Below are 62,624 nucleotides of genomic sequence, written 5' to 3'. Positions count from 1 at the left end.
GCATCAAACTGATTAAATCCAGAAACATTTCTGCTCCTGAAGCTGCAGCTCTGAAAACGCTCTTTTATTATTTTCTGTCATTTGTTTTCTGTTTCGGTGCTGGAGGACAATTTTAATGCGTCTCTCTGCATTTTCTAAATCCACATATTTCCTCCCTGAACTCAGCCGTCATCACTGCGCTGTGTTGTTCCAGGTGCTGTGGGTGTTGGTGTGAACTATCCAGCTCCTGTTTGTGCTGTGACAGGATCGACCGTCACCCTCCTCTGCACCTTCACACCTCTGAAGTTTTTCATTCAGAATGGAAGAGAAGTTTCTACAGAGATCATCAGAGTCGTCTGGTGCCAGAACGATGAATTTTGTGAGTTCCCTGCCCCGTCTGTGTTTGACAGCAGTTCACAAAACAACAACCCTCGTTACAAATACCTGGGAGACAAGAAGGGAAACTGCACTTTACAGATCACAGATGTACAGAAGGAAGACGAGGCGACTTTTCGCTTCAGAATGGAGGCTAATGACAGCAGAGTACATTTTACTGGACAACCAGGAGTGAGAGTCACAGTCTCTGGTAAGAGCATCACATATATTAATAATTATTTATATTTTGTTCAGCCTTTATGTAGCACTGAGCCAGAAACAGCCTGTTCCCCTTTAGTTACAAACAGCTAAAAGCTGCTCAGTGCAAACCACCACCGGATCCATCAGCTGTGAACCAGGGTTTGTCATTGTTCTAACTCCCCCTGGTGCGTGTTGGTGTTGTGTTGATGTAGGACGCCACAGTGTCCCAGTGAAGCGCGTGTCACGGCGTGATAGGCACCGCTAACTGTGGTGTAACAGTGATCCAAAGTGTTCCCCTCTCTGGTTGGACACCCCTCACCTCGTGACGCGCGTCAGGCTGTGCCGCAACTGCGAAGCAGCGGCCGAAGACCGTGACACACGGCTTTGAATTATCGCGCATTTGGACTCATCAAGAAGGAGTTGATCATCACTTCCTGTGTCCCCAAGATAGATGTGTTCAGGGCGGGACTCTAATCAAGCATCGAGCGTGTCCACTGAGGTTATAACAGCTTCCTGTGTCATGGCGAATCATCGATATTCAGGCCACACACAACAAAAACTGCTCAGCAAAAATTAGAAGTCGATCGGGTTTTTTCTGTTAGGAATTTGTTAAAGTACAGAGACTGTAAAGAGCAATAAATAGGACAAAACTGCACTGAATGGAAATGGCTGACTTCCTGTTTGATTTAGGGTATCGCTCCAAGACACTTTTTTATAAATCTGGACATGATGATCTGCCACAAAAATTTAATATATTTTGGGAGTAGCATGTAGCTGCAGTACCGGAGGCTGCAGTTTCAGGACCACAATCCATGGACCGGAACAGCACATCTAGGACCCTTGTTTACTTTGATACTGCCAGTTAGCTGGCTGGCTATGTTACTCTTGACAGCCCCTCGAAGCTGATTACTCTTCCCCTAACCATCACCGAGTGTCTGCCTAAACTTAAGTTATTGATTATTTGCATGTGGGCCGGTTAACCCTACAGCTGCTAGCACACAGGGTTAACCTCCTCTGTGTTGCTGTGCATTACCACCACCACTCCACTAGATGGCGTTGTCACAGAAGAACTGCGGTCCCAGGATTGGGGGGGCCTGAAACTGCAGCCTCCGGTGCTGCAGCTACATAATATTGCATTTTGGAGACATACGGTCCGGGGACTGTTCTTCAGGGGGCGCTAGCGAGCCCATTTGTGACACTCGTGCGCGAAAACATATGTAAATGTAAAAGCTCTGTATTTGTATAGCCTAGCGGCAAGTCAGGGTAAATTTTTGCGAGTTTTCATAAATTCACTTTATTTGCAGAAAGAAAGAAAAAGAATTCCTTCAGTTTCAACAGGGTCCTCTCATGTTTCATGCTCTTAATACTCATATACTGATACTAACAATAATAAAAAGTATCCACGGGGACCAAAAGTATTCGTTTCAGCACCACAAAAACTCAGTGAGTGACTTTAAATGGTGATTTCAAGCTCTGCCAAGTCTTAAACATCACTTTGATCAAAACGAAAAGAACTTTTATAATGAAAATGTATTTTAAACTCATTCAGATGTTCAGATGCAGATAAAGAGTTCCAGAGGAGAAAGTCAGCTGAGAAGTGGTGAAAACATCACTCTGTACTGCACTGCACTCTGTACCTTCCACCAACTGGAGGTCACCTGGTTCAGAGATGGCCACGCCCTCTCAGAGTCTGGCCCCGCCCTCCACATCATCCCTCTGACTGCAAGGGATTCTGGGACGTACACCTGTGGTTTGAAGGCCAGCGTCAGCAGCCTCTCCCTGCCGTACAGCCTGCAGGTGAAGGAAGAAGGTTTGTTTGCTCAGTTTTCTCTGGTTAAATGTAAATGTACTGTTTACAGAACACATCTATGATTAACTAAGAGACTACATACAGCACCTTTACACCTTGTGCTTCACTTTGCACTCAGATTATGACCTTTTTCTCGTTTATAAAGAGTCCATGTTATTGTATTTTACATTAATGTTTTCTGTTCGTTAGTTTTCTTTTTCAGTTCTGGAGGTCAAGTTCACTGCAGTCACTCTGCAATTTCTAAATCCACATATTTCCTCCCTGAACTCAGCCGCCATCACTGCGCTGTGTTGTTCCAGGTGCTGTGGGTGTTGGTGTGAACTATCCAGCTCCTGTTTGTGCTGTGACAGGATCGACTGTCACCCTCCCCTGCACCTTCACACCTCTGAAGTTTTTCATTCAGAATGGAAGAGAAGTTTTAATCGAGATCATCAGAGTCGTCTGGTGCCAGAACGATGATTATTGTCAGTTCCCTGCCCCGTCTGTGTTTGACAGCAGTTCACAAAACAACAACCCTCATTACAAATACCTGGGAGACAAGAAGGGAAACTGCACTTTACAGATCACAGATGTGCAGAAGGAAGACGAGGGAAGTCTTCGCTTCAGAATGGAGGCTGACTACACCAGAGCACATTTTACTGGACCTCCAGGAGTGAGAGTCACAGTCTCTGGTAAGAGCATCACATGATAATGTTGTAGAAAACAACTGCAATAATATTACACATCCAGCACAATGTAGACACTACCACTGAACGCCCACACACAGAAAAATTACAAGTTCAAACATAGAGCATTAGAGTGAATACACGGTCAACCTACCAGGAGGTTTTGGTAATTTTGCCTATATTTATGAATTTAATTGTTATCAGAGCTCCAAATTAATAGTTCTGTTTATTTTATGAGACTAAATAAGGTGTCATTTTTTGTGCTCTGAGGTGATTTTTTATTTTAGTTATATTCTATTAATAATTATTAAATAATAATAACTAATTCCCAACAGCTGTAATGAGCAGGTGTTGAGCTCTGCTGTTACCTTCCTCAACCAGGGAGAGAAACAAAAAACCACCTGCACCTCAGGGGGAGCGACAGTTTCGTTCTCATGAAACATGCAAAGTGCCTTTTGTTTAGAATCAGAGCAGAAATACAAGATCGCTGACGGACACTGGATTTAGAGAGAGAGATTATTAATTAAATAATCTATTGTGCTTCAAACTATCAATGTGACTGGCAAAGTATCTCCTTCAGTGTCAGAGACTCAGTGACCGAAGACACAAGGCTGCAAACAGATGAAAGAGTCTGTGGTCGCCGCTCAACAGCTGAGGCAGAGCCACTTCCTCTTAAGAGCAAAACTGAACAGTATGTGACTGCATGTGACAAACTGAGAGACGTATCCAAAGAAGGTGTAAATCCAGGACAACTGGACTTGGTTGAAGATGCTAGAAGACGTTTCGTCCCTTCTCCGCTATTTGACCTCAGTGGGGTCGTTTGCCAGGATCGTCGATACCGCTGGCTCGTTAGCGCTCCTAGCTGTGGTAACGACAGTCGTCATGGTCGTTAGAGCCACCTGAGGCCGAGACTGAACGACCATCGTTGGTATCTTCATCTGAGACCAAGAGGAAATGCTGTTCAGTTCAGAGACACGTAGTCTCATCATCCCTGAATGTGACAAATAATTATCTTGACATGACCTATCACACAGACACACAAAGTTAAATGCTTTTAAAACGTTCATGATTATATAGACGTTGGATTTTAATTAATTCATAAAAAACTGAGAAATAGTGAGTGTGTGTTTAAGAGAGAAAGATCTGTTCAGTTCATGTGCAGCGGCAGATGCTGCATGTTGACGTGTGGTCTGAACACATGTACGTGCCACACTGTACACGTCTTTACGCCGGCTTCCTGTCTGTCACAAATTGATTTTAAAACACTGCTGTTGTAGAGCCCAGTGGAATCAGTTTTACTTTTCTCCAGAATCCTAAATTCCTGGTTTTCTTTTTAAATTTTCAGTGTGTAATATTTCTGAAGATATATATAAGATCCATAACTCTGTTTTCAGTGGTGTATAGAGACCTGACATAATGAACCGTTACGTTTTTACTACCTTACAATGAGACATTTTTATCTACAGACACCGCAGCTCCTCTTACAGGGACGTCACCATGTTGCATCGTCATGTTTCTACAGTAGCTGAAAACGGACAAACTGCTCTACAGAACTTGTTTCATCGCTACGTTGTTCTTCTTGTAGAATTCAGGCAGCGCAGACACTCATCACTACACTGAATATAAATGTTAGAAGAAGTAGTAATAATATACTGCAGGGGTTGACAAATAAGTTTCGCTTCAATGCATTTTTTTCAACCATTAGATGGTGAAAGAGAATATAGAGAGTCCGCTCTCAGAGCTACAGAAAGGTGCAAAGAAGGGGCAACAATACCTGAAGCTGTGGAGACTGCTAAACCAAGACGTACCGCTCTGGCTACCCGCCTAAAGAGATACAAGAAGAGAAGCCAGGAGAATAAACCGGATGTTCTCCACCGAACCATCCAAAGTGTACTCTCAGTAGCAGGGTACTAACACAAGATCAGATCCACCCAGGGCTGAGACTGAACAGTCAGTGAGAAAGAGGCATCCCACAACACCAATGCTCAGTGGATCTAAGAACAGATCACAGCAATCTCCCAGAACAAGATCCAGTAACTGTTACAACAGCACACTTCCAAGAAAGAGTGGCAGGTATGTTGAGCTGGACAGCACCAGGCTCTGACATGATCCACACCTACTGGCTGAAGAAACTAACTGCACTCCATGAACGCCCGACATCTCAAATGAACCAACTGCTGATGGATGGGACCCACCCAGAATGGTTAACCCAAGGACGGACAGGACCCAGAAGGGAACAATCCCATCCAACTACAGGCCAATAACCTGCCTCTGCACAACATGGAAGCTCCTGTCAGGCATCATGGCGGGTAAGATGAGTAGGCACATGGCTCAATACATGGACTGGGCCCAGAAGGGAATGGGTAGTAATACCAGGGGAGCCAAGCACCAGCTACTGGTTGATAGAGCAGTCACTCGAGACTGCAAGACCAGGCAGACCAATCTATTTATTTATATCTTTTGCTGCTATCAAAGCACCAGAATCTGGCAGCAGGCCAGATATTATTGTTGGCGAGCAGTTTTGGCGAGGGTCCATAATCAAAGACAGAATTAATGTAGCGCCTTTCTAGTCTTTTCGACCACTCAAAGCGCTTTTACACTACATCTGCATTCACCAGTCACACACATTCATACACTGAGCCTAAGTGCTCAAACAGAAACTAACATTCACACACATTCATACACTGGCGGAACAGCCGCCAGGGGCAATTCAGGGTTCAGTATCTTGCCCAAGGACACTTTGACACGCAGCCAAGGGGAGCCGGGGTTGAACCACCGACCTTCTGATTGACAAACCGCTCTACCTCCTGATCCACATCCGCCCCTGTGTGCCTAATGTGTTTCTCTTGTCAGTGTTTGTATAAACTTTATCTAATGTGTGGTTTATAATGGACTGTGGTGCAGAAACAGTGACAGTGTTTCACACTCTTGGCTCACATTTTCCATGTTATCTGTCAGTGGCCAAGTCACAATAACATCTGGTTTTACTGAAGACAGCATTCACACCGCAATTTCTTCAGGAATTGCTTTTCTAGTTTTCATTATTGATTCATTCACAGATTATTTTCTCAATTAATTGTTTTGTCAACAAAATGTCAGAAAACAGAGTCCAAACTGACGTCTAATCATCTTTTGTTTCATCCGACCAACAAACAAAATCCAAAATGTTTAGTTTACTGTCAGAGAAGACAACAAAACACAGCAAATCTGCACATTCAGAGCCTCGATCAATCCAATGTTTGACATAAGTGCTTGATAAGCAACAGATTATAATAAATCCTTTATCAAAGTGTTCCATTAGAATTCTCTGTTGATCAACTAATCATTTCAGCTCTACAAAACCTAACTGAAGACATCAGTGAGTGACTTTAAATGTTGACTTTGAGCTCGAACATGACTTAAACATCACTTTGCTAAAAACGAACTGAAAAGGAATTTTATAATAAATGTATTTTAAACTCATTCAGATGTTCAGATGCAGATAAACAGTTCCGGAGGAGACGGAGAGCTGAGAAGAGGTGAAACCGTCACTCTGTACTGCACTGCACTCTGTACCTTCCACCAACTGGAGGTCACCTGGTTCAGAGATGGCCACGCCCTCTCAGAGTCTGGCCCCGCCCTCCAGCTCGGTCCCCTGACCACAGAGGATTCTGGGAAGTACACCTGTGGTTTAAAGACTATCAGCAGCCTCTCCCTGCCGTACAGCCTGAAGGTGGAGGAAGAAGGTTTGTTTGCTCAGTTTTCTCTGTGGTAGATACTTATTTATACTCAGAGGACTCTCCTGAATAATGTAACCATCGTACAGGTTTATGTTACAGTTTGAGTTATTTAAATCTAGTTTGAGACATCAGGTCAGTTCTGTTTCATGTAGGCTTCGCCCTCTAAGGTTATCGCTTTTGGGTTTACACCCAGTTGTCTACACCCACCCACAGCGTGGGCCTCTCCTAGGTCCGCACTTTGTATATACATCAGTACAGGTGTGCGGCGTCCGTGACACGGGCTTCGTCCTGCCGGGGGACCTCCATCCCCCATGCTGGGTGCGCCTTGGACCGTAGCAAGCCGGCCAAGCGCTCACCCCTGGTTCACGCTGCTCGTTCTGAGACCTTCTCTCCCCCGAAGAGAAGCAGCGGCGGGCGGATCATTTTGCCGGTGAGGACGAGGTGGCGTGGCGGTCCACCCATTCTCTTGATGAAGCCCTTCACCTGTCGCTATCAGATGAGAAGGAATCTGCCAGTGGCTCCCCGCTTCACCCATTCCGACCTCCGGTGACGCCGGTCTGGCCGGCCTCAACGTTGCTATGTTGCCGCGGTGAGGCAAGCGATCGTTAAGCGACAAGGATGCTACCATCAGGCTAACGTTGAGCTCAGGTAGCTAATGGTAAGCTAACTTGTAGCTGACATGGGGTCTGTCCCTGAATCAGCTGACCAGGGAGACCCCATGTGTCCATGTTGCACCACATTAGCTGCAGCTAATGACATCTAGCAGGCGGTTTCATTGCTGCTGGCCAACCCTCGTCGGTCAGAGCGGACCATTGGTAAGCTATGGGTCGAAAAAAATCTGTGTGTGAAATCTTGTTGCTCCTTTTGTGGAAGTTGTTGAACAAATGCTGTCGGTGCCTGTCTCGGTCGAACCAGCCACACCAAGCACACATTTCCCACACTGTGAGCCAGCTGCCATTAGACAAGTGGCTAATTGCAGCTTGAAACTCAAAGCAACAAGCAGTTCACTTTCGGTTCATGATCAGAGGTCCCTTCACACACCCCTCCCCCTAGAAACTGTGTATGAGCCCACGACAGCGGATATTCGCTTCGTGTGGACAGAACACATACACACCCAGTACAGATATTTTTCTGACGAAGAAATCTGGCATCCGGCAGTGCCCAACTGCGAGCTCGTGCATAATCACGGCATCATTGGCACGGTCCTTCTGTTCGTCCAGCGTTTCTCCCTTGGTTCACAGAAGGCAGGCTGTGTCATATGAGCCGTAGAAGCGGTCTTTACGCTTCATGCGGACAGGACAGCACTACACACAACCCTGCGTGTAGTTTTATCCTATCAACGATCCACACATTACACACGTCCCCCACCCTGTCTCTACGAAGTCAATGGCTGCTGTCACACTGCGTGGACCAGCTCCAGCTGGCCCTGTGGCCTTCACGATGTGGCCTGATGGAGCGAGTACTAGCTACACAGGGAGGCGCCCTGTGGCCTACACAGGGAGGCGCTCCCTCCTGCATGGCGGCGTGTGTTGCCACAGATGACCCTCCCTTCCCCCGCCAGGTGCTAAGCTCTCCTGTTCGGTGGAACACGGAGGTTGCTCCCCCCCCACAGCCGGCATCCTCGCCCTTTTGAGGCGGCCCCCCGAACCGTGACGGCAGCAAGGGAAGCAGAGTGGCAGAGTGGAAGGTTCTCCTTCAAGGGTGTCCAGTACAACCGCCTGACGTTCCGTTAGGTACTTTCTCCAAGTGTTTCGAGGCGGCTCTGGAGCCACTGCGGCGGTTGGGCATCTGGATCCTGTTTTATCCGGACAATATGCTGCTATGAGGCAGTGGTGAAAACGGCCGAGCTTGTTTCACGGTGAACTGAAAGAAGAGCCTCTCCACATAAACGTGCGGTCTCTCCCAGGGTGCTTTGTTCCTCCAGCTGCTCGTGGACAGGGGTCTGGCGTTCAGCACGGTTAAAACCCACTCTGCCGCCATCTCGTCCTGTCACGAGGGTTTTGGTGACAGGACAGTGTTCGCTCACCCCCTGGTTTCCTGAAAGGGGTGTGGAGGCACAAGCCGGTGACACGGCCTGTTGTCTTACACACGCAAACCCAAGCCCCTTTTGAGCCTTTAGAGACAGCGGACCTGAAGTTTCTTTAGGCCAAGATCGCCTTACTTGTGGCTCTGACATCGGCCAAGAGGGTCAGTGATCTGGCTGCCCTCTCTATGGCTCCGTCATGTCTCAGGATTCAGGATGACTGCAGCTCGGCTGTCCTGTGCCCCAATCCTGCATTCATGCCATAGAGCTTCACCAGCTCCTTTCAGTCCCGGTTGATTACCCTCTCGCGGTCTTCTTTCCTCCCCACCATGGGTCTGAGGATTACTCTACGTCCCACCTCCTCTGCCCAGTGCGTGCACTGTCCTGTTACTTGGCGCACGGCCGCCTGGCGCCATTCACAGCGCCTGTTTATGCACTACAGGGAGTAGTCCAAGGGACTTTCCCTGTCTCACTGGCTGTGCGAGGCTATTTCACAGGCCTATATTTCAGCCGGTGAGTCCCCTCCGGACGGCATCAGGGCTCACTCCACGAGAAGGATCTCATCCTCTTTGGCGTTGCACGGTGGGATGACGGTGGACGACATCTGCACAGTGGCTCCCTGGTTGTCCCCATGGTCTGTCGTCCGTTTCTATCTGTGGGATGTCTGTTTCTCGCTGACTCACTCAGTACTGAGTGTTTTGGCTGAGTGATTTTCCCTTGTGAGTGTGCAATGCGCCCTATCCCACGGGACGGTGGGGGGGGGAGCGGCCACCGCTTGCACTGGCCCTGCTCTGTGCGCAGCTGATGCGGTCGCTGTCGTGACCCTGTCTACTTCTGTACAGCTGCTGGGCCACCCATCCAGTTCTCCAACTCTTACACATGGGTCAGTCCCCTGCCTCCCAGGTCACGCCATCGGTGCTTATGCGCACGCCGACACCAGCAGGTGGCTCATTTACAGTACCTAACTACCGTTTTGTCTACAGGTCTAAAAACTATAATACCCATAATAAATAATAGAGAAGCAGGCAGTCAGACTTTGTTTTAATGTCTAAGGTCTAACAGCGTCCTGTCCGTCCAATCTGATTCACAGGATCAGTTGACCCTCTGCTGATTGCTCGTCTGGTTCTCTTCACTCTGCACTCTGTGCTCATCGTCATAGCGGCATCCATCATCATCAAAAGGTAACGTTCACCTACAAGAACCAAGTCCACGTCAGTCTGGTTTCTGCTGCTGCCTGTATTCAGCACTCAGTACAACATTTCTAGATGGGATAAATTTGTTTTTCATAATTTTTGGTTTCATGATGCTGCCAAAGTCTTGCATTCATTCGAAGGAATAACATCAGTTCTGTTTATAGATAAAGACCTAATTTCATTAAAACCAATCAAATCTTGCATAAAGCAGAAACAACAGCGTTGTATCATAGGCAGAGGAGACAGAAATCTTTAAATTTCAGATTTTAGTCAGTGACTTTATTTTTTACATCTTTACAGGAAGCGTTTGCAGCAAAGCAGCTGCAGCAGAGAGCTGAAAGACGTGACGGTGTAGGTGAGTTATAAAAACAGCTGATGAACTGCTGATTGGTGACTTACATGAACATCTGCGTCCACAAGACACAGCAGGAGTTACAAGTACTGGTTTAGTCAAGACCACCCAGACCGAGACCAAGTCAAGACCAAGACCAGAGTTTATGGAGACCGAGACAAGACCAAGACTTTTAGGGGCTGAGAAAATCCAGAGCCCTCAATGTCCGAGACCGAGAGAAGACAGAGTACAAATGCGGTCGAGTCCGAGACAAGACCAAGACCATCAATATGTGGTCTTAAGACTGGTCTCAAGACCAACACCGTCCTTGAGTACTACAACACTAGTTACAAGCCATGCACTCTGACGTGACGAAAACACATTTAAAAAGCTGCAAGAATATGAAAATATAACAATCTAAGCATGAATCCTGCTACAGAAATAAAGTATATTGTATTATTTAAAGAGGTGGTATTATGTTTTTAGGCCTTCTTCCTCTCCTTTATTGAATTATAAACCTTTTTTGTGCATGTAACTGGTTTGCAAAGTGAAAAAGCCCAAAGTCCAGCCCAAAGGAAGTTCCCATCTCCCACAGAAAACTCTGCTCTGAACTGAAAACATCTCGTTTTTAGTCCGGCTTATACATCCCTTTCTTGTGATGTCACAATGAAAATCCATGTCATGATGCTCGCCGAGCGACTACTCCGACACGCCCTCAGAAACACCGGTGGAAAAACTGAGCTGCAGCACACAGCTCTCCTCTCCCTTCCAAACACTAGCTACCCTCCAGGCAGTCAGTGGACATAAAGTTGTTCCTGTGATGTAGAGACAGAGCTCAGTTAAAACTTTATGGATACAGATTAATAACTCACCGCTCTGAAACTCTCGCTCCAGTACGGCTGAACCCGAGCTGTTTACCGGCTGAACCCGAGCTGTTTACCGGCTGAACCCGAGCTGTTTACCGGCTTCTCGCCGACCAGCCCTTCTCTGCTTCTGATTGGCTAGTAGTCCTTAACTAGGAACTGAGCATGTGCAACTCCCAACAAAGATCATTTAGAGACAAGACGTATCACTCCATAGCTAAAACATAAAAGCATAGCTAGAAATCCCCTGAGCCAGTTAGCTCAGAGTGTGAGCCCTTTCATCTTTCCTGTGGCGACCCCTTCGGGACAAACTCTGAATCACAGCTCCACTCCTGCTGAGCCTCCTGATGGTGCTTTCAGACTAAAAGTGAAGCGAGCGTTCGGGACGGTGAGTATATTATACAAAGTCCATGCAAAGACGCGTAGAGCTGCGATTTCCTGTCGGGCGGAGCGAAGCGACGGGGGCGGGGCAGGCGACATAAAGGCAACACGAAGGAATTTGCCCGAGTAGAATATTTTCAACTCAAGCGAAGAAGTCGCATGACGCTGAGTCGCGATAGCCTATCAGTGTTGAGATTGTCCGAACGTCACCGACGGCTTCAGAGCGTTTGGACAGGACCAGGCAGAGCGGGGGATTGAAAATCTGCAGGCCAGCTGAGAGCTGCCAAACTTGGGGGACAGGAGCAGGGAGCAGCGCTGCAACCATTGGACAAATAAACAACTGTAGGATTCTGCTCTGACAACTACACTGTTTACCCGCAGGAGGAGATCGGAGTTAACTGCTTTTATTAAATCAGCTTTTTACTTTAGTTTTTGGGATTTCAACGTTGATTTATCTTCACTGGAGCTTCTCAGCAGCTTCTGTGCACATCCGGCTCCAGTGTTGTTGTTAGCGTCGTTAGCTAGTCAGACTACGACTTCATATTTATATAAAAAACCGGACAAAACAGGACATTACTTAGAAAGTGAGGAGGTTGAACTACCTGGTGAGTTCAGAAAACATGTGACTGTAACTTTGTCCCAGCTGTTGTTGTACTTTACTGTGAACAGGTTAGCATAGCATAGCCCTGATCCAACCGAACTCCATTCAGAAAACAAACATTTTAGAAGCTGCTGTCCTGCTGACAGACCTGACAAAGCATGAATTCATATGTTTAACAAATAGTTATTTCAGCATCAGTTTGATCCGTTTATTGCAACTTAATCACAGCAACATGTTTACTTTGGGTTCATACAGCTGGAGTAATTGCGAGTTGTGTTTATTCACCTTCTCGCGTTGTGTGAGAACATTTGCAGCGAATGTACTCACGCGACAAAAGCGTTGCAAGGAGAAAATTCACAGTTGGTCTGAAAGCGGCATAAGAGTGACATCTCATCTGGACTGTTTGAACTCTGCTTTCTGTTCCAGCCTCCAGACTCTGATGAGCAGCTGTGACGTCCAGACGGCCGAGGCCAGACTGTCTGACATCCTCACATCATCATGTCGGTCCCTGTTTTACAGCAGGAATCTTTCTGTAGATTTACAAGACGTCAAAATGGTGTCAGAATATATGTTTACCTTTGTAATATTGACCATCTTAGAGAGGTGTTCTGTAGTTTTCAGCGGCCCCTAGCTGTGTGGTTTTTAGATTGCAACCAGGGATGTGCTTGTATGTATTTTCTCAGCCTGCTCGTTATATGACTGCATTTAGCCGACGTCACACATCAACGTTAGCTCCCTGCGGCTTTTCAATAACTGTAAGGTATCTTTAGCTCAGCTATGTGAGCGCAGCTAAATGTATTGGATGAGAACAAAAATATTACAAATTATTTTGTTGCCACACTTTACAACTGATTGTTATGTGGCTCACGTTAGTTACAGAAGGTGGAGAAGCTGTGGACCTGCTGATAATTATTTATCTACTATTGTGTACTTGCCTTCTCTGGCATTACAACGTCCACTAGGACATGTCAGGATTAATGTGTGTATGAAATTGTTACGCCTCTACGTGGAGTTTTCAAGGTGAGGGTTTGCTCGGGGCCAGATGTCTGATACTGCTCTGAGCCAGCTGATGTTTGTGCTTCTCTGTTGTTTCTCCTTTAATAAATACCAGAAGACAACCGTTTGTTTTAATCCAGTTATTTCTTCAATTCTGCACCAGGAAATATACGATTTCCTTGACAAACGTTCTCAGAATCAGATCATTTCTCCATCACGTCTTCAGGCTAAATCAACACTTTGACATATTACCGGTACACAGGAGCTGCTTGTTTTTTGGTTTTAGCGGACTGTTGCTGTGTGTTCGGTACAGAATCAGAAGGTAAGAGGCTCGGGAGCGGAGTGGATCGTTTTTATGTGAGATTACAACTCCTTCAAACTCAGGCAATAAAAAAAGTGATTAATTTCATAAAATACATATACGTACGTAAAACTTTGAATAACAGCCCGCGCTTTTATTTGCTAAAATCCCTGAATTGTGACCCGGCCTGTATTTGGGACAGGCCTTTAATTCCTTTCCGCACAAAACTGAAATAGGCTGCTGTGAAACAGTTTATTTATTTCAAACAGAATATAACTTGTATAAAAATTATCCAATAATATCTATCTAAGAAGATCTAGAGACGGCAGCAACGTAACGAAAACAACACGGCGCAGGATGAGAGAAGTTAGCAGACAGAGAGCGACCCTTACAGACTAAAGCAAGATAAATAATCAAGAAACGGACACATTGGGGCTTAACGAGCGCTTCAAAGACCAGGCTTTTAATGGAGACCTGCGTTTATTTTTAAAAATGTTCCCACACCAGGGGTCTCATTTATAAAACTGTGCCTACAATCCAACGCCCACAGCTGCCTGTAAACGCTCAGTGAAGCTCATTAATATTAATCTGTCCTGACTGCAGGAAGAAAAGGAGGCAAATTCTGACAAAATTAAATTTAACTCAGTGACTCTGACGTTCCTTTTGGTGAAGCTGAAGCTGTTTGGTGGGTAAATGCACTTTCACGCAACGCTTGTGCCCCGGAGGAAAGGGGGCCCTGGAGCTCCGCCCCTTTATAACAGATCTGCATGAAGGGGCCTTCCCTCTGAGCAGTGACGTCGCTGGCTGGAGGGGGCCACACAGACGGGACGACCCAGGTACTGATCTGGATCCCCCCGTTTGAAAACAAACGCATTCCACTTGTGTTTGAACATTTATTTATTTACACAGTCGGCTCGCTGAACGAGGCTGCTGACGTGTTGGAAATGACATAAAATAGCGTATGAAATTAATTGTCCTTTTGTACTTTATATATAGCTTTGGCAATATTGTTGCTATACATTCATGCCAATAAAGCTGATTTGAATTTTAGTGTTTTATTTCCATAACATGTTTTTACAGGCAGCGCGTCACATCCACATGCTGGCGCTCAGCGTTTGGCTCCATAAGGCGACCAACATGTGAGAACAGTATATGAAACTCTCGTATTTGGTCGACTAACTCACTGGAAACGGCATCAGTTTAAATGTAATTTGTCTCCTGTTCACCTTATTTGTGAGAATAAATAAAGTATTAATTAATCTGATTCCTGATTAAACATATTTGAGGCTCTTGTGCAGAAACAGAATCTCTGTTTGTGTTTATGATCCTGAATCTGGATCTTTTTGCTGCAAATGATCTTAAATTGTTTGTTTCTTTGGCCACTTCAGGGAAAATCAGTCAAACGGCTGTTTGTTTATTCAGAAAGGCTTTAAGCCTGGAATACTCAGAGGGAATATCTGGATTTATTTCACACAGCAGTCGGCCTCTTCATTTCAAACAGGTTCATCCTTCTGCCGCGTGAGGCGCCGTTTCTCTTTTCTCCTCTTTCTGCTCGTACGCATGGGTCACAGTTTACTGACAGGACGAGCATTAGATCACAACCTTTACTTGAGAAGTTTTAATATGTTTTAAGGTTTTTGTATGTTTTAGGAAACACTTTCTATATTGGGCTTTAATATTAAGGTTTAAGACACACTCTGTATGATGGTTTTTGTCTTTCTCTCTCTAAGATCTTTTCTCCTTGTGAACTTCTTATAATAAGCTCACATTCCTGAGTGTCTTTTGAAGTAGATAAGAGTCCCGGTGCAGGAGGGTGCAGTAGGTAGTGTCAGCACGAGCGTAGGCTGTTTCGGTCTCGGCATGAGTGTAAGAAAGTGTCAGCGAAAGAGCAAACATTGCAGAGTTTGAGCCAGTTGCAGCTGGAAAGTCCTGGAAACTGCACTGTGGGTAACCTCCTAATTGTATAAAGTGTACGGGGGCCCCACCCAGACAGCCACCCCTAAGGGAGCGGCCATATTGAATGAAGTGTATACCATGCAGAAGTCCCGCCTACAACAGGGGACTATAAAATACGATGTTTGAGAGCCAGAAAGTTTTTTTGGACTCTGCCTATTTTTACAAAGACGTTTAATAAATGGTGGAGACAAGTTTTGGGTTTTCAACTGGCCTAGCCCTGAACTTTATCTTCATCACCTTCTTTGGCAGTTTCGCTTCATTAAAGCCCCCCCCAGTGTATTTTGACATTTCTATGATATTCCATATTTTTCAGAGTCATTTCCTCACAGTGTTGATTACCCATATAGTTCGCCAAATATTTTTTGACAAATAGCTTTTGTGCTCAAAGTTGCTTAGTTGTTAAAACGGGGTTTTAACGTATGACTATAGTAATTCCATAAGCCACACGTCATTCTCCAAGCTTGCCTCGTTAAAAAACTGCCACGCCCTCACACCTCTTTAAGTCCGAACATCAAACCGATAAACATCGTTGCGAGCTAGCTAACCAATTTATCATGTAATTTACTTAGAACTTACAGCAGGTATGTCTCTGTGTCTGATGGTCGGTTTGTCTTTCTAGTTTAGTGAGCTAAGTTAACTAAGGTGTAGTTAGCCAGGTGTAGTTAGCTAGCATAGTTATTGCAGAAAGTTGGCTAACAGAGGGTCTTCATTTATTTTTTCTCCTCTTGGTTTAGTGTGCTGTTCATTTTTATTATGGCATCTGTGCGTTCGGTGTTGGAGGACACATGACAGAAAACGCGTCGCACTTTCACCTCCCACTGTCTTATACACAGTCTGCAACATGCGTTCTACTGCCGTTTTACCAATGCATCGGCGGTGTAGTTTTTTACATTTGACTAATATTTATCAAAACTTTAATATATTTCGTTGTACTTTTCTTCAAAGTACTGTTTCTAACAATAACTAAGTTTCTAACATTGTATGTAACAGTTTCTAACATTATGTCGTGGTATCTTGGTGAGGTCTCAACATGAAAAAAGGTTAAGGGATAATCTTTGTTTATGTTATATGTTTCTTAAAATAAGGGGAAAAAAGAATATCGGCTATCGGATTTTAAAATGGTACCGGACTTAAAAATCCCGTCTCGGTCGGGCTCTCCTCTTCAGACATCACAGAGACTGCATCCATGTTTTATACAGTCTCAGGTTTGACACCACAGATACGGTTTCTAACCAGCACCACAAGAAAAGTTTAGACATTTTGTAACAGAGAAAATAAAGGGGAAGTGAGTAAGTGACCACGTATACATTTATATCAGCCTCTGAGTTTCACAGTCAGTCGGTGTCTTTGTCAGCTCTGCTGCAGTTTGATCATTTGAACAAGAAGAAAGTTTAATCAGCTCATTAAAAACCTAAAGATGGCAGTTTGGGACAAAAAGGTTCCCTGGGGCTTCCTGTTAATGCTGACTGGTAAGACATGGACTTTATGTTACATTAATGTTTTGTCAAACGCTACACGTCTTTACTGATATTTTTCACATCAAACGGATCAAATCCAGAAACAAGATCATGCAGCTCTGAAACTGTTCTTCTGTTTTCTGTTTCAGTGCTGGACGACTTTTAACCGTCTCTCTCTGCATCTTCTAACTCAGCCGCCATCACTGCGCTGTTTTGTTTCAGGTGCTGTGGGTCGGAGTGTGAACTATCCAGCTCCTGTTAGTGCGGTCATGTCACAGCTAAAAGGATCTACTGCCTGTTCCAGTCTCACCCAGTCAAATATCTAAACACAGACTGGATGCTTCTGCTGGTACAAGAACCAGTATTATTACCAACAAAACTACTACGGCTAATAAAATAAAGCATATGTGGTTAAAGTGCCGTCAAATCAAAATGCTGACGATCATTTTCATTATTGCCGGTTATTTTCTCCATGACTTGTTTTGTCCACAAAATGTCAGAAAATAGTGAAAAACTCTTCACCAGAGTTCAAACTGACGTCTAATCATCTTTTGTTTCGTACGACCGACAAACAAAAACCAACGTTATCCAGTTTCCTGTTGTGGAAGACCACAAAAAGCAGCACATTCAGAGTCTGAGAAGAGGAGACAGAAAGCTGAGAAGAGGTGAAACCGTCACTCTGTACTGCACTGCACTCTGTACCTTCCACCAACTGGAGGTCACCTGGTACAGAGATGGCCACGCCCTCTCAGAGTCTGGCCCCGCCCTCCAGCTTGGTCCCCTAACCACAGAGGATTCTGGGAACTACACCTGTGGTTTGAAGACCAGCAGCAGCAGCCTCTCCCTGCCGTACAGCCTGCAGGTGAAGGAAGAAGGTTTGTTTGCTCAGTTTTTATCTGGTGAAATGAAATTAATTATTTACAGTTACTGAACACAGAAATTCAGGACTCTCCTGGATCACACAGCTTCGTGTTCTGACCACCAGTCTGAATGATTTACATTTAGTTTGGCGGACAGGTCTAAATGCTACAATACCCATCAGCCTCAGCTGCTGTTGCTAAAGAGAGGCAGACAGTCAGAGCTGTAGTGAATTCAGTGAATGCCAAATGCTTCGTAGTTGAACTAAACGCATCACCACGTTTACTGAACTCGTCATTTAAGATGCAGATTGTGTTTTCAGTTTTCTCAACCCCCCACCACAAGCACAGGTAGCAGAATGAGGTGCTCACTGTCCTCATCTACTCCACTTCCTAACTTTGCTGTACGTTATACATCGGCCTCGTGAGTGTAGGTATCTGCATATCGGATCATCTCAATTAGTCCATCCATCACTACAAATAACCACACGTGCGTTCGATTGCCGTGTTTCTGGACTTTGTGTGTGAAGCAAATAATTGAGCTTTATCAAGTCCAGTGTTGAGAACAGCAAAGGTCCAGCAGCGTGGCACCGATACGACGATGAAACGCGCTGAGCACCAAAGCACACAGCAGGAAACAGGACGGCGGTCCGTTATTTATTCAGCAAAGCAAGAAATCCCAACATTAAAGCTCAGGTTACAACAACACAGTTATAAACCGCTCTCTGCCCAGACAACAAGCCTCTTACTTGATCATCGCTCTTGTCAGTCCGTTTGTGTAATCCAGCAGAGTCTCAGGCTCAGATCCTGATGGGCACGGCGCCGTCGCCGGGTTCAACAGCACAGCTGATCCTCGGAGCAGCTGAGGAAACAGCCAGATGTTAAAATGACAAACGTCAGAGCAGAATTATCGTCGTTGATTAAGGTTAAATCTGATCACAAAAGTAAACGTGTGTGTTGTTGGTTTGTGAGTCTGATCTGGACCTAAGAGGCTCCACTCTGGAACACCAGCCAGAGGGTTTCTGTAGTTCAATAAGTTCAGCGCAAAAAGAATAAAGTTTGTTATTAATATTATTTAAGACAGAGAAGTTCAGAGAGTGAGCCCCAGGGTCTTTCCTGTGGCGCCCCCCTCAGGACAAACTCTGAATCACAGCTCCACTCCTGCTGAGCCTCCTCAGAGTGACCTCAGTGAGGCTGTGACTCTGCAGCAGGACTTCATGGTAACTCAGGCTGACCTGAGAGCTTTCTACAGTCTGACCGCTGCTCATCATCAGCCGCTCGTCTTCCTCTCTTCATCTCATCTGAACTGTTTGAACTCTGCTTTCTGTTCCAGCCTCCAGACTCTGTGGAGCAGCTGTGACGTCCAGACGGCCGAGGCCAGACTGTCTGACACCCTCACACCATCATGTCTTTTTAAATGTTCAGTGTATTTATGTGAATGCAGCTGGTGTCTGAATATTATGTTCCACTGTTTAATTTCCACTATGTAATATTTACTATCTTAATGTTTTAATCTACAGGATAAATTCTAAGCCACTTTTGTTTAAACCACCCTATTGGCTACTCTTCCCATGTATGATCTGAGAAACACTATTTATAATGTTTTAATGTGTTTTAAGGTTTATTATGCTTTAAGAACTTTATATATGGGTTTTTAATATGTTTTGCGGTTTAAGCCACTCTCTCTGTATGATTATGTTTTTCATTCTCTCTCTACCTTGACAGTGATTTTTTTCTCCTTGTCGGCCTCTTATAATAAAGTTAAAAGGTAAAGATGCGTTATTGTCAAATTAAGGCTGGACAATAAAACAACAATAAATATCACAAGATTTGTTTTTCAATAACAATATCACAAATGTTAAATATTCAATTAATAAAAAAATTTATTCACTTGAATCATGAACAAATTAGGACTTTTTTTTTAAAGATTTTTATTTTGTTGAGGAAAAAGGATTGAAAAAAAAAGCTTCTACTTTTTTTATTCATGCATATATGTTAACAAAAGATTCTATCATAATCGTTTTCAATGTTCTGCCTCAGATTTGTGAAGTGATCCGCTGTTCGGCGTCAAGTCTTTAAACCACAATTAACCATTCTCCATCACTCAGGAGCAGAAATCAGCCTTTAAACTTGAAAGAATTAAAGATTTGATGCTTGTGTGATAATTATCAATATCGAAAGATATTAAACTTTTTATTGTGATAACGTTTTTGGCTATATCGTCCAGCCCTATGTCAAACACACTCTGTTGCTGCTGTAACTGTTACGGATCTATCAGCGATAGACGTACCTGCATTTCAGCCCAAATTACTCTCAACAAACAGGTCAGAGTACAGATGCTGGTCGTATAATTAGAATATCACCAAAAAGTTGATTTATTTGAGTAATTGCATTCAAAAAGTGAAACTTGTAGTGTAATGTATACATTCATTCTACACAGACTGATATATTTCAGTGTTCATTCCTTTTAATTTTGATGATTATAACTGACAACTAATGAAAACCCCAAAATCAGTATCTCAGAAAATTTGAATATTGTGAAAAGGAACCTGGTGCCACACTGTAATCAGCTAATTAACTCAAAACACCTGCAAAGGCCTTTAAATGGTCTCTCAGTCTAGTTCTGTAGGCTACACAATCATGGGGAAGACTGCTGACTTGACAGCTGTCCAAAAGACGACCATTGACAGCTTGCACAAGGAGGGCAAGACACAAAAGGTCATTGCTAAAGAGGCTGGCTGTTCACAGAGCTCTGTGTCCAAGCACATTAATAGAGAGGCGAAGGGAAGGAAAAGATGTGGTAGAAAAAAGTGTACAAGCAATACGGATAACCTGGAGAGGATTGTGAAACAAAAGCCATTCAAAAATGTGGGGGGGATTCACAAAGAGTGGACTGCAGCTGGAGTCAGTGCTTCAAGAACCACCACGCACAGACGTATGCAAGACATGGGTTTCAGCTGTCGCATTACACAAGACACAGCGTCAGAAGCGTCTCGCCTGGGCTAAAGACAAAAAGGACTGGACTGCTGCTGAGTGGTCCAAAGTTATGTTCTCTGATGAAAGTAAATTTTGCATTTCCTTTGGAAATCAAGGTCCCAGAGTCTGGAGGAAGAGAGGAGAGGCACAGAATCCACGTTGCTTGAAGTCCAGTGTAAAGTTTCCACAGTCAGTGATGGTTTGGGTGCCATGTCATCTGCTGGTGTTGGTCCACTGTGTTTTCTGAGGTCCAAGGTCAACGCAGCCGTCTACCAGGAAGTTTTAGAGCACTTCATGCTTCCTGCTGCTGACCAACTTTATGGAGATGCAGATTTCATTTTCCAACAGGACTTGGCACCTGCACACAGTGCCAAAGCTACCAGTACCTGGTTTAAGGACCATGGTATCCCTGTTCTTAATTGGCCAGCAAACTGGCCTGACCTTAACCCTATAGAAAATCTATGGGGTATTGTGAAGAGGAAGATGCAATACGCCAGACCCAACAATGCAGAAGAGCTGAAGGTCACTATCAGAGCAACCTGGACTCTCATAACACCTGAGCAGTGCCACAGACTGATGGACTCCACGCCACGCCGCATTGCTGCAGTAATTCAGGCAAATTTCTGGAAAATAGCAGGCGGATTGAACAGTTGATTTATTCTTTCATTTGAAAAGGAGCTGACAGACACTTTGGATTCCCCGCTGCCTTGCACTGTGATGCTTGAAGCTTACATTAATCCTTTATAGTTTGCTAAAACACATACCAATGTGCTTTTTGTATAAATTGTGCTTTTTGATTGCAGCAGTGACTTTTTGAAAATCTGCTGGTGCAGCCCATTGTGTTTTTGGCTGAGGGACAGTGAATGAAATGACTCAAACATGATGCCAGCTTAGTCTAGTGGCACGCTGTTTGTGTGGGTTTGAAACTTACTGGCCCTCCCTCCAAACGTTATTTATCAGGAGTTACAACCAAACCAAAGACTTACGTGTTATAATGTTAACATGTTTAATCTGCTATTTAATACATCCTGGATATAAAAAACTGAACTAAAATGTAACCACAGTTAAAATTATAAAAAATAAAAAGGTTACTTTTAAAACAAAACATACTAACAGAGTCAAACATGACGTGCTCTCTCTCCCACCATGGTAGCAACCTGTCAATCAGCTTGTAGTCCCGCCCTAAAGCCTCCCCTGCTTCCTGGTCTCTGTTCCTCTAAATGGGACCATAATTTACTAAATGAACATCACGCTGTGTTGAAGAAGACTTGAAACTAGAGACTGAGACCAGAAACTCATCAGGAAAGTGTTTACTGAGGGAATAAATCAGCTGACAAGTAGAAACATTTTCTCACAGACTTCTATACAATCACACTTCTTTCTGCAGCCGCTGGAGTCGCCCCCTGCTGGCCGCTGGAGAGGACGCAGGTTTAAGGCGCCCCCTGCTGGCTGCTAGAGAGGACGCAGGTTTAAGTCGCCCCTGCTGGCTGCTGGAGAGGACGCAGGTTTAAGTCGCCCCCTGCTGGCTGCTAGAGAGGACGCAGGTTTAAGTCGCCCCCTGCTGGCCGCTAGAGAGGACACAGGTTTAAGTCGCCCCCTGCTGGCTGCTAGAGAGGACGCAGGTTTAAGTCGCCCCCTGCTGGCTGCTAGAGAGGACGCAGGTTTAAGTCGCCCCCTGCTGGCTGCTAGAGAGGACGCAGGTTTAAGTCGCCCCCTGCTGGCTGCTAGAGAGGACGCAGGTTTAAGTCGCCCCCTGCTGGCTGCTGGAGAGGACGCAGGTTTAAGGCGCCCCCTGCTGGCTGCTGGAGAGGACGCAGGTTTAAGGCGCCCCCTGCTGGCTGCTAGAGAGGACGCAGGTTTAAGTCGCCCCCTGCTGGCCGCTAGAGAGGACGCAGGTTTAAGTCGCCCCCTGCTGGCCGCTAGAGAGGACGCAGGTTTAAGTCGCCCCCTGCTGGCTGCTGGAGAGGACGCAGGTTTAAGTCGCCCCCTGCTGGCTGCTGGAGAGGACGCAGGTTTAAGTCGCCCCCTGCTGGCCGCTAGAGAGGACGCAGGTTTAAGGCGCCCCCTGCTGGCCGCTGGAGAGGACGCAGGTTTAAGGCGCCCCCTGCTGGCCGCTGGAGAGGACGCAGGTTTAAGGCGCCCCCTGCTGGCCGCTAGAGAGGACGCAGGTTTAAGTCGCCCCCTGCTGGCTGCTGGAGAGGACGCAGGTTTAAGTCAGTATCAGTGATCGTGCAAATACACATTTAAAAATATTCAAATGTCCGTGTAATTCACAATTACATATTATTAGTGTTATTAATAGGTTATTACTTGACCACTGAACATTCCAGCATTTTGTGCATTTTCCTTTACAATCAAGCAAGTAGACTCATTTGTTCTACATTTACATCCTTCTATTATCAAATCGCAATATTGTCCACAATAATCTCAATATGACTTTCTCCAAATCATGCAGCCCTACATGGCAACTTCGATATGACAGCGTGTGTGTGTGGTCAGTCGAAAAGGATCAGTGTGTGAGATTTAGCGGCATCTAGTGGTGAGGGTCGTGAATTGCAACCAGTTATATTTACATAATTCTTCAGTAAAACCTAATGTTATTGTCACTTGGCCACTGACTGTCAACATGGAAAACAGTTACTCACATAATCACTTCCTCTTTAGTGGCTTTGCCTACAAAATAAAAGCACAAGAAGCTTGTTTACCGTAATGCAGTATTGGAGTTGAACTGAGCTTTTACTTTGAAAAATTCTGAACGACATTAAAAGAGTCTGCTTAACACATCTGAAAGAAGAACATAGTGACACAGTAAAGTGTAGATATTTTGTAACAGCAGGTTAAAAGACTTCCAGAGAAAATAAAGGGGAAGTGAGTAAGTGACCACGTATACATTTATATAAGCCTCTGAGTTTCACAGTCAGTCGGTGTCTTTATCAGCTCTGCTGCAGTTTGATCATTTGAACAAGAAGAAAGTTTAATCAATTAAAAACCTAAGGATGGCAGTTTGGGACAAAAAGGTTCCCTGGGGCTTCCTGTTAATGCTGACTGGTAAGACATGGACTTTATGCTACATTAATGTTTTCTCAAACACTACACGTCTTTACTGATATTTTCCCCATCAAACCGATCAAATCGAGAAACAAGATCATGCAGCTCTGAAACTGTTCTTCTGTTTTCTGTTTCAGTGCTGGACGACACTTTAACCGTCTCTCTCTGCATCTTCTAACTCAGCCGCCATCACTACGCTGTTTTGTTTCAGGTGCTGTGGGTGTTGGTGTGAACTATCCAGCTCCTGTTTGTGCTGTGACAGGATCGACCGTCACCCTCCTCTGCACCTTCACACCTCTGAGGTCTGTCGGTCAGGATGGAAGAGAAGTTTCTACAGAGATCATCAGAGTCGTCTGGTGCCGGAACCATCTGATTTGTCAGGGCTCTACCCCGTCTGTGTTTGACAGCAGTTCAGGAAACAACAACCCTCGTTACAAATACCTGGGAGACAAGAAGGGAAACTGCACTTTACAGATCACAGATGTGCAGAAGGAAGACGAGGCAACTTTTCGCTTCAGAATAGAGGCTGATGACAGCAGAGGACATTTTACTGGACAACCAGGAGTGAGCGTCACTGTCTCTGGTAAGAGCATCACATGATAAAAAACATCAGCAGCGAATATTAATAATCATTTATATTCTGTTCAAACTTTATGTAGCGCTGAGTCAGAAACAGCCTGTTCATATTCACACAGTTACAAACAGTCACAGCTAAAAGCTGCTCAGAGCAAAAAACCACAGGATCTACTGTCGGTTAAACGCCTCTCACCTCAGAGGCTGGAATGAGCGGCGAGCGCTGCTGGTTCAGACCTGCTTTACAGCAAAAATATAAACAAGATAAAAACTAAAGACTAGAAATAATTCAAAGGAAACATTAAAAATTACAACAGGTATGCAGCAGATACAACTTATCACGAGAACAGATACTTTCGCTACCAAAATTGTGAAAACGTGTCAGTACTCGTTCTGCTAGGTAGTGACGGACACGTGGAAGAGCTGCACCTCGACTCGTCCAATAGAAAAGAGTTCTGTATGGAAACCGGAGTGAAGTTAGTTTCACGGCTGCTTCCTTCAACAGCTCTGTGTCTAAGCCTCAATTTCTCCCAGTCAGAGAGCGGATTCAGGCAGACGTTTCAAGGTTTGATCACCTAAAAAAATCACCAAAGATAACGATGCAGTTTGCAGCTCTAATAACTGAACGTCTGTCCAACGCGCCTGTTCCTGTAGGAGGACTTAGGGACCGTCTGAAAGGTGACATATGATCCATTTCAAATCATCAATAAATGTTATTTTTATTCCATATAAAATCTCAGACAACTGCCAGTATTAGAGACCACCCTTAAACATTTCACACCTGAGAGATGGTAAAGAAAAGTTAAGAAACTAAGTAATTAATTTAATAATTAAATATGCCCAGTGCAAAGCTCATTTATGACTATATTGACATCGATCCACCTCTCATCTGTGCTGGACTTCCTCTCACAGCTTTCACAGCTGTTGTTTGTTCAAATGTTTTTATTAAAGGAGTAAAGTAGATGGGATTTATTGTTTTGGTCTTATTTTGACTGGTATCCGTATCGACTACTAAATTTCAGGTATCGTGACATCGCTTCTGTTTTTAGCGGCACGGCAATGTCCTGGTTTAAACTCTCTGCAATTTCTAGGAGTCTTAATACGTTTTAAAATGTTCCACCAATACTGATTATTAATATTCACTCATTACACTTCTGTCATATACTGAAAAATACTCTACATATTTATAGTTTTAATTTGTATACTTTCTTTATATTTCCTACTGACCAACTTTCTATAATTGGTGTTTCTGATTCTAATTCTGACAACTGCTCCGTATTTGTATAGCACCTTTCTACTCACTCAAAGCACCAGGGATTGAACCGCCGACCTCCCGATTAACGGGCCACCCGCTCTACCTGCTGAGCTACAGTCGCCCCTGCAACTACTGCTACTAAGATGGTTAAAGTGCTGTCAAATCAAAAGGCTGACGATCATTTTCATTATTGATTAATCTGCTGGTTATTTTCTCAATAATATCAGAAAATCGTAAAAAAACGGTTCAAACTGACATCTAATCATCTTTTGTTTCGTCCAACCAGCAAACAAAACCCAAAGATGTTCAGTTTACTGTCAGAGAAGACAACGAAACGCAGCATCTGCACATTCAAGTGCTTAAAAAACAAATTATAATAAATCCTTTATCAAAACTATTTCAAACTAATTGATTCAGCTCTACAAATAAACTAACTGAAGACATCAGTGAGTGACCTTAAATGACTTCAAGCTCTCACACGTCTTAAACATCACATCACTCACACCGATGTGCTGAATGTGAGTAAAGAACTTTTACAATAAAAATGTATTTTAAACTCGTTCAGATGTTCAGATGCAGATAAAGAGCTCCAGAGGAGACGGAGAGCTGAGAAGAGGTGAAACCGTCACTCTGTACTGCACTGCACTCTGTACCTTCCACCAACTGGAGGTCACCTGGTACAGAGATGGCCACGCCCTCTCAGAGTCTGGCCCCGCCCTCCAGCTCGGGCCCCTGACTGCAGGGGATTCTGGGAAGTACACCTGTGGTTTGAAGACCAGCAGCAGCAGCCTCTCCCTGCCGTACAGCCTGCAGGTGGAGGAAGGTTTGTTTGCTCAGTTTTTATCTGGTGAAATGTAAATATACTGTTAACTTAAAGCAACATTACGTCAGATGGAGTTTTTGTGTCATCTGAGTGTGATTGTTTCCTGCTAAACGATGTCACACGTCAGCAAACTCACTTCCTTGCTTAGAAGACGTATCACAAATGAGCAAAGTCTCAACCGGACCGTGAAGACCAGGATCCGGAGCATCTTCACCAAAGCGGGGAAGCTGTTCAGCAGAACGTGCAGCGTTGTGGTCTAACATAAAGGAAATCATCTACTGAAGAACAGTGTGGGAAGTGGAGAGTGGCAGAAACACACGGAGGACGTCAGGCGAGACCCTGAGACACAGGCTGCTGCATCCCGCTCAGCTGCAGGACAGAATCAGCTGGTCCAGGAGGGACCGATTTAATGATTCAACTACAATTCTAAAAATAAAAATATAAGTTTTCACTTAATCCCACAATTTCATCACAAAGAACGCCAAAAAACATCAACTTTTTTTTAGAAAAGCTGCAGCAAAATCACAGAAAAGGCCTGCGAGATCCTGGAGGGACGGATTACTCAGCCTCAGCTCGGCTTTTCAGCTCTTTTAGCTCACGAGTTAAAGCCAGTCTGATCTTTACTCTTCTTTCAAAGAGCTCACATTAGATACTCTGCTGCTTTTTATAGCTTCCTGAAGAGTCGTCTTGGTGCTGAAAAGCATTACGCCGTTGTTGAGAAAGGTTTCCTGCCCGGAACTACAGTGTTACACACCGGGGTATTCATGACGATTCAAAAATATGCTGCTCTTTCCACTTCTATTTTGTTAAGACGTTTCGCACACTTGCTTCACCTTCACCGCAAAATTCTACTGCAGTTTTCTGTGACGTATTTCAACGTATGTCAACGCGGAAGAATAATTTAGGAGGTTGAGAACCAGCAGCACATCTTTCTGATTAAAAATTAAGAATATTACGTTGGTTAAGAATAAATAACTAAACTAATAAAATAAATGACTCATCTGCAGAGGGAGAAATCCTTAGCAGCAGCACCAAACAATAATCTCATCCCCTCCCCACATAGCAAAATCACTGCGGTATATCTTCACGCTCCGTCCATGAAGAGTTCGCTGTACGTGAGGAAGAGGTGTTAGTCACAAATACTCTCTCTGCAGGTTTCACCTTTAAGACCTCTTTAAGACCACTATGCATGAAATTTAAGACCTGTATCACAACATCAACAAAAGAAAGTCAAAAATGACTTGCAGAGTAAATAAAGGTTTTCAAATTAGGGTTGGGTGATGTCTACTAAATTGTCTTTGGACTTTGTCAACAATGAAACACTGAGATGGATGATGACATTGATAAGCTGTCTAATTAACAAGCTGGCATGCGGTGCGACTGCTGCCGTGACAAAGGATGACGGCTGGAAATATCCAGACAGGTGGGAGATCGACCATCTGGTGACCTGGTGCAGCCAGAACAGTCTGGAGCTCAACGCTCTGAAAATGTGGGCATTTGAACATCTGCAATTATATTACAAATTACACTGGCGGATGATTCAAACTACACATCAGAATTCAGAGGACAGAGTGGGCCTTCCTGATGTTTGATCAGTTCAGACTTTGTTTTAATGTCCTACAGCTTCCTGTCCGTCTGATCTGATTCACAGGATCCAACAGTGGATCAGTTGACCCTCTGCTGATTGTTCGTCTGGTTCTCTTCACTCTGTGCTCTGTGCTCATCGTCATAGTGGCATCCGTCATCATCAGAAGGTAACGTTCACCTACAAGAACCATCGCAATCTTTGTGTAAAAACACATTTTAGAATTTCTTTTACTTCAACTCATTATTAAGTGTCTTTAAGTGTTTGTTCTGTAATTGGCCCTTCGTCAAGCCACGCCCCGAATACACAGCTGGCCAATCGCAGCCCAGTATAGGCCTCACTCTAACTGAGGTCCGACACTTTCGTGGCTGCGCTCCATTGACTCTAATGCAAAAACTTTTTCTGGCTGTATTTTTCTAAGATCTGGTCGAACGCTGTTCCTGCTTGTAATAGTTACAGCAGCTACTTTTTCACGTCAGTCTGACAGCCTGAATACAAACTTCAATGCAAAACTCTGCTTCTTTCTGAGATCACTTTTTCCAACAAATTTCACAATATTTGTCCGGGCAGTGCAGACAGTGGAAGCGCCAACAGTTTGTCGGACTTAGCAACAGTAACTAAGGAGGGCGGGGCTTAATGAAGGGTCAATTGTAAAACCATACTATACTTAAAAAAAAGTTATTACATTTTTGATTAAAGTCAGAGTAAATATCTCAGATTTAATTTTTACATCATCTTTACAGGACGGGTTTGCAGGAAAGCAGCAGCAGAGAGCTGATAGATGCAACAGTGCAGGTGAGTCACTGACACACCAGAAATTTTATGTTTTTAACACTTCATATTAAACACTGAAGCCTCGGAACGCTTCACACACAGTGTTGAGAACACCGATGGCACCGATACGACGATGAAAAGCGCTGAGCACCAAAGCACACAGCAGGAAACAGGACGGCGGTCCGTTATTTATTCAGCAAAGCAAGAAATCCCAACATTAAAGCTCAGGTTACAACAACACAGTTATAAACCGCTCTCTGCCCAGACAACAAGCCTCTTACTTGATCATCGCTCTTGTCAGTCCGTTTGTGTAATCCAGCAGAGTCTCAGGCTCAGATCCTGATGGGCACGGCGCCGTCGCCGGGTTCAACAGCACAGCTGATCCTCGGAGCAGCTGAGGAAACAGCCAGATGTTAAAATGACAAACGTCAGAGCAGAATTATTGTCGTTGATTAATGTTAAATCTGATCACAAAAGTAAACGTGTGTGTTGTTGGTTTGTGAGTCTGATCTGGACCTAAGAGGCTCCACTCTGGAACACCAGCCAGAGGGTTTCTGTAGTTCAATAAGTTCAGCTGATCAGTGTAATATCTGTGACTCAGGACCTTCAGGATCTGGATCGAGTAGCGTCTGATTTAGTGTCTACAGCTGTTTTTCTTCACGTGTCAGACACATATTTAATCAACATATATGAAAATACAAAAATCCAAGCATGAATTGTGCAACAAGAATAAAGTTTATTGTTATTAATATTATTTAAGACAGAGAAGTTCAGAGAGTGAGCCCCATGGTCTTTCCTGTAGCGCCCCCCTCAGGACAAACTCTGAATCACAGCTCCACTCCTGCTGAGCCTCCTCAGAGTGACCTCAGTGAGGCTGTGACTCTGCAGCAGGACTTCATGGTAACTCAGGCTGACCTGAGAGCTTTCTACAGTCTGACCGCTGCTCTTCATCAGCCGCTCGTCTTCCTCTCTTCATCTCATCTGAACTGTTTGAACTCTGCTTTCTGTTTCAGCCTCCAGACTCTGACGAGGGGCTGTGACGTCCAGACGGCCGAGGCCAGACTGTCTGACACCCTCACACCATCATGTCGGTCCCTGTTTTACAGCAGGAATGACTTTTTAAATGTTCAGTGTATTTATGTGAATGCAGCTGACCTCCATTGTTTACCTGTTTTGGCAGTTTTAGTTAACAGTTTCTGGTCTTCTGGTGCAGTGTGTAAGATTTGGCCAAAATTTTTGAATACATTTAAAAAAACATGATCAAAATAAAATGGAGGGGTGCTAGTGAGCGACAGAAGAGTGAGACGCACCTTCAGATAGCTCGTCGTCTATCCTGTCAATATCTTACAGAAACACAACAGTAAGTGAGTCTGTTTACTCCTGGAAGAGTCTTATCAGTAGTCTCAAGAGTATCTGAAACTTACATAACGGTAAAACCAAAAACAATACATTTAATATAATAATTACTCTTACTCCATAATTAGCCAATAATTTCGATAATTATCAACGCAGACCACCACATATTGATTTTCCAAATTTTTACTAGCCTGTGTATTTAAAATCATTTTTTCATTAAGAAGCTGTATTGAGGAGCATATATTTGTGCAGCACCTCTTGGCACCGGTGCGCTCCCCCCACAAACCTGTCCAACGTTAGAATAACCCCCCCCGTCATTTTGTGGGAAACACTGGAAAGTAATATAGTAACGTAACTAGTTACTTTTATCACCCAGTAATAAGTAAAGTAATATTACTTTTTTAAGGAGTGATAAGTAACTAGTAATATATTCGGACACGCCCGAATGAGAGGCAACAGAAACTGATGACAAAAGTGTCGGCAAGCCCTCGAACAAGACAGCGCTGGCTGCTATTGCTAAGTGCGGGGGTAAACTCAATAAAATCCAATGTCTGCCAGCATAGAGAGATGCATAACGGAAGTATCGTCGGCCATCAGAGATCTCATCCCTGAATCAAAACGTTAAAAAAATCAAAAGGGCCATAGCTTCACTGACAAATAATAAGGTCCCAATGGCCTTCTGTGGCGCTATACAAAAAATCTACATAAGATATTCACCCACGCCGTTGGAGTCCTGCCCCTACTTTAACTGAAGAAGTTATTACAGTATTATATAAAAAGGGTAAGGACACAGAAGAAATTGGCTCTGATCGCCCCATCTCTCAATTAAACCAGGACAGAAAGCTGTTTTCCAAAGTCCTTGCTAACAGATTGAATCCCCTTTTACATAAATTGATAAATCCAGATCAGACTGGGATTATCCCAAATAGAAACTCTTCTTTAACCTTAGACGACGACTTATTATATACTCGACTGATCGATCAAACAAAGAACTCGCCATTTTGTCTCTATATGCAGAAAAGGCATTTGACTGTTTTAAAATTTAAAAAGGTTCAACTTTGGGAAAATATTCATCTCAGTGGTCAAACTCCTTTATACCAATCCAACTGCACGAATCCTCATCTCCCCATTTTAATCTGCACAGAGGAACAAGGATAGGTGCCCCCTATCACCTTTAATTTTTGCTCTTGCGATCGAACCTCTCACCAAGAGTATCTGAACAGACCCCCTGATTCAGGGTTACTTTACAGAAAATGACATTCGTAAGATATCACTATATGCGGACGATGTTCTGTTTTATATCACTCAGCCACAAATGACTATTCAACGAATATTTGATAAACTTAACTCCTTTTGAACTTTCTCTGGATGCAGGATAAACTGGGGCAAAAGTGTGCAAATGCCCATGGAAGTACAGAACATGTCCTGGCTATTGAATGTCCCCTTTCTCTTGGGAAATTTACATATTTAGGAATCCAGAATACAAAATACCACTCCTCTCTATTCAAAGAAAATTACAGAGTAAACACAGACTGCCAGGAAGTAACTTCTTTGGATTCTTGCAAGTAAGACACTACAGTGTTTCCCACACATAGGCTTTACTTTGGCGGGACGCCCAGGTAGATTAACAGCCGCCCAAGTAAATTTGCAGACCCATTTTGAAATCGTTTTTGATTGCAGCACTTCGCAGCGCATATTCGCTCGGCACGTCCTCTCGCTCGCTCTCTCTCTCTCGCAAACACGGAAAACAGACCCGTCTATGAATTGAATGGTTGGTATCACCGCGTGAGCTTAGAACAATGATCAGGCCTTGCTTCCACAAGGTCTAGTGATGTTTTGCAGTGCAGGTGTTGTGCCGAATTCTGAATGCCTGCTGTGAATTGCATACACAGCGTGGGAGGTAACGCTCTTTTATGCTGAGAAAACAGGTGGATGCAAATATCGGCAGGTAGCCTACAACATCTGTTTTGCCAAATTATGCATTCACTTATTAAGGTTCTTTTAGGACACCGCTGGTCACATTGTTTGAACGCGGTTAACGTAACATGTTTTTGCTGAGTCTCAAGAAATGGTACTTTTACTAAGTGTAATAATATATTAACGATTCTTAACATTCATAAAATATATACTGATCATTTATCACTATTGATGAACCCCACAAAGAATAGTATAGCATTTAAAAGCAGAACTTTAATGCATTTTAATACAATTCTCGGCAGGCATGCAAAATTCGACACCCGTGACAGTCGACTGCCCCCACCACAGTTACGCTGTCCATCTGTGGGAAACACTGGTCTATGTGAGAAAACATCTAAATAATTTTGAGACTTTGAGGCTCCAGTCTTGATAGTTATCTCGAGCTTTCACCTTGCTCTGAAAAATGTATATCTCGCATATATGACATCCTACAATCCATCAACCCAGCTGTTTCCACTCCAATAAAAAGTAAGTGGGAAGAAGAAATGGGCATTGGTATATCAGACATCCAATGGAAGGAAGGTTTGGAGAACATCCATCGTTGCTCTAACAATGCACTTTGCTCCATGTCCTCATGTCCAAACCTACTGGACAAATATTTTCAGATTACTATCTAGAATGCTGCATTTAGAGCTGAAACCCGAAGTACACGCTATTATCTTGGGAGAATACGACGATACTTTGAAATAGTATAGTAATACTCAGCAATGTTTTCTATCCTACAGCCTCATTTCTGCAAAGAAAACTGCTTCTTAGACATTGAAAAAGAAAAGAAGTCCCCACTACAAAGATGTGGCTTAGTGACCTCACAAATGTAAGAGTAAATGCGCCGTACTTGTATAGCGCCTTTCTAGTCTTTTTGACCACTCATTCACACTCATTCATACGCTGGCAGAACAGCCGCCAGGGGCAATTCGGCGATCAGTATCTTGCCCAAGGACACTTCGACACACAACCAGGGAGCCAGGGATTGAGCCGCCGACCTTCCGAATAACAGCCAACCCGCTCTACCTCCTGACCCACCGCCGCCCCAAGCACACTACACTTAGAAAGAATAAGATATACTCTTATGGACAAACTTCCTCACATGATGTGGACACCTCTAACTCTTTATCTTGAACACGTGACCCAAGAGTAATATTTTCCCTCTGACATCAGCTGAGTAGCGAGCGATAGGGTGGTTGGGGTAGGGTGGGATCGATTTTCATAAAATTTTTTCCTGTATTTTGTTTTTATTCTATTTAATGTGTTAATGTCCCAACCTGATTTATACAAGTTCATTACAACTAAAGAAGAAAAAAAAGGAGCTTTATGTTGTGACCATCTACTGTACGTCCATTTGGCTGTATAAACAGATCTGTACGGTTGTATTTGTATAAATGCCATGTGCTCAAATAAAACATACATGGGGGGGAAAAATAGAATGTGAAGTAGTAACAGTTGTGTGTGTTGCAGAGATATCTACTGAAGTTAGCATGCTGCAGCTAGTCACGGCCTGTCCTGTAATACCACTTGATAGTCTGATACGGCTCAGGCCTCCCCCGTAGTTTCAGCTGAGAGATGTGTGCGAGCGGTGAGTTTGCTACGTTAAAGAAGCTCTGAGCTTTTTTAGTCTAAAAAAATAAACTAAATAAACTCACAAAGAAAATATTCTTACACGTGTTTTCATTATCAATGCAACCTTGCACTTCCTGAATTCACTGAACTAATCGCCTCGTTAACTCGTCGTAAAACACACTTCCTTCAAACTCCACAGAAACTAAATAAAACCGTCTTGGTTAGTTGTTCCTCTGTTCCAACAGTCACCAGCTCTTGTTGGGTGGAAATAAAGTGAGTTAGATGTGAAAATATTCTGACTCATGGACAAAGTGAACATACTCAGAGTTGAACTGACTCCGATCAGCTGTTCTGAAACTGAAAACTCATCTCAGGTTCTTGAGCTCGGAGTTCAGGGTTAGTCAGAGTTCAGTTAACCTGCTTTCTGGAACCGATCCCTGACGCACGAGCTTTAGGACAGAAACAAACCCAATCATTATCAATACTGGGCGATCATTTATTCAGTATGAGAAGCCTAAAAACTATATTTACCTGTGTCTCATTTTAAAAACTACAGAGCACTTCGTCCTTTAAGCCTTTTGGTTTAACTCACGCACATTTCTAAGAGACTTTCTGAACTCTCTACCTCTGGAAACAAACAACTGCACAACATACAGCATCTTTAAAACTACAGCTGTGTCTCAATCCTTCAAAGGTTGTATTTGTCACAGTCGGTGCGACTAGGCTGTCCAATTCTGAAGGCTCCTTCAAATGCGGCCTTCTTTTCCTCCGTTTGGAGGATCCAACGGCTGGATCCTTCGCAGCCCAAGGTATCCCAAGATTCATTACACGCCGGTTATTTTCCCAGCGTATACTACGGCGTAAGCTGTGGAGTTGAGCCCATTCGGATTTTACCTATAAACGTAAGTATTGGATTTCAACTCACTCCAAAAGCCACCTACACAAATGTTAAAAAAAACGAGATGCATAAAATCGCATTATGTTGTTTAAAGAATAGGATTGTGGAATTAGTTAAATGCAACTCGGCTGGGCGCAAGTTACAACCTCAAAAATAAAGCCTTTATCGTCTTCGCGCTGTGCGTAGGCCAGGTGGCCGAGATAAACGTCAACACGTTTTGTGCGCGGTGGCTTCTGGGACGAACCATATGGAAGTTCAACTTCCGTCACGTCTCTCTGCAGGCTGCAGCTGGACTCTTCTCGTGGGTTCGGCATTTTGCGGCCGTATGGCTTCGTAGGGTGCGAAGGCCACGCCCTTTGAAGGATGCGGACCCTGGACTGAGTCACTGCTGGAGTCTACGCAGAAGTAAATCGTGGTTGCAAAATTCCTTTTGAAAAAGTCATTGGATCTACACGAATCACATAAATGGCCTATTTTGGATGGGAGGAGAGCGAACAGCTGGAATCTAAGTTTATGTTCTGCTTGCTCAACATTTGTTTGCTAAATTAATATTAAACACATCCAGAGAGGATTTGAAATGCTATTTGTCCACTTATTATTTTGGTGCTGATGATTTTAATTTGGCACTTGCTAAAACCTCTTTAGGTGGGGGTTGTCAAAAATTCCTCTTTGTTAGAAGAGGGGTTTTCCATTGGTATTTGAATTTTCTTAGGCATTTACTTTGTTGTATTGTATCGCATTTTATTGTGAAGCACTTTGCGATTTTTATCTGTGAAAAGGTCCTGTACAAATTAGTGTTGTTTCTTTCAAAGAATGTTTCGTTCATATGACCTAATTGTGTGTATGACTCGGGAGGAACGGGTCAGTAATTCGTTCATTTTCACGCATACGTGAAGGATCTTGGACTCTTACGTTCACTCGTCACATGGCAGCTGCGTGGGCTCCGTCAGCACAGGAAACAGAATTGATTAGTTCTCATAGGGGCGGCTGTGGCTCAGGAGGTAGAGCGGGTTGGCCGTTAATCGGAAGGTCGGCGGTTCAATCCCTGGCTCCCCCTAGTTGCATGTCGAAGTGTCCTTGGGCAAGATACTGAACCCCGAATTGCTCCTGGCGGCTATTCCGACCAGTGTATGAATGAGTGTGAATGTTAGTTTCCGTTTGAGCACTTAGGCGCTATACAAGTACGGAACATTTACATAGCAACTGTCGGTCTCTGGGTTTGAGTCGTTCATTTGTCACGTGACAGCTCCTACTGTGGATCCTTCAAAGGTCTCCTACACATGGATCCTCCTCAGTCTTCTGTTCACTCGGCAGGCTGAGTGACTGCCAGCACTGGAGAATGAGAGGCAGGTCAGCTGTCAGGTAACAGTCACTGGACTGACATTATATAGCTATTTTTATAATTTTGTGACAATTTTATAAAGCATAACATTATTACAGCGCAGTGATGTTGTGCTAAGTTATAGTTTTAACACAGACGCACCGTAACTTAAGTCCTGCTAGTGTCAACAGCTGATGAGAGTTGTTCTGGGTCCACTTTCAGAGCCCTGACAGGGTTCTACCTGGAGCCGAATTACCTCCGAGGTCGTCTCCTCTCCAAAACAAACAGACCCGGTCATTAAAACATTAAAACACAGCTGATCCAGGTCCGCCAGAGAACCCAGCGTAACTTTTCCTTTTTATTTACCAACAGAGCTGTGCTGTTGTTTCACAGCTCCTGACTGGTGAACAACCTGCAGTGTTTGAGAGCGATGTGCTCATGTGTGTTTCTCTGTCTGCAGAATCAGGACCTGATGTGGCCCATTCTGCGTCCAGAACTGCCAAACTGCTGCGTTTATATAATGTGTTAATATTTCTTTGTTCCTCTCTCTGTTCTGGAGTTCTTTAAGAACTTGGTGGCTTGATCCAGATTATTATTAAATTGGTTGAATTTTAATAAGAGTGTGTTTATTGATATAGTGTATCAAGCTTATTACTTCAATATATTTACTGCAAATCTGATATTAATATTTTACTCATGGATAGGGACGTTAGGCTGCTGTATGAATGAGCACTTTAGAGATAAAGATAGTAATTATATACATAAGCCTTTATATGGCTGGACTGGTTGTATACTCGGGAAAGATAATGGAAGGATTTAGCCGAAGTAGTGGTGATTACATATAGACAACATATTTCTGTGGTTTTTACATGGTTTGAATTTGGTTGTGGGGGGTTTATATAATGATGATATACAGTAATCAAGAGGTGAATTTGTGCATTATACTTTGTCAAATAAAGCAAGCCAGGCAGTCTTCCGTGTTTGAGAACGGCGCTGTTTTTAATCGCCCACTAGAAGGCTGCAGCGCCACAATAACCAGCCTAGTTCAAATGAACGAAATGACTCAAAAAAAAAGATTTGTTCATTTTATTGAACGAGATTTGAAGATTCGAGTCTGTCAAAAGAGTCAAACTTGCCATCACTAGTACAAATAACCTTTACTTATTTAGGGCATACTCACACTAGGCAATCTATACCGTGCCCCACCCAAAGTCCGGTTCGTTTGACCAGTGTGATCTCTCAGTGCCACATTTAGTGTGATCGCTGACCTCGCATGGAACCCCAACACAAACTCCACTGTGCCGTGCGAGAGAGGGCGTGTTTTTTTTTTTTTTTTTTTTAGAGAATGACAGTCGATAGACTTCCAGCTTTGTGCATACCTCGAAAAACCAGCTGTGATCTAACATTAACTTAGCTCTCCTTATTAGCTTGGCTCCTTACATGCTTGCTAATAACTTTGATTAAGGTCGGTCTCGGACACTGACAGTTGTGTTGGACAGATTTGTGCAGCTGTTCATGAAATAGGATGAAATGCAGCTGTGTTCATCAAAAAGGAAGTTTTGCGTGTCTGTAAACAACTATGTCTCCTCGTTCTGTCCAGTTAAATATGGTGTGCCTCAGGGGTCGGTCTTAGGACCCATTTTGTTTTCCTTGTATCTGCTTCCCCTTGGACATATTATCCATAAACATGGCATTTCTGTTCATATTTATGCTGATGACACAAATGTACTTGCCCGTCAGATCCACAGACCCTGGAATGCTGAGTTCACTTAACAACTGCCTTTGTGAAGTTAAAAAATGGATGTCAAATAATTTCCTCCAGCTGAACTCAGACAAAACAGAAATCCTGGTGATCGGGTCTCAGCAGATGGCAAAACAAATACTGCCATCTGCTGGTTCCCTAGTAAATCACATTAAGCCTGTGGCAAAGAACCTTGGTGTTTGGTTTGATAGTAATTTAAATTTCGAACAGCACACCACAAAGCTTGTTCAATCATGTTTTTATCAACTTAGAAATATAGCTAAAATTCGATCTATGTTAACTTTTAAGGACACCGAGACCATTTTACACGCCTTCATCTCATCACGCCTGGATTATTGCAACAGCCTTTTCACCTGTTTAACCCAAAAATCTATTGATGGACTCCAGACTGTCCAGAACTCAGCTGCCAGGCTTTTAACCAGAACAAAGAAATATGACCACATTACTCCTATTTTAGCTTCATTACACTGGCTCCCAGTATGTTTTAGAACTGACTTTAAAATTCTATTGATCACTTTTAAAGCTCTTCATGGCCTCTCGCCTTGTTATATTTCTGACCTTTTAGTCCCATACGCACCAGCACGTACCTTGAGATCCTCGGGCAGAGGTCTGTTGTCTGTTCCAGAGTCTCGACTGAAAACTAAAGGGGACAGAGCGTTTGCTGTCAGGGCCCCGAGGCTCTGGAACAGCCTGCCCGAGGAAATCAGGTCGGCTGAGTCAGTGAACTCTTTTAAGTCCCTTCTTAAAACATACTTTTATAGGAGAGCCTTTCCCGATCTTATTTGACTTTATTTTATCCCTTTTATTTTATTCTATTTTACTTGTTTTATATTTATCTTAAACGTGTATTTTAGTCTTTTCAATGTTTTCATGCTTTTATCTTGTATTGTTTTTGTATTATTGTCTCTTGGGTATTATTGTCTTTACACTTGTTAAAGCACTTTGTAACTTGTTTTTGAAAAGTGCTCTACAAATACAGATTATTATTATTATTATTATTATTCAAGAGAGGCAAGGCAATCAACTACCACTAGTAACTGATACTTTGGCGGGCCGCCACAAACAAATCAATGTATGGGAACCACTGACTGAGTGATGACGTAAACGTGCTCCGGCTCGGATCGTTGGGCACAGTGTGAGCGCGGGGAAATGTACAAGGCCTAGTTGTTGGCATGGTGTGAGCACGCCCTTACTCTATGCAGGCAAGTGTCAACAGATAGCAGATTATAAGACTATGTGAGAAAATAAATGGGGAAGTAAGATAATAACCACGTATACATTTATATAAGCCTCTGAGCTTCACAGTCAGTCGGTGTCTTTATCAGCTCTGCTGCAGTTTGATCATTTAAACAAGAATAAAGTTTAATCAGCTCATTAAAAACCTAAGGATGGCAGTTTGGGACAAAAAGGTTCTCTGGGGCTTCCTGTTAATGCTGACTGGTAAGACATGGACTTTATGCTACATTAATGTTAATGTAAGATTTCTATATGTCATTTTTTCAGTTTCGTTTTTTCGCATCAAACTGATGAACTGATCCTGAAGTTGCAGTACTTAAACAATTTTAATGCGTCTCTGCATCTTCTAACTCAGCCGTCATCACTGCGCTGTGTTGTTTCAGGTGCTGTGGGTCAGAGTGTGAACTATCCAGCTCCTGTTTGTGCTGTGACAGGATCGACCGTCACCCTCCTCTGCACCTTCACACCTCTGAAGTTTTTCATTCAGAATGGAAGAGAAGTTTCTACAGAGATCATCAGAGTCATCTGGTGCCAGAACCATCAGCTTTGTCAGGGCTCTACCCCGTCTGTGTTTGACAGCAGTTCAGGAAACAACAACCCTCGTTACAAATACCTGGGAGACAAGAAGGGAAACTGCACTTTACAGATCACAGATGTGCAGAAGAAAGACGAGGCAACTCTTCGCTTCAGAATGGAGGCTAATGACAGCAGAGCACATTTTACTGGACCTCCAGGAGTGAGAGTCACAGTCTCTGGTAAGAGCATCACATGATAAACAACAGCCAGTATTAATAATAACTTATATTCTGTCCTTTATTCAGTACTGAGACAGAAACAGCCTGTTCACCTTTAGTTACAAACCGTTAAACACAGCTAAAAGCTTCTCAGTGCAAACAACCACAGGATCTACTGCTGGTTAAACATTTTGCACCTCAGAGGCTCGAATGAGCGGCGAACGCTGCTGGTTCACCTTCCCCACCCAGCTGAGCTACTCAACAGCTACAGTTCAGACGTGCTATTAAAGCAAAAATAGAAAGATAAAAACTAAGAAAACACTATAAATTAAAGCTGTTCTTCAGGGGGCGCTAGCGAGCCATTTTGCCACACCCATGTAAATTTTTGTGGGACTTGAATTTCATGCAAAGTTTCACGAGTTTTCAAAAATGTACTTTTCTTTGCAGAAAGAAAGAAGAAAAAGAATTCCTTCTGTTTCAACAGGGTCCTCACATGTTTCATGCTCTTATTACTAATATACTGCTACTGATACTAACAATAATAAAAACTAGACCAACAAGCAGGTATCCACGGGGACCAAGCCCCCCCCCCCTCAGCACAACACAAGAAGGACACAGGAAACCTTTTCTCACGCACCATCTGACTCTAAAACATGCCGTCTATGATATAGTGACCCAGAACGCTATGCAACAGTAATGACGCAAGCGAATGATCCGACGCGGTTTCTTCTTTAATTGTCATTAATTGGCTGTTAAACACGCTGATACCATTTTATCTGCAAATAGCTCCCAACAGTAGCTAACAACAGAATTACTACTGCTAATAAAATAAAGCACTTGTGGTTTAAGTGCTATCAAAGCCCTGATCAAGACAATGCTGGTATTTGTGCTTAACAACAAAACAATAAAATAAAATAATCGTTTATCAAAACTGTTCCAGTAAAATTTTCTGTTGGTCAGCCAAACCCTAAACACAAAAACACTAACTGAAGATGTCAGTGAAGCTCAGACAAGTCTTAAACAACACTTTGCTCAAAACAATGTTCTGAATGTGAGTAAAGGACTTTTATAATGAAAATGTATTTTAAACTCATTCAGATGTTCAGATGCAGATAAAGAGCTCCGGAGGAGACAGAGAGCTGAGAAGTGGTGAAAACGTCACTCTGTACTGCACTGCACTCTGTACCTTCCACCAACTGGAGGTCACCTGGTTCAGAGATGGCCACGCCCTCTCAGAGTCTGGCCCCGCCCTCCACATCATCCCTCTGACTGCAAGGGATACTGGGAAGTACACCTGTGGTTTGAAGACCAGCGTCAGCAGCCTCTCCCTGCCGTACAGCCTGCAGGTGAAGGCTGAAGGTTTGTTTGCTCAGTTTTCTCTGGTTAAATGTAAATGTACTGTTTACAGTTACTGAACACAGAAACCTGCACCTGGATTTTACATGGACATGGAAATGACACTCATGTGATCCACCATTTGAAAGCTAAAATCCTCGTGATTCGACCAATGCAAACCATTTCAAGATGCAATCACCACAGCGAGTCCAATCAGCGCCTCTGTCAGACCAACCAGTAGTACAAGCAAAATTGACATGACTCACCTATGAAGCCTCACAGTAACTTAATCCACCGATCGATTATATTCCAACAGAAACGGTCTTGTTACGCTGTCAAAGGTCCAGATGATCCAATCCAGTAAAACACATTATTCCATCAGTAAATCCCCAGGGACTGCTGTTTCATACTTGCCGGCAGACGTGGCTCATATGTCATTTTAACCATAATAATGCAGATTTTAATATAAACAACTTTGATATCTTGTATTCATATTAGCCGCTGAACTCTGACCTTTTGACTGACACCAAATTTGACCCAATAGGAGCTCACATGTCCCTTTCAAAGCCTACAGCAGCCAATGAGAGCCTGCGCTGTAAGGAAAGGCCAGCCCCTATTATTTTGTGGGTAGGCCGAGCCAACTGCAAGTAGGGCTGCCACGGACGACTATTTTGATAGTCGATTATCGAATAATCAACTATTCGGATTATGAATGGCATGTCCACAAATAAATGTCAAGAGCCGTAAAATGAAGAAACAGAAGGCAAACATGAACAGCCGTATCTATATTGATGATGATTCTGAGGTCATATTAACAGGGTTTTAGGAGGTGATGCCCAAAACATGCTGTGCCATAAATTAGGGGTGGAAATCGCAGGGTACCTCATGATGCGATACGATACACGGCTCACGATAAAGATAATATAACGATACAGTAATTCTGCGATAATCGCTTGACAATCCTAATGTGATACATCACGATATCTAACTATTAATCCAAAATGCTTCATTTGCTGCAATTTATTTGCTGCAAATCCAAACTGTTAGAAAACAGCACAATTCTGCTCAGTCTGTAAATAAAATTATGAAAAATTATTATCAAAACATTTGTTTAAAAAAGGCACATAAAATTCAAATTCACTGAATCTTTAACTGCAAATACAAACTGCAATACAGTTGTACCACCTAAGTCTAATCTGTACATCACATTATATTAATAACTGTTCAGTGACAGTGTTGTGCTGCCCTTTCTCTTCCTACTGATAGCTGTATTTTTTATTTTTAGACCACTGGGAATATTGGGTTGAGTTTTGACCTTTGGGATTGCTGTAGCTGGTCTGTGTGGAGTGCAGAAGCAGCAGAGTGGCAGATCAAGACAGTGAAGTTAGCAAGCGGCAACCTCCGGCTCTCACTTCCGATACCAATGCGGAAGTATCTGAAACTGCAATTCATTGAGTGGCCACTTGAGGCTGGCTGCAGAAGGGAGTCAATCTCCATTGACCCCCATGTTAAAATGCCCAACTATACAGCAGAATAAAACATGTTACAGCCTGGTTCAAAAGATGGTTGTAGTGACAACTGTGAGGGTGGTCAATTTTTTTATAACTCACCTGTTTAAATAATATTAAGCCTTAAAGTTCTGCTTTATTAGGGGCGTGGCCGCTTTGATTGACAGGCGCCATTAGCCGCTGCCACTGTTGTGAATTATTTTGGAGCATTATAGCCTAAATTGTTATTAATTACTAGAGCAATGGTGGTCTACATTGTCATCATTTAAAGTGTTATTTTATAGTGTAAAGTTAGGATGACAGTGTTAAAACTCTACAGCTCTGAGTGTATGTGCTCCTTTCTGTATCTAACTGCCCAGACTCAGCAGTAGCACATGTGTGTGAGTAAGCTCGTGTGCTTTGGGAGAAAAGGGAGGGACCATCAAAAACACCTGCAAAGAAAAATATAGAAGGAGATTTTGTGCTAATTGTATTACAAAACATACAGTCCATCACAGCAAGAATGTCCTGTTTCTGGCACGGGGCACAAACAACAACAGTTCATTCCATAAAAGTCAGGTTATGGATGTAATGGCATGATCAAGCAGAGTGCATGCAAAAGACACAGAGAGGAGGAGCAGGCAGTCAGGGACTTTCCCACCAAATGCTTAGGCACGTGAAAATCTTGGACTTTCCCAGACCCAGGTGCAGCAGGAAAGAGAGCCAAGAGATGATGTGAAGCCAAGAAACAGAGCTATAAAAGGAGGTCCAAAAGGAGGTGAAAGTCAGTCGTTACATGGTTTTCATGTGGACTCGGGTCTCTGTTCTGGTAACAGAATGGGGCTCTATTTTGCACCGATCTCTGACACACTCCGGTGGAACTTTTGTATTCTAATTGGTGTCTGTTTTTGTTGATAATAAAAATGTTGGTAAAAGTTCAAGCTTTCTTATCTGGCCCAAGTTTTGAATTTTTACACGACATTTCCACTGTTAGCACTCGGTCCGCCGTCTGTCAGCCTCACTCAGCTACACGGAGCTCTGCGGATCAGCCTGTCGGAGCCTTTTGGACATTTCTACATGCAGATACCGGATGAATAATGGCAGGCTGTGCAGTTCATTGGAGAGAGAACATCCAGGAAATCCGTGTTCTACTTGGTGAGTGAAATTCCTGTATTTTATTTATGTGTTAACATTTAACAGGTATCGCTGTCGGCATATAGCTTGTTAGCTTAACGTTAGCTTGTTACACTAATTAGCCATTAGTGTAAGCAACGTTAAGTAAGTTAGTGTGTTCTAACCGCAGCTTTTAATGAGAAAGACAAGTCAGCAAGAAGAGAGAAGTCAAAATGCATTAGATTAACTTTAGTGTTAGACATTAGGGTGATAATGCTTAGGAGGACGTCTGTGTGAAGTTGTAAGTAAAGGCTCAGCTCACTTTATGTTAACGGTAACTTTTACTAACGGGCGATGTGAGATTTAGCTACGTCCTGCAACGGAGTCACTGCTTAGTTAGATACTAGTCAGATACTATTATAAGTGGCTGCACCTGATCCCGATGGACACGAAGGGTTTAAAGGCAGAGAGCCGAGGGGGGAGCGGCTCCAGAGTTCTGCCTGAAACTGTCACACCAAGGAGCACCGATGCCACTATAAGAAGGTAGTACAGTTCAATAAGAAATATAAAATAAGATCCTTTTAATAAACATTCACTAAGATCGGACTTGAGTAGTCATTATTGCAGTGTCCAGCAGAAAACCGTATATTGCACATTTTAGGAAACTGTGTATTTCACATTTCCACCCCTAATTACTGCCACATGCCAGAGAGGTTATCATGCTGAGGCGATCTCAGAGTTCAGCAGCTTTATGGCTCTTTGGAATAAGCTGCTTAACTGTCTACCCATTGTTGTCTTTACAGGTGCCAGAGGAGCTGATTTCAGAACCCTCCAGATGTGATTACCTGTGTCCAGCTCTTCAGGAGAGAACAACTCCAGCTTCCAGCTCTTCAGCACCTGCTTTTCTTTTTACTCAACACCTGAACACTACTGACGTGAAATTATGACACTGGGTTCTTATCAACAGATTCTATCATTATAATAACTCTCAACACATTTCAAGTCATACAAAACTACTTTTACATTTGTAGCCTTTTAATATTGATGTTTTCATGAATGCAAGACAAGAGTTTAATTTATTAAACTATTGCTTGTGTATTAGGAACACTTTATAATCTTATAAAAAGGGTATCAGACTAATTATACATAATAAAATCATTCTTCATTCATCATCAGTTTCATATTTTAATTTTAAATAGTCTGATCTAAACTTAATATTATAGTTAACAGCTGTAAATGAAAATATTAAGATGTTATTTATAGGCTAACATTTTGCATATATGTTAGTAGAAAGTAAAAAATGAAAGGTTGATGTTATATACTGTTTTATTTTGACATTTCTTTAAGAGACAAATGTGACATTGACTGAGAAGTTACTCTGTAGTGAAAAACAAAGAATTATCTGCACACTGAATAGTTTTGAAGCCGTGCAGGAGGTGTCATTTATTGCGACCTCTGAGAAGCTCGTGTGGTTTACATTGTATAGACTCACCTATTTACTACATGTGCATTCGGTCAGCTCTGAGACCTCAGAGTTTGCAAGGTCACAATAAAAACCACCTAGTGGGATTCCTAATTACTCTGTGCAGATCATTCTTTGTTTCAGCACTTACCCACACTATGGTCTGAATGTGCCCACATTATTCTGGGTTTAAATTAGACTTATATCAGAGCAGCAAACAAGGCACTCTTCAGAAACTTCAGGCTCTGTTATACAGTATATGGGTACTGGGTGTATGGCTCCTTATTTATCTTAAAGTATTAGGTAGAAAGTAAAAATACTCCTGTATACACAGAAATACACTGCATAATTACTTTTCATGATTTCATGTGAAACATGTTGGGAGTATTTCCACTTTTTAACTTATACTAGACTGATGTTCTTAAGCAAGAGTTCAGTTTTAATGTTTCATGTTTTATCTGTGGTATACGATTAGCTTTTCGGTAAGTGGTAAAGACAGGGAGTGCTAATATATATATATATATATAAATAAATAATTTATGAGAAGTGAACCATAAACCATATCCTTTTTTAAATGGATATAAGATACAAATATGGACAATATTTAAAACTCAAAGTAAACAGAAGGAGAGAACGCCTTTCCACGTCAGACCACGCCAACAGATACAGACTTCCACAATAATAACAAGGCTTCCAGGTCTCTGCAGCTCTCTGGCAGCAGGTGGGACATCTGATCCACAGTGTGACTCTGGGAGGAAAATGTGTAATAAATTGTTCAGGTGAAAAAATATAAAGTAAATACAGATGATTCTTTAATAAATAGAATATTGTGGTGAAGTTAACTTTCTAATGTAATTGAATTCAAAAAGTGAATCTTTGATATATTCTAGATTCGTTACACAAAGCGAAGCATTTTTTAAACCCTTTTTGCTTTCATCTTGATGATTACAGTTTACAGCTCATGGAAATAAAAACTCCACTATCTCAATGTATAAACATTTTAGAATAAAAATACATTTCTGTATTATAAATTATACAGAAATAACTGGAGAAGAGCTCTCTGATAAGCTAATTAACTCTCAGTCTGGTTGTGATGCTCACAATGAACTTTTCCACAGTATTCAAATTTTTTGAGATGGTCTTCTAAAAGATGCCTTGATGGTTTAATGTTAACAGCATTATTATGTCACATAAGTGGGAGAAAATGGAACAAGGGAGACTCTTTAAATGTTTTTGTGTTGTCCTTTTAAGACAGACAATTTTATATCAGCTGTCAAATGTCCAGTAGCTTTGAGTAGCAACATTATTTTAGACTCAAAGTTTAAGCTTTGAGTCGCAGATGTGGAGGCACCAGAACCTCAACAAGAATCTTGTGACAAATATAAAAAGTACCTTTCTCTCTCAAGTGTCCTATTCCAGACAATAATGCCACACAGCCCTACCGACAGCATTACTCAATATAGCGGTGTGGGGAATTAATTAACGTGATAGCAGCCATGGCTAACGTTTTACAAGATATACAGCTTCCATCATGTAACTGAGGACTCTACCGCTAACGTTAGCTTATTACGTTTATTACAAGTAACATACTGAGGTGACGTCCAAATAAACGACTCATAACCGCTCGTAACCAACGGTATGTAAATTGATTTGCTTGAAACTGTTTGTTTGAGCTGTAACGTTAAGTAAACTTAAGGTAATTAATAACTGATTCACAGTTAACGTTATCGTTAAGTTAACTGTTAACGTTGGTCTCAACAAAATCTAACTTTAGTGTTGCAAAATAACGTTAACATTACCACATTTATATATTAAAAAGCATTTAAAACCTTGTGAAGTATAATGTCAATAACAGATATGAGTTATTTTAATACTTTCCGGTGTCTTACCTTGACTGTAGCTGGTAATGTCGGTAAACTGGTAACAACCAGCCGCAGGTTCCAACCTCCACCGTACAGCACCGCAGAGTAGCATGTAGCATTAGCTCCTTAGCATGAGCTAACTCGGTCACGTCGAGCTAGGCGGGAGTGGTTTCAGCAACACGTCCCCTCAGAGACCCGCCTCTTTGCCCATTCTTGGTTATCGCAATTGGTTGTGCGATTTTCGCGATCGCAATGCTAATGTCCGTTAATGGAGATTCCCAATATATGTTAGCATTGAGCCAACTGTTGAAGCGCTATTTTTATTAATATTATGTATCGATATGATGGGCTGGAATATCGACCATGACCACCATCAAAACATTTATCTAAAGCTCATATAGACCTATGGGAAAACACTGAAATTTAATGCTAATATAATGTGCATTGTTTAGGGGTTTTATATTCGCACACAAAACAAATTGGCTTCACCTCCACTGCAACAACTCCATCCTAGGGGAAACTGCTGATAGCATGTGGTAGCTCGTTCCACCATGGTGGTGTCACAGATGAGAACAGCTGGGACTGAGATTGCTTTAGGGATGGCAGAGCCAGGCAGCGTTCGTTGGAGGAGCGCAGTGGCGGAGAAAGAATGTAGGCTTGGATTGTGGAGTTTAGGTAGATGGTGCAGACCCTGAAGTAGCTCTGTATACAAGCATTAGTGACTTGGGTGGCATATTGAGTGAGGTAGGGCTAGATTTTTCTGATGTTGTTTAGAGCAAAGAGGCACGACCGAGAGACAGCAGCAACATGGTCTGAAAAGGACAGTTGGTCATCAATCATGACACCCAAGTTTCTCACCACCCTGGTTGGAGTGATTGTTTTGCGGAGTCAATTTGTAGTTTGATGTTATGGTGGATAGATTGCTTGGCTGAAATGACCAAGAGTTCAGTCTTCGAGAGATTTAGTTGAAGGTGGCGAGCCTTCATCCATGCTGATATGTCCTAGAGACAGTCCGTGATCTGCGCTGAGACGATGTAGGATGAAGGATAGGTAGAGTTGCATGTCGTCTGCGTAGCAGTGGTAAGAGAAGCCATGCGAGCCTTAGGGCTTCTGTTACAGACAAGAGAGCCGTTTCAGTAGAGTGGCCACTCTTAAAACCAGACTGATGTGGATCTTGGAGGTCAGGAATTCTGAGACCTATTTGAATACTGCCCGTTCGATCGTTCTGGATAAGAATGGTAGTGAAACTGGACAATAGGTCTCAACTTGAGTTGGGACGATTGTTTGCTTTTTGAGCGAGGGTGTAACCCGAGCCCTTTTAAAAGCGGTCGGGAAGGTTCCCGAAGCCAAAGAAACATTTATCACATGAATGATTGCCGGGACCACGGTAAGAGATATGGCTTGCAGTATGTAGTGGGACAGCTACGGGTAGGTTTTATTGTGCAGTGCTCACAGAGTGCGAGCTGACCGGAGCGGGAGTAGACCGTTTGGTTTTGAGTGATTTAGAGAATTGGCAAGTTATAGCCGCCACTTTGCCTGTGGAGAAGGCGGCGAAGGTATCTGCAGACAGGTTTGTGGCTGGTGGAGGTGGAGGATTTAGAAGCGCTTTAAAAGCGGAAAATAATTTCTGGGAGTCAGTGGGACTGCTAATTCTTTCATTATAAAACAAAGTTTTGGCAGCACTGATGAAGCCTACATTCCCCCATAGTCCCCATTGACTGCGGTGGCTGACGTACTGCGGTAAGCGTGTCGACTCATTTCCGTTTCTTGTGTGTTGGTACCGTGTTGTGCTGCTCTCCCTAAATAACAGTTACATTTGTTAGATTACAGCAGCCAACTGTCCGCTAAACACTTATTCTTTGCAGTAATTTTGCCTAAGCACTCACAGTTCTTTCCATCTTTTAGTGACTGCTGTTCAATCTCATACTTGTTCTAAAGTTTTGGTAGCTGACGCTACAGTACTTTAGCTTAGCCGTTAGCGACTTTAGCTTAGCAGCTAGTGATGGCTTCTCCTTCTCCCTCTCTCTCTCCTACTTTCTCCTGCTCGGTGTGTCAGATGTTCAGTAACTCCTCTGCCTCCTTTAGCGGTAATGGTACGTGTAATAAGTGTAGTTTATTTTTAGACATGGAGGCGAGGCTCAGTGATTTAGACGTCCGGCTCCGCACCTTGGTAGATCAGTCTTTAGCTACTGTAGCTAGCCAGTCCCCGGTAGTCGGTGTGGAACGGCCTGAGTTAGCCTCTGGTAGCCGTCCTCCGGCATCCCCTGAGCAGCCAGGAAAGGGGGGGGGCTGGGTGACTGTCCGAACGAGGAATAGTCGTAAGCATTCCAAGTCCACGGGGCATCATCAACCTGTTCACGTTTCTAAAAGATTTTCCCCACTCAGCGACACACCCGCTGAGAAACCAACTCTGACCATTGGCAGCTCCATTTTGAGAAACGTGAAGTTAGCGAAGACAGCGGCCATAGTTAAGTGCATCCCTGGGGCCAGAGCGGGCGACATTGAGTCTTATTTGAAACTGCTGGCTAAGGATAAACGTAAATACAGTAAGATTGTTATTCACGTCGGCGGTAATGACTCCCAGTTACGCCAATCGGAGGTCACTAAGATTAATGTTGAGTCGGTGTGTACATATGCAAAAACAATGTCGGACACCGTAGTTTTCTCTGGACCCCTGCCAAATCTGACCAGTGATGACATGTATAGCCGCATGTCGTCATTCCGCCGCTGGTTGTCGAGGTGGTGTCCAGCAAACGATGTGGGCTTTGTAGATCATTGGCAGACTTTCTGGGGAAGACCTGGTCTGATCTGGAGAGACGGCATCCATCCCACTTGGGAAGGAGCAGCTCTCATTTCTAGAAATCTGGCCAAGTTTATTAGTGAACCAAATCCATGACAACCCAGAGTTGAGACCAGGAGGCAGAGACGCAGTCTAACACACTTCTCTGCCCTTCTATTTCAAGAGTTACTTAGTGAAAATCCTATAGTGACGGTGTCTGCCCCCCGACCATTGAAATTATTTAAATCAAAGGTAAACAGAAGAGGAGCTGTGCATAAAAACCTCATAAAAATTAAAACCACAAGAGCAATAGTGCAAACGAATAGGAGAGTTAAATGTGGACTCTTAAACATCAGATCTCTCTCTTCTAAAGCTGTACTAGTAAATGAACTAATATCAGATTATGATATTGATTTATTTTGTCTTACGAAAACCTGGCTGGGTGATGGAGAATGTTAGCCAAAATGAATCCACCCCTCCCAGTCATATTAATACTCACATTCCTCGAGGCACAGGCCGAGGAGGTGGAGTTGCAGCTATCTTCGACTCTAGCCTACTAATCAGCTCTAAACCTAAACTAAATTATAACTCATTTGAAAGCCTTGTTCTTTCGCACCCAAGTTGGAAATCACTGCAACCAATTCTCTTCGTTATAGTGTACCGAGCACCTGGCCCATACTCTGAAATCTTATCTGAATTTGCAGAGTTTTGACAAGTTTAGTCCTTAAAACGGACAAAGTTAATATTGTAGGGGATTTTAATATTCATGTGGACGTTGAGAATGACAGCTTTAGTACTGCGTTTATCTCTGTTAGATTCCATTGGCTTCTCTCAGAGTGTTCATGAACCGACTGACTGTTTTAACCACACTCTCGACCTTGTTTTGGTGTATGGTATTGAAATTGAACATTTAGTGGTGTTCCCACAGAATCCCTCTTTGTCCGACCACTGTTTGATAACTTTTGAGTTTGTATTGCTGAACTACACGCCATTGGGCAAAAATTTCTATACAAGATGTCTGTCTGATAGTGCTGTAGCTAAATTTAAGGATGCGATTCCATCAGCTCTATATTCATTATGAAGTCACAAAGTAATGGAGGACTCCTATACTAATTTCAGTCCCTCCCAAATCGATCATCTTGTTGATAGTGCTGCAGGCTCGCTGCGAATGACACTCGACTCTGTAGCCCCTCTAAAAAAGAAAATACTAAAACAAAGACGGTTAGCTCCATGGTATAATACTGAAACTTGCAAATTAAAGCAAATATCGCGGAAACTTGAGAGGAATTGGCGTTCCACCAAAGTGGAAAATTCTCATTTAATTTGGCAAGATAGTCTTAAAACTTATAGGAAGGCCCTCCGTAATGCCAGAGCAGCGTACTACTCGTCATTAATAGAGGAAAATAGGAACAACCCCAGGTTTCTTTTAGAAACAGCTGTAGAACCAGATATATGTTTAGACTGTTTTGCTTCCCTCAATCTTTACCAACTAACTTCAATAATTTCTTCATCTAAACCATCAACCTGCCTCTTAGACCCCATCCCGACTAGGCTGCTTAAAGAAGTTTTACCCTTAGTCAGCACTTCTATACTAGATATGATCAATCTATCTTTATCAACAGGCTATGTACCACAGTACTTTAAAGTAGCTGTAATTAAACCTCTTCTGAAAAAGCCCAAACTTGATCTGGATGTTTTACCCAACTATAGACCTATATCTAACCTTCCATTTCTCTCTAAGGTTCTGGAAAAAGCAGTTGCTAAACAGCTGTGTGACTTTCTACAGAGCAATAGTTGATTTGAGGATTTTCAGTCAGGATTTAGAGCTCATCATAGCACAGAGACAGCACTGGTGAAAATTACTAACGACCTCCTTATTGCATCAGACAAAGGACTTGTCTCTGTGCTGGTTTTATTAGATCTTAGTGCTGCATTTGATACCATTGACCATCAGATCCTATTGCAGAGACTGGAACATTTCATTGGCATTAAAGGAACCGCTCTAAGCTGGTTTAGGTCCTATTTATCAGATCAATTTCAGTTTGTACATGTTAACGATGAGTCCTCCATGCATGCCAAAGTTAGTCATGGAGTTCCTCAAGGATCTGTCCTCGGACCAATCCTCTTCACTTTATATATGCTTCCTTTAGGCAATATTATCAGGAAACATTCCATAAGCTTTCATTGTTATGCAGATGATACTCAGTTATATCCATCGATCAAACCAGATGAAACTCATCAGTTAGCTAAACTTCAAATGTGCCTTCAGGATGTTAAAACCTGGATGACCTGTAATTTTCTAATGTTAAACTCAGATAAAACTGAATTTATTGTTCTGGGGCCTAAGCACCTCCGTGACGCATTATCTAAAGATATAGTATCCCTGGATGGCATCGCCCTGGCCTCCAGCACCACTGTGAGGAATCTTGGAGTTATCTTTGATCAGGACATGTCGTTTGGGTCTCACATTGGGCAAATTTCAAGGACCGCCTTTTTTCACCTACGTAATATTTCGAAAATCAGGAACATCCTGTCTAAAAATGATGCAGAAAAACTAGTCCATGCATTTGTTACTTCTAGGCTGGATTACTGCAATTCCTTATTATCAGGCTGCTCGAAAAAGTCCGTTAAGACTCTTCAGCTGATCCAGAATGCTGCAGCACGTGTTCTGACAGGAACCAGGAAAAGAGATCACATTTCTCCTGTTTTAGCTTCTTTGCATTGGCTTCCAGTAAAATCCAGAATAGAATTTAAAATCATTCTTCTTACCTACAAAGCTCTTAATGGTCAGGCACCATCTTATCTTAAAGAGCTCATAGTACCTTACTACCCCACCAGAGCACTGCGCTCCCAGAATGCAGGGTTACTTGTGGTTCCTAGAGTCTCCAAAAGTAGACTAGGAGCCAGAGCGTTCAGCTAACAAGCTCCTCTCCTGTGGAACCAGGTTCCAGTTTGGGTTCAGGAGGCAGACACCATCTCCACATTTAAGAGTAGGCTTAAGACTTTCCTCTTTGATAAAGCTTATAGTTAGGGCTGGCTCAGGTTAGTCCTGAACCATCCCTTAGTTATGCTGCTATAGGCCTAGACTGCCGGGGGATTTCCCATGATGCACTGAGCTCCTCTCTCCTCTATTTTCTCTCCCTCTGTATGCAACCTCATCCCATTATTGCATGTTACTAACACAACTTCTCCCCTTTCTGGTAGTCTTGTGCTTTCTCGTCCCTCTCCTCTCTCCTCCTATCACTTCCTGCAGGTGTTTCTGGCTCACTGTCTGTACCTCTGTGTGGATATTGTGTAGGCTCCCCCCCCCCCACCCCTGTTGGGCTTCTGCAAATAGCATCATAGAGTGAGGTCCAGACCTGCTCTTTTATGAAAAGCACTGTGAGATAACTGTTGTTGTGATTTGGCGTTATATAAATAAAATTGAATTGATGCTGGTTGGGAATGAGGATAGGAGCATTTGGTAGCCCTTAAGGTGGGCATGGTCTTTGGTTTTTTGCCATTTTCTTTCAGCGGCTCCGAGATCGCTGCGCAGCCTTCGGATGTTAACTACGGGTGGGACTGGTTCTGGCGAGCAGGCTTGGTGGATAGAGGACACAGGCTATCCAGGCATGAGCTCAGTGTAGAGCACAGAGATTGTGTGGCATCATCAACCTCGAGTGAGGAAAATGTGTTGAGGGGGGTAGAGCGGAATCTATCACTGAGGCAAAGCAAGTGGGAGACAGGTTGTGGAGGTTGCGGCGGTGTGAGACATACAGGTGCTGGTCATATAATTAGAATATCATCAAAAAGTTGATTTATTTCAGTAATTCCATTCAAAAAGTGAAACTTGGATATTATATTCATTCGTTACACACAGACTGATATATTTCAAATGTTTATTTCATTTAATTGTGATGATTAAAACTGACAACTACTGAAAATCCCAAATTCAGTATCTCCGAAAATTTGAATATTACTTAAAACCAATACAAAAAAAAAGGATTTTTAGAAATGTTGGCCAACTGAAAAGTATGAACATGAAAAGTATGAGCATGTACAGCACTCAATACTTAGTTGGGGCTCCTTTTGCCTGAATTACTGCAGCAATGCGGCGTGGCATGGAGTCCATCAGTCTGTGGCACTGCTCAGGTGTTATGAGAGCCCAGGTTGCTCTGATAGTGGCCTTCAGCTCTTCTGCATTGTTGGGTCTGGCATATCGCATCTTCCTCTTCACAATACCCCATAGATTTTCTATAGGGTTAAGGTCAGGCCAGTTTGCTGGCCAATGAAGAACAGGGACACCATGGTCCTTAAACCAGGTACTGGTAGCTTTGGCACTGTGTGCAGGTGCCAAGTCCTGTTGGAAAATGAAATCTGCATCCCCATAAAGTTGGTCAGCAGCAGGAAGCATGAAGTGCTCTAAAACTTCCAGGTAGACGGCTGCGTTGACCTTGGACCTCAGAAAACACAGTGGACCAACACCAGCAGATGACATGGCACCCAAACCATCACTGACTGTGGAAACTTTACACTGGACTTCAAGCAACGTGGATTCTGTGCCTCTCCTCTCTTCCTCCAGACTCTGGGACCTTGGTTTCCAAAGGAAATGCAAAATTTACTTTCATCAGAGAACATAACTTTGGACCACTCAGCAGCAGTCCAGTCCTTTTTGTCTTTAGCCCAGGCGAGACGCTTCCAACGCTGTGTCTTGTTGAAGAGTGGCTTGACACAAGGAATGAGACAGCTGAAACCCATGTCTTGCATACGTCTGTGCGTGGTGGTTCTTGAAGCACTGACTCCAGCTGCAGTCCACTCTTTGTGAATCTCCCCCACATTTTTGAATAGGTTTTGTTTCACAATCCTCTCCAGGGTGCGGTTATCCTTATTGCTTGTACACTTTTTTCTACCACATCTTTTACTTCTCTTCGCCTCTCTATTAATGTGCTTGGACACAGAGCTCTGTGAACAGCCAGCCTCTTTAGCAATGACCTTTTGTGTCTTGCCCTCCTTGTGCAAGGTGTCAATGGTCGTCTTTTGGACAGCTGTCAAGTCAGCAGTCTTCCCCATGATTGTGTAGCCTACAGAACTAGACTGAGAGACCATTTAAAGGCCTTTGCAGGTGTTTTGAGTTAATTAGCTGATTACAGTGTGGCACCAGGTTCCTTTTCACAATATTATTAATTTTCTGAGATACTGATTTTGGGTTTTTCATTAGTTGTCAGTTATAATCATCAAAATTAAAAGAAATGAACACTTGAAATATATCAGTCTGTGTGGAATGAATGTATACATTATACAAGTTTAACTTTTTGAATGGAATTACTGAAATAAAATCAACTTTTTGATGATATTCTAATTATATGACCAGCACCTGTACAGCGCTGGAAAAATGGGCTATTCCTGTAGGCATACCGTGAAGTGAATGAAATCGTGGTCAGACATGTGTAGAGGTGTGACTGTTAGAACAAAGTCAAGCACCTTGTCAGATTTGCGGGTCAGGGGGCTGAGAACCCGTGTTAGATCAAAAGACTGAATCAGAGACTTTGTCTAAGTGAATGGTTCATGTCACCAAGGACGAGTAACGGACAGCAGTGTGTTTAGCTTGTCCACAAAGTTACCTATTTGTACTGGTGATATGACTAAATTACCGCTTCAGCTGCCGACGTTGCATCTTTGTCGCGGTTTTTGTAAAACGAGCTGCTCATGCGGCCCACAGAGCGACCGGTGTTTTGAACATCTGGATATGAACGATTAGTGTCTGAGAGTCAGATCTGCCGGGGGGTACAACGATAGGTTGTAGTCGTTACTCGCACATTGTGCTCTAAAATGATTTTCCGGTTTGCACGTATGTATTTTTAGAGGCATATGCGACTGAATTTTTCACACTGAAGAGCCCTGATGATTTTATTTTAAGACCTATTAAGACTTATTAAGGAGCCGCAACCTCGATGCACTTACGCCATGAACTTTAGGATATGCGCTATTTCTTAATTATAAAGTCCATGTTATTGTATTTGACGTTAATGTTTTCTGAAACACCATCTTTTTTTTCTTTTTTTTTTTTACATCAACCTGATCAAATCCAGAAAAATTATGATGGTGAAGTTTCAAGAAACTGTTCTTTTCTTATCTGTTTCAGTTCTGGAGTTCAAGTTCATTTTTTAAATCAACATATTTTCTTCCTGAACTCAGCCGCCATCACTGCGCTGTTTTGTTTCAGGTGCTGTGGGTTTCGGTGTGAACTATCCAGCTTCTGTTTGTGCTGTGAACGGATCGACCGTCACCCTCCCCTGCACCTTCACACCTCTGAGGTTTTTCATTCAGGATGGAAGAACTATTTCAATCGAGATCATCAAAGTCATTTGGTGCCAGAACCATGATTTTTGTGAGTTCCCTGCCCCGTCTGTGTACAACAGCAGTTCAGAAAACAACCACTCTCGTTACAAATACCTGGGAGACAAGAAGGGAAACTGCACTTTACAGATCACAGATTTACAGAAGGAAGACGAGGGAAGTCTTCGCTTCAGAATGGAGGCTGACAACATCAGAGCACATTTTACTGGACCTCCAGGAGTGAGAGTCACAGTCTCTGGTAAGAGCATCACATGATAATGTTGTAGAAAACAACTGCAATAATATTACACATCCAGCACAATGTAGACCCTACCACTGAACGCCCACACACAGAAAAATAAGAACACAAGTTCAAACGTATTAAGAGTGAATATACGGTCTGGTTTTGGTAATTTTGCCTATAGTTATTAATTTAATTACTATCAAAAGTTCCAAATTGATAGTTCTGTAAATTTTATGAGACTAAATAAGGTATAAATTTTTTGATTTTAGTTATATTCTATTAATTATTAAATAATAGAATAATAATTGATGCTATTTAACCCCTAATTCCCAACAGCTGTAATGAGCAAGTGTTGAGCGCTGCAGGTTCACCTTCCTCACGCAGGGAATGACAAAAAACATAAATAAAAATAAGATTCAATCTGCAGGCAGCGCAGAACAGGCCCTCGCCTCAGGGGGAGTGATAATTAGCACATTTTATTTTATTTTATTTAACTTTTTGTAAAGAAATAAAGCAGAAATACAATTTCTGTGAAAGAAAATTCATCCAAGAAAGATTACAGAGTTGAAAATGTGATGAACAGGCATGCAAACCGGTCAGGGTTAAAAAAGGTAAGGAGGATACGCAAGCAGAGAAACAGACAAGTGCAAGAGGGGTCTGTGTTAAACTTCCATGTTGTATAGATGATGCGCAATCAGCTACTACAACAAGAGAAAGACACACAAGGGCGTCACTTTGTGTTGAAAATTAGTGGAGACATAAGAGCTCAGATTAGGGATGTGGAGATGCACCTGACTGGTGCCACGAGAACGATGTGTGACCATATTTTAGCAGTATTTTATAGAAATCATAAACAGTGCAGCATGTGTCAGTAGGGGGTCTGGGAGCATTAAACACTTCTGCATTCTGGTGAATTTTCTCCATCAATTTATGCTGGAAATGTTTTTATTTATGTAAAAGGAAACACTAAATTCAGGCGGAAGGTGACAATTCAAAATCTAAACTACGAATCCAAGTGAGTGCAGCTATCAGATCTGTTTCTCCTGTAGATCAACTTTTCTCCTGTAATATCGTCCCTGCTGAGTCAAGATTTAGTCTTCCCTCCTTTTGTCACCTTCACTTGGCCAAAATGAAACTGTGTCAAGAAGTTGTTAAAGCTACTGACTGCTGCTTCGTGTTTTGTAGGTCATTTTATCATCAGCAGCTTGTTTTATCTTATTTAAATACATAAATAAGTGCTAATAAACCTTTCTCAAAGCACTTTCATTTGTTATGTAACATTTCTTGTTGCAAGCCATTATTGAAAGACAGACAGATAAGAGTCTGTAGTCACTGCTTGACAGCTGAGGCAGAGAAAAAGAGGCACTTCCTCTTAAAATGTGAGAAACAAAAATACCAGCGCCAAAGTTAACAGACAAAGTGTTGGAACATCACTGAATGCAACCAATAATTCTCTCAACATCGCTTATCACACAGACACACAAAGTTACATGTTTTCAAAACTTTCATGCTTATATAGCCATTGAATTTGAAATATTTGGAGGCGGCAGGCGATAACCGTTTCAATTACAAATGCTTTGGTATTCTCATGTTTGTTCCTTTTGCACTGGATCAACATCAAAAGCAGAGAAAAAAAGCCTAATCTGAGACATTTCACCCAGAACTCCAAAAACGGACTGGACAAAATTATTGACAACTTCAAGTTAATATTAGGCAGCAAATCCTTTGGGGAAATTACTGAAATCACTCGCCTCCTGTAACCATCAATGCGTTTCTTACCCCTTAAGATCTCTGGAGACGGACTTGTAGCCTTGACATTGTCCATGCTTTACCAAAATACTGACAACTCTTTGCTCTTCTTTCTTTTGTCCATGCTCAGTGTGGTGTGCACACTTGCTACTGGTGAGTTTAATTACAAATTAAAGCAGCATCAGATGCTGGAAATACGATTATTTCGTACAATTTTAAAAAGATGTAAATACTTTACTTTACTGTCCCCTCTCAGTTTCAGCCGGGTCTCTGGGACCACTAAAAGCCCCTTACTTGAGGATCTCAAGTTACGAGCTGGTATATAAGGTACTAGTAGGTCAGCAATATAGCAAGGGGCGAGAGACCATGTAAAGCCTTAAATGTAATCAGTAAAATCTTAAAATCAATTCTAAAACATACTGGGAGCCAGTGTAACAAAGCCAAAACAGGAGTGATAGGATCACGTGTCTTGGTTCTAGTTAAAAGCCTGGCAGCTGAATTCTGGACATACTGTAGCCGATTTTAGAAATGTTTCTAAGATGATAAAAACATTATTGCACCAGCTTTGTGGTGTGCTGCTCAAAACACAAATTACTGTCAAACCAGACACCAAGATTCCTTGCCACTGGCTTGATTTGATCTGATAAACCAAGGCAATCTGTGAACGGCACAATATGTTTTGGCAAATGCTTGGGGCCAATGATGAGGATCTCTGTTTTATCGGAGTTTAATTGAAGGAAATTATCGGACATCCAGTTTTTTAACTCACTAAGGCAGTCCTTCAATGAAGTTGACATATACACATTTCATGGTCAATGTGTTTAATGGGCAGGTAAAACTGTGTATCATCTGCATAAAAATGGAAAGAGATGCCATGTCTTAGAATAATGTGCCCTAAAGGAAGCATATATAATGAAAATAAAATTGGTCCCAAGACTGACCCCTGCGGCACCCCATACTTAATAGTAGTGTATGAGGATGTATAATTATTCAAAGACGCACAGAAGATCCTATCCGACAAGTAAGATATAAACCAGTCTAAGACAGTGCCAGATATCCCCACCCAGCGCCTCATTCTCTCGAAGAGGATACTATGGTCAACTGTGTCAAACGCAGCACTAAGATCTAAGAGTACAAGCACAGAGCACATTCCACTATCTGCATCCATCAAAAGATCATTGGTAACTTTGAGCAATGTCGTTTCAGTGCCATGGTATTTCCTGAAGCCCAATTGAAACTTTTCAAAGATGTTATTTGTTTCTAATGTATGTAGAAGCTGCTTGGACACAATTTTTTCTAAAATTTTAGCAATAAAGGGCAACTTGGAGATTGGTCTATAATTTTCGGGGAGGGAGATGTCCAGTCCAGGTTTTTTTAACGGTAGTTTCACACACGTAGCTTTAAAATAATCTGGGACATGGACGCTGGATAAGGAACTATTAAAAATTGAGGCCCTACAGAATCCATGACTCTTAATAAAAACTTTGTCGGTATCACTTCAAGAGGACTGGAAGATACTCTCATATGTGATACCGTTTCTACAAATTCCGTAAACGTAATTGGATAAAACTTGCTAAAACTGTCATGCTGTGAGTGTGGAAAATCTGAGGAAGTGGCACTGGGTGTGATAGAGGCTCGAATTAACTCCACCTTTTCAATAAAATACGATAAAAACACCTCACAGTCAGCATTACTTTCAGTAGTTTCAACAGTCCTGAATAAAAACCTTGGGTTATGGTGATGCGAAGAGATGAGTTCTGAAAGATATTTTGTTCTGGCCTCCTTAACCATTCTATTACACTGTGACAGCAGCTCCTTCATGCTAGCGTAGTGTACTTGGAGTCCAGATTTCTTCCACCTACGTTCTGCTTTCCTATGTTCCCTTTTTAAGCTGCGGGTACTGTCATTGAGCCAAGGCTGCTTTGTTCACTAGCCTTCGACTTAACTTTAAGGGGTGCTATAGTATTTAATAAAAGGACAAGCAGATCGCATTGAAATTTTCCACCAGATTATTGGTATTAGAATACTCACACAAGTTAGGGCTTTGAATGTCAAAAAGTGAGCAAAATTGCACAGTTAAAACAGTAGAAATTCTCACACCTAGAGTAAAAACAAGGTCTAACGTATGACTACGATTATGTGTTTCACCACATACATTTTGTTTAAAATTAAAAGAATGTGATATTTAACATACCAATTTCTCCAAAATAAATATCAAAGACATGTCTAATCAATAAATCTATATTTTATTCAATCATCCTGATGAAGCACATTAGAATACTGACAATAACATCAAATCTTAAAATGAATCAAATTTCCACGTCACTGCTGTGTTTTGATAATAACAATAACAGACCTTAATTAGGCTACTTTACTTAAAACTTTAAATGTTTCCGACATGGATTCATTTCAATATTAAGTAATGCAGTATGATAATAAAATGTATTTCTGCATCAGTGAACACCTGAAAGGACTCACAGACTGTCCAGTCACAGATTGTCTGTGGCCGTTAAATAAACTGAAAATATGAAACAGCCGATCATTACATGATTTGCAGTGTAACGTTAGGTTACCATGACAGAAGCGGGGCAGAAATTACTTTTAACTCGTGCTGATAATGTGCCGTGCTTGTGTGGCGACAGAAAGTAAACACGATTTGCGATGCTGCCGTCTAGACAAAGTGCTGCGGGATCCGTTCGTTTCACGTATTTGTGGACAGCAGTTGTTCTGCAGTCGATGCACGTAATGCGCGACGACGTATTTACGTAATCGATTACTCCGACAAATAGTGTACAGTATGTGTACAGGACAGAGCTACACACCAGTTTAGTCTATGCTTGTACCAGATGTTCTCAGCACTTGACTGGTTTGGTTAGCTAGTACTGACATACAGCTGATAATTAATATTACTTCGTTATTAATTTAGCTAACGTTACATAAATATTTTTTGTGCCTTTCACAGGACCAAAGGATTCTTTACGCATAGTTACAGAACAACAAAAGATGACTTGGTAAACAGCTGGGTTTTTAGTAGATTTGTGAAAGTGTCCAGACAAGGAGCATTTCAGATCTCTGTGGGGATGAGCACCAGAGGGTGGGGGAGGGGCTGTGAAGCTGAAGGCTCTGTCTCCAAAAGTCTGGTGTGGGGAACAGAGAGCAAGGCCTTTTACTACCAGACAGAAACTTACATACACTGGGAGCTGCGGAGCATCGAGTGTCACCATGCTCGCAATGTGCTAGTTAAAGGATTGTGAGACATTTTGGGGTGGTTATTCATTCCACAGCGGTGGCAAATACAGGGGAACACTGATCTCTCTGTTGTGTGCGCTCCACATACAGTCCGGGCACGTCCTTCCACGTCCGCATCGCGATGCATCTAAGAATCGATTATTTCTCCCACCCCTAATGGGGAACCATCCTAGCTGTGTACAGTAAGGATGGGACACTGTCGGCCCCTACAGAGAATGGTTGAGGTGGTTAGGACATCTGGTAAGGATAACCCCTGGGCGCCTCCCGAGGGAGGTGTTCCAGGTACGTCCGGCTGGAAGGAGGCCTCAGAGAAGACCCAGGACTAGGTGAAGAGATTTTATCTTCAAACTGGCCTGGGAACACCTAAGGATCCCTGAGCTGGTTAATGTGGCTCGGGAATGGGAGGTTTGGGGTAACCACTACCCAACCTGGGTCGCAGGGGTAGTGGCTCCAGAAAATGAAGATGGATGGAGAAATACTTTTCTTTTTGCCACTGCCTTTTGAATTAATTAGTTTTGAGTCTTTTCATTTCGCTGCTTTTGTTACATTAATTCAGATGGGACTAGAATGCAGATAAACAGCTCCAGAGGAGACAGAAAGCTGAGAAGAGGTGAAACCGTCACTCTGTACTGCACTGCACTCTGTACTTTCCACCAACTGAACGTCACCTGGTTCAGAGATGGCCACACCCTCTCAGAGTCTGGCCCCGCCCTCCAGCTCGGCCCCCTGACCACAGAGGATTCTGGGAACTACACCTGTGGTTTGAAGACGAACTTCAGCAGCCTCTCCCTGCCGTACAGCCTGCAGGTGGAGGAAGAAGGTTTGTTTGCTCAGTTTTCTCTGTGGTAGAAATACTTATTTATACTCACAGGACTCTCCAGGATAATGTAACGATCATTCAGGTTAATGTTACAGTTGGAGTTATTTAAACCTAGTTTCTGAGACGTCAGGTCAGTTTGGTCTGAAAACTACAATACCCATAAGCCTCAGTTGCTGTTGCTATAAAGAAGCAGGCAGTCAGAGTTTGTTTTAATGTCTAAGGTCTAACAGCTTCCTGTCCGTCTGATCCACATGAACAGTTGACCCTCTGCTGATTGTTCGTCTGGTTCTCTTCACTCTGTGCTCTGTGCTCATCGTCATAGCGGCATCCATCATCATCAGAAGGTAACGTTCACCTACAAGAACCAAGTCCACGTCAGTCTGGTTTCTGCTGCTGACTGTATTCAGCACAACATTTCTACATCAAAACATCTCCGTATGAGAGTTTCCCTCCAACTGAAATGAAATGTAATGTTCAAATCGGCTCAGTAAATAACTTGTCACACAGTACAGTTGAAGTCAGAAGTTTAGATACACATTTAATACATTTAAATTCAGTTTTCACAAAAGCTGTGACCCTCACTCAGGACAGTGAGGGTCTAAGAACATCAAATGTCAGAAAAACAG

The 62,624-nt window shown here is 42.8% G+C and overlaps 3 protein-coding genes across 4 annotated transcripts in view; all 3 read left to right on the top strand.

Moving 5' to 3' along the window:
- The first annotated feature begins 1,909 nt into the window (after positions 1 to 1,909).
- LOC119898199 (basement membrane-specific heparan sulfate proteoglycan core protein-like) lies at positions 1,910 to 30,188 on the top strand. 2 transcript variants are annotated; one of them, XM_038712389.1, is made up of 6 exons: positions 1,910 to 2,365; positions 2,665 to 3,036; positions 26,126 to 26,383; positions 28,035 to 28,137; positions 28,712 to 28,763; positions 29,756 to 30,188. In XM_038712389.1, exons 1-6 carry the CDS (start codon positions 2,113 to 2,115, stop codon positions 29,780 to 29,782), a joined length of 1,065 nt encoding a protein of 354 aa, XP_038568317.1. In that variant the 5' UTR covers positions 1,910 to 2,112; the 3' UTR covers positions 29,783 to 30,188. The 2 variants fall into 2 exon arrangements, with proteins under 2 accessions (XP_038568317.1, XP_038568318.1); XM_038712390.1 differs by lacking the exons at positions 1,910 to 2,365; positions 2,665 to 3,036 and adding exons at positions 23,336 to 23,732; positions 23,944 to 24,315.
- Positions 30,189 to 38,931: 8,743 nt separating this feature from the next.
- On the top strand, positions 38,932 to 41,569 carry LOC119898355. Its single transcript, XM_038712566.1, has 4 exons — positions 38,932 to 39,053; positions 39,233 to 39,604; positions 40,682 to 40,942; positions 41,463 to 41,569. Exons 1-4 carry the CDS (start codon positions 39,002 to 39,004, stop codon positions 41,567 to 41,569), a joined length of 792 nt encoding a protein of 263 aa, XP_038568494.1. The 5' UTR covers positions 38,932 to 39,001.
- Positions 41,570 to 53,906: 12,337 nt separating this feature from the next.
- LOC119898354 overlaps positions 53,907 to 62,624 on the top strand; it is a 12,275-nt gene continuing 3,557 nt past the window's right edge. Inside the window, exons 1-4 of the mRNA XM_038712564.1 lie at positions 53,907 to 53,922; positions 55,824 to 56,195; positions 61,735 to 61,998; positions 62,258 to 62,342. Of these exons, the coding sequence (XP_038568492.1) occupies positions 53,907 to 53,922; positions 55,824 to 56,195; positions 61,735 to 61,998; positions 62,258 to 62,342 (737 nt within the window). The remainder of the gene's footprint in view (positions 53,923 to 55,823; positions 56,196 to 61,734; positions 61,999 to 62,257; positions 62,343 to 62,624) is intronic.

This window comes from Micropterus salmoides, unplaced genomic scaffold (genome assembly GCF_014851395.1).
Source record: "Micropterus salmoides isolate LMB-PRFRI ecotype aquatic unplaced genomic scaffold, ASM1485139v1 Ms_hic_scaffold_11, whole genome shotgun sequence".
NCBI lineage: Eukaryota > Metazoa > Chordata > Actinopteri > Centrarchiformes > Centrarchidae > Micropterus > Micropterus salmoides.
This window is presented reverse-complemented; position numbering and strand designations above follow the sequence as displayed.

Coding starts and splice junctions, on each gene's coding strand:
- LOC119898199 (XM_038712389.1), top strand. CDS start 2,113: ATGCAGATAAAGAGTTCCAGAGGAGAAAGTCAGCTGAGAAGTGGTGAA. Junction 3,037..26,125: donor AGTGAGAGTCACAGTCTCTG/GTAAGAGCATCA, acceptor AAACTCGTTCAG/ATGTTCAGATGCAGATAAAG. Junction 28,138..28,711: donor GCATCCGTCATCATCAGAAG/GTAACGTTCACC, acceptor TCATCTTTACAG/GACGGGTTTGCAGGAAAGCA.
- LOC119898355 (XM_038712566.1), top strand. CDS start 39,002: ATGGCAGTTTGGGACAAAAAGGTTCTCTGGGGCTTCCTGTTAATGCTG. Junction 39,605..40,681: donor AGTGAGAGTCACAGTCTCTG/GTAAGAGCATCA, acceptor AAACTCATTCAG/ATGTTCAGATGCAGATAAAG. Junction 40,943..41,462: donor CCTGCAGGTGAAGGCTGAAG/GTTTGTTTGCTC, acceptor TTGACCCAATAG/GAGCTCACATGTCCCTTTCA.